This window comes from Amblyomma maculatum, chromosome 7 (assembly GCF_055883805.1).
Source record: "Amblyomma maculatum isolate TAMU_Amacu chromosome 7, ASM5588380v1, whole genome shotgun sequence".
NCBI lineage: Eukaryota > Metazoa > Arthropoda > Arachnida > Ixodida > Ixodidae > Amblyomma > Amblyomma maculatum.
In genome coordinates this window covers 65,215,780-65,287,868 of record NC_139350.1, presented here as the reverse complement: position 1 = coordinate 65,287,868, position 72,089 = coordinate 65,215,780, and the positions used below count along the sequence as shown (strand labels likewise).

The window sequence follows — 72,089 nt, the reverse complement described above, 5'->3', positions numbered from 1 at the left end:
GGTGCATAGACTTGGATAACTGTTATGTTGAAAGCGTGACCTTGGATCCGAAGTGAAATCATTCGGTCGTTTTTGGGGTAGTACCCTAGCACTGCTTCGGCCATTCTTCTGTTTACTAGGAGAGCGACCCCATTCCTTCTCTTGGATTCGTGCCCACAATAAAAGACATAATGGTCGCCGGAGTTAAATTCTCCCATTCCGGTCCACTTGAGCTCGCTGATACCCAAGATAATCAATGTTCAATCTGTCCATTTCTCGCTTGACGATATCCAGTTTACCTTGCGTCATAGATCTTACATTCCATGTTGCTATGTGATATATCTCCTTGCAACATCGGACTTTCCGGTCGCTTCCCGACACATCCACAACTGAGCGTCCTTTTGGCTTTAGCCCAGCCGCTTCATTCGTCCTGGAGCTACTAGGAATCGCCCTTTGTTCATCCCCAGTAACATGTGGGACGCCTTCCAACCTGGGGGCTCATCTTCCGGCGCCATATCGAAGCGGCAAATTTTAAACCACTGACCAGACACTAACTCATTCATGAGGCTTTAAACTGGAAACATTTTAGCATTAAAAGGGATGTTTTAATGCAAAAATAAAAGAAACTGTCTAATATGATCATCTGGCAACTATGAAAGCAGAAATTCAAATCTAGAACAGAAATATGAATGTCTGACAACATAACTAGAACAACAGTGACACAATCAGGTGGAGTTTTTTTTATCAAAATATAGTGCAGGCTCTGAAGTAAAAGAATCATTAAACCAAAAATTATGAATATACAAAGTATGTAAATCCATCAACCCTGTTATCTTAGGCTGCACGAACAGTTGGCAACTATGAAGCGGCAAATTTTAAACCACTGACCAGACACTAACTCATTCATGAGGCTTTAAACTGGAAACATTTTTAGCATTAAAAAGGGATGTTCTAATGCAAAAATAGAAGAAACTGTCTAATATGATCATCTGGCAACTATGAAAGCAGAAATTCAAATCTAGAAAAGAAATATCAATGTCTGACAACATAATTAGAACAACAGTGACACAAACAGGTGGAGTTTTTTTTTGTATCAAAATATAGTGCAGGCTCTGAAGTAAAAGAATCGTTAAACCAAAAATTCTGTATATACAAAGTATGTAAATCCATCAACCTTGTTATCTTAGGCTGCACGAACAGTTGGCAACCATGAAGCGGCAAATTTTAAACCACTAACCAGACACTAACTCATTCATGAGGCTTTAAACTGGAAACATTTTTAGCATTAAAAAGGGATGTTTTAATGCAAAAATAAAAGAAACTGTCTAATATGATCATCTGGCAACTATGAAAGCAGAAATTCAAATCTAGAACAGAAATATGAATGTCTGACAACATAACTAGAACAACAGTGACACAATCAGGTGGAGTTTTTTTGTATCAAAATATAGTGTAGGCTCTGAAGTAAAAGAATCGTCGAACCAAAAATTATGAATATACAAAGTATGTAAATCTATCAACCTTGTTATCTTAGGCTGCACGAACAGTTGGCAACTATGAAGCGGGAAATTTTAAACCATCGACCTGACACTAACTCATTCATGAGTCTCTAAACCGGAAACATTTTTGCATTAAAAAGGGATGTTTTAATGCAAAAATAAAAGAAACTGTCTAATATTATCATCTGGCAACTATGAAAGCAGAAATTCAAATCTAGAACAGAAATATCAATGTCTGACAACATAATTAGAACAACAGTGACACAATCAGGTGGAGTTTTTTTTCTATCAAAATATAGTACAGGCTCTGAAGTAAAAGAATCGTTAAATCAAAAAATATGAATATACAAAGTATGTAAATCTATCAAGCTTTTTATCTTAGGCTGCACAAACAATTGAAAACTATGAAGTGGCAAATTTTCAACCACCGACCAGACACTAACTCATTCATGAGGCTTTAAACTGGAAACATTTTTAGCATTAAAAAGGGATGGTTTACTGCAAAAATAAAAGAAACTGTCTAATATGGTCATCTGACAACTATGAAAGCAGAAATTCAAATCTAGAACAGAAATATCCATGTCTGACAACATAACTAGAACAACAGTGACACAATCAGGTGGAGTTTTTTTATCAAAATATAGTGCAGGCTCTGAAGTAAAAGAATCGTTAAACCAAAAATTATGAATATACAAAGTGTGTAAATCTAGCCACCTTGTTATCTTAAGCTGCACGAACAGTTGGCAACCATGAAGCGGGAAATTTTAAACCATCGACCAGACACTAACTCATTCATGAGGCTTTAAACCGGAAACATTTTTGCATTAAAAAGGGATGTTTTAATGCAAAAATAAAAGAAACTGTCTAATATGATCATCTGGCAACTACGAAAGCAGAAATTCAAATCTAGAACAGAAATATCAATTTCTGACAACATAATTGGAACAACAGTGACACAATCAGGTGGAGTTTTTTTTTTTTGTATCAAAATATAGTACAGAATCTGAAGTAAAAGAATTGTTAAATCAAAAATTATGAATATACAAAGTATGTAAATCTATCAACCTTGTTATCTTAGGCTGCATGAACAGTTGGCAACTATGAAGCGCCAAATTTTAAACCATCGACCAGACTATAGTGCCTAGAATATACTGGCTAGTGTGATGAGCGCCCGCGCTTCCCTATGGGCGAGGATGGCGCTCTTTGCAATGAAAGCCAATCGTTAGCGGCAGAGGGCGGTGCTTGTCGGGAGGGTGCCACCTGAGCAGACGACGCAGTTTTCTCTCTTCAGAATATGGCAATCTGTTGGTGTTGTGCGTGCGTGTTAAACCTGCTTCTGCGCGTCTTTTGCTTTCACGAAGGTGCAGTTGTTTATTTACGGTGTAGGTGTTTCCTCATGCGAGTCGTTCCGCACTTCTACCTGCTCGGCGACGATTGCATCGTTTTTTTTTTCTCGTTTTGTGCGCGCGTTCTGTGCTCGCCTGTATCCCTTCTTTTTATACTGTGTCGCCAGTGGTGAAGCGCGGTTCCCGATTGTTGTTTCCCCAGTGCCTCTCACTAGACTTCAGAGAAAAATGCCAAAGAGAAAGCGGTGGTGCACAGAGAAGACTTGCTTTTTTGGCAAACGGGGCTACCGCTAGAACAAGGAGCGTACGTATTACTGCGCTATCTGATGCTACGTAAGTACGCATTCTGTACAATGGGAACGAAGCATCGATAGAAATGACGGAAGGTAAACGGCAACTGCTTTTGATGGCGAGAAACATTTTTAGAGCATGCAGTTATATTCACAAGGATGCAAACCTGGGCGAGTCGGTGTACCTTTTCTGTGTCCCTGGATTGTCCTTTTGCGCTACACATATGTCATATGGATGCAGTTATATATTAGGCGCATGTTTCACCGTAAGCGCGGCATTACCAATGAGCTTCATCGCGATTAACCGGCCACGTCTGGTGCATATTGTGTATCTGAGAAAAAAAAAACCTTCGTCAGCTTCTTTATTCAAAAGATGGTGACTTCGGCAAAACCTTGTGCAATCGCAGGCCGCGATGTACTTTAATTAGCCGCTGTAAGTAAAGGTTCCTCGTTTGTGTTCTGCTGTTTTTTTTTTATTTTTTTTTTATTCAAATACCTCACGGGCTCCGATTGGAGTTATTATGTGAGGGGGTTACATAACTGGGGTGCGAAACAGAAGCATGTAGAAGATGGTTATTTTAAAATCGCTATTTTCAAAACGTTAACATTATACCCTCCACACCTGGTGCCCAAGACGGCACCAAAAAGGAAGGAAAGAAGCATATGCGAGCAGCAACCAGCTCGTAAACGCCATAAGCGGGACGCAGGGACTGGACCCGGCAATTCGGGCTCGGAAATCAACGAGGGCGCCTGTTTTCTCGAAGCTGGCTTTCAAGACTGCAACGACTCTTTCGGCTCCAGTGAAGCGGGCATTGTGGGTGAACAGAGTGGCAGCCAGGCTACACTGCAGACACCTAACCACCACGGAGGCCGTCATCCGTTTGAGGACATTCTCATTCCGGTTACATGGATGCGGATACCTTCTGTGGATGACAGCCTAGCTAATGCTTAAGACCCAATAACTTTGAAAAGATGAAGGTTGACCTTGCATTCCAACTTTTTGGAGATGAGGTTATTAAAGGACTTTTTTTGCGCCGGCGGCATGTGGAGACTATATACACTCGGGTGCAACCAACAGAAGACTTCGTCAAGCTAATCAATCGCCTGATACGAGTAATGACCTCCAGGATAACCAAGCGTGCACTTAAGCCGGGTAGCCCAGACATCCGTTTCTTGGAAGACTTTTTAGTATATCTGGACAAGTGGGAAGAACATGCCAGCATTGCCTTCCACTCGCATTGTCCCCTTTGAATAAACATGCTGCCTTCGTTCTATTAAACCGAATCTGTGTTTCGTGACTTGTATTCTTTGAGTTTGAATTTCTCCAAACGCGAAAGCTCTCATGTGCGTTTACCGGGTTAGCGTGTGGCTCACGTACCGATTGAGCTTTCAAGTTCGAGCAATCTGCACAAAGCAATTCGATATTAACATTAGCAAGTTAAAACGTTATATCAGTCCTAAGCTCCTGAAAGAGCTCTAAAACAAAGTATTAAACGTGAGCCAAAGCAACGCGCAGCTCCCTTTCCAACTCTCAGCAGCGCGGCGCAATGTGCGCGGAGAACCGGCTCGCACCCTCTCGCACCACAGCGCCGCTATGCGGCCGCCGGCGGCTTTCATTGCTATGCGAGCCATCCCAGCCGGCGCGCTCGACACACTAGTCAGTATATTCTAGGCACTATAACCAGACACTAACTCATTCATGAGGCTTTAAACCGGAAACATTTTTAGCATTAAAAAGGGATGTTTTAATCAAAAATAAAAGAAACTGTCTAATATGATCATCTGGCAACTACGAAAGCAGAAATTCAAATCTAGAAAAGAAATATCAATGTCTGACAACATAATTAGAACAACAGTGACACAATCAGGTGGAGTTTTTTTTGTATCAAAATATAGTGCAGGCTCTGAAGTAAAAGAATCGTTAAACCAAAAATTATGAATATACAAAGTATGTAAATCTAGCAACCTTGTTATCTTAAGCTGCACGAACAGTTGGCAACGGTGAAGCGGGAAATTTTAAACCATCGACCAGACACTAACTCATTCATGAGGCTTTAAACTGGAAACATTTTTAGCATTAAACAGGGATGTTTTACTGCAAAAATAAAAGAAACTGTCTAATATGATCATCTGGCAACTATGAAAGCAGAAATTCAAATTATAGTGCCTAGAATATACTGACTAGTGTGTCGAGCGTGCCGGCTGGGATGGCTCGAATAGCAATGAAAGCCGCCGGCGGCCGCATAGCGGCGCTGTGGTGCGAGAGGGTGCGAGCCGGTTTCTCGCGCACATTGCGCCGCGGTGCTGAGAGTTGGAAAGGGAGCTGCGCGTTGCTTTGGCTCACGTTTAATACTTTGTTTTAGTGCTCTTTCAGGAGCTTAGGATTGATATAACGTTTTAACATGCTAATGTTAATATCGAATTGCTTTGTGCAGATTGCTCGAACTTGAAAGCTCAATCGGTACGTGAGCCACACGCTAACCGGGTAAATGCACATGAGAGCTTTCGCGTTTGGAGGAATTCAAACTCAAAGAATACAAGTCACGAAACACAGATTCGGTTTAATAGAACGAAGGCAGCATGTTTAATCAAAGGTGACAATGCGAGTGGAAGGCAATGCTGGCATGTTCTTCCCACTTGTCCAGATATCCTAAAAAGTCTTCCAAGAAACGCATGTCTGGGCTACCCGGCTTAAGTGCACGCTTGGTTTTCCTGGAGGTCATTACTCGTATCAGGCGATTGATTAGCTTGACGAAGTCTTCTGTTGGTTGCACCCGAGTGTATATAGTCTCCACATGCCGCCGGTGCAAAAAAACGTCCTTTAATAACATCTCCATAAAGTTGGAATGCAAGGTCAACCTTCATCTTTTCAAAGTTATTTGGTCTTAAGCATAAGCTAGTCTGTCATCCACGAAAGGTATCCGCATCCATGTAACCGGAATGAGAATGTCCTCAAACGGATCACGGCCTCCATGGTGGTTAGGTGTCTGCAGTGTTGCCTGGCTGCCACTCTGTTCACCCACAATGCCCGCTTCTCAAAATTATGAATATACAAAGTATGTACATCTATCAACCATGTTATCTTAGGCTGCAGGAACAGTTGGAAACTATGAAGCGGCAAATTTTAAACCATCGACCAGACACTAACTCATTCATGAGGCTTTAAACCGGAAACATTTTTAGCATTAAAATGGGATGTTTTAATGCAAAAATAAAAGAAACTGTCTAATATGATCATCTGGCAACTATGAAAGCAGAAATTCAAATCTAGAAAAGAAATATCAATGTCTGACAACATAATTAGAACAACAGTGACACAATCAGGTGGAGTTTTTTTGTATCAAAATATAGTGCAGGCTCTGAAGTAAAAGAATCGTTAAACCAAAAATTATGAATATACAAAGTATGTAAATCTAGCAACCTTGTTATCTTAAGCTGCACGAACAGTTGGCAACCATGAAGCGGGAAATTTTAAACCATCGACCAGACACTAACTCATTCATGAGGCTTTAAACTGGAAACATTTTTAGCATTAAAAAGGGATGTTTTAATGCAAAAATAAAAGAAACTGTCTAATATGATCATCTGGCAACTATGAAAGCAGAAATTCAAATCTAGAAAAGAAATATCAACGTCTAACAACATAATTAGAACAACAGTGACACAATCAGGTGGAGTTTTTTTTTGTATCAAAATATAGTGCAGGCTCTGAAGTAAAAGAATAGTTAAACCAAAAATTATGAATATACAAAGTATGTAAATCCATCGACCTTGTTATCTTAGGCTGCACGAACAGTTGGCAACTCAGTTCAGTTCAGGCGTTCAGTCGTGTCCGACTCTTCGTGACCCTATGGACCATGTCACGCCACGCTTTCCGGTCTCTCACTATCTTCTTAACATCACATAGCTTCATCTGCAATGCCTCGAGAATGCCATCTAACCATCGTGTTCGCTGCCTACCCCTTCTCCGGCGACCCTCAACCTTTCCCAACATCAAATCTTTCTCCAGCGACTCCTCTCTTCTCATCAGATCTGAGCTTTAACTTTAGAATTTGACCCTCCAATGAGCAGTCAGGGTTTATGGTCGACAATATCGACTGATTTGATCTTCTGGCAGTCCGAGGAACTCTTAAGAGTCTTCGCCAGCACCACAATTCAAACGCGTCAATTCTTCGACGGTCAGCCTTTTTCACAGTCCAACTCTCGCATCCATACATCACAACTGGAAAGACCATAGCACGGGTTATACGGATCTTGGTTGGCAGACTAATGTCTCTACTCTTTACTAGGCAGTCAAGGCTAACCATTGCTCTCTTTCCCAGAAGCAGGCGTCTCCTAATTTCATGGCTGCAGTCTCCTTCCGAGGTAATCTTGGCGCCCAAGAACAGAAAATCTGTCACAGCTTCCACTTCTTGTCCATTGATGCTCCAGGACTTGATAGGGCAAGACGCCATGATCTTCGTCTTTTTAATGTTCAGTTTAAGCCCAAACTTCTCACTCTCTTCTTGTACGCGCATCAGAAGTCTCTTGAGTTCCACTTCACTTTCTGCCATTAAAGTGGTATCATCCGCATATCTGAGGTTGTTGATACATTTTCCAGCAATCTTCAATCTAGCTGAAGACTCGTCAAGACCGGCCTTCCTCTTGATGCACTCTGCATATAGGTTAAATAGGCAGGGCGACAGTATGCAGCCTTGCCTAACCCCTTTCTCAATCGGAAACCAATCAGTAAGACCATGCCCAGTTCTGACTGTGGCCTCTTGCCCTTCATAAAGGTTCCTGAGGAGACAGATGAGGTGAATTGGAACTCCCATCTCTTGGAGAGCTTGCCACAATCTGCTGTGATCTACGCAGTCAAACGCTTTCGCATAATCAATAAAGCAGAAGTAAATGGGTTTCTGGAACTCTCTTGCTTTTTCCATGATCCAGCGAAGGTTGGCAATTTGGTCTCTAGTTCCTCTGCCCTTGCGAAACCCAGCTTGCACGTCCGGAAGCTCCCGATCCACATACTGCTCCAGCCTACCTTGCAGGATTTTTAACATCACCTTGCTAGCATGCGAAATAAGCGCGATCGTGCGGTAGTTGGAACAATCTTTGGCACTGCCTTTCTTTGGAATGGGGATGTAAACTGACCTCCTCCAATCCTGTGGCCACTGCAGGGTTGTCCAAATCTTTTGACATAATGTATGCAGTGTGTTTACAGCGTCGTGGTTGAGGTTTTGAAGCAACTCAGCTGGAATACCATCAATTCCGCTAGCTTTCTTCTTAGCAAGGCTGGCTAAGGCCCATTCAACTTCACTCTTCAGGATGCCCGGCTCGAGATCAGTAATCACAACCGTCCTATGTTGGGTTTGCTCATCCGGGTCCTTCTTGTACAGTTCTTCTGTGTATTCCTGCCACCTCTTCTTTATCTCTGAGGCTTCAGTGAGGTCCTTGCCTCGTTTGTCCTTTATCACGCCCAGCTTAGCACAGAAGCTTCCTTTGATATCTTTGATTTTCTTATACAGAGCTCTTGTGTTCCTTAATTGGCTGTTGTCCTCAACTGCTTGACACTGTATGTCCAGGAAGGCATTCTTATCTCTCCTTGCTATTTTCTGAAAATCCGCATTGAGAACCTTGTATCTTTCTCTTTCCCCCATACCTTTTGCCATCCTCCTTTCCTCAGCTATTTGCAAAGCCTCTTCAGATAACCAGTTTGCTTTTTTGCATTTCTTTTGCTTTGGAACTACCTTAGTAGCAACTTCTTGTATTATATCACGAACATCAGTCCACATCTCTTCGGGCTCTTTGTCTTCTAGATCTAATTTATGAAATCGATTCCTCACTTCCACAGCATATTCTAATGGAATCTGATCCAGATCATACCTGAAAGGCCTTCTAGTTTTCTGCGTTTTCCTCAATCGAAGCTTAATTTTGGCAACAAGAAGCTGATGATCGGTGCCACAATCGGCCCCAGGCCTTGTTTTTACTGCTTGTATAGCGCTTCTCCATCTCTGCCGGCAAATAATATAATCGATCTGATTCCTGTACAGACCGTCCGGTGAAATCCATGTGTACAGGTGCCTCTTGTGCTGTTGAAAATGAGTATTCGCTATGGTCAGGTTGTTTTCTTGACAGAACTCTACTAGCCTCTGCCCAGCTTCATTTGGCTCACCAAGACCGAACTTGCCTGTAATTCCGGATATTTCTTCACTCCCGACCTTAGCATTCTAGTCTCCTATGAGAAAAACGACGTCTGATGATGGGGTGCGGTCTAAAAGGCATTGTAGGTCCGCATAAAATCTCTCAACGTCAGCTTCTTCAGCAGCAGTGGTCGGTGCATAGACTTGGATAACTGTTATGTTGAAAGGGTGACCTTGGATCCGAAATGAAATCATTCGGTCGTTTTTGGGGTAGTACCCTAGCACTGCTTCGCCCATTCTTCTGTTTACTAGGAGAGCGACCCCATTCCTTCTCTTGGATTCGTGCCCACAATAAAAGACATAATGGTCGCCGGAGTTAAATTCTCCCATTCCGGTCCACTTGAGCTCGCTGATACCCAAGATAATTAATGTTCAATCTGTCCATTTCTCGCTTGACGATATCCTGTTTACCTTGCGTCATAGATCTTACATTCCATGTTGCTATGTGATATATCTCCTTGCAACATCGGACTTTCCGGTCGCTTCCCGACACATCCACAACTGAGCGTCCTTTTGGCTTTAGCCCAGCCGCTTCATTCGTCCTGGAGCTACTAGGAATCGCCCTTTGTTCATCCCCAGTAACATGTGGGACGCCTTCCAACCTGGGGGGCTCATCTTCCGGCGCCATATCGAAGCGGCAAATTTTAAACCACTGACCAGACACTAACTCATTCATGAGGCTTTAAACTGGAAACATTTTAGCATTAAAAAGGGATGTTTTAATGCAAAAATAAAAGAAACTGTCTAATATGATCATCTGGCAACTATGAAAGCAGAAATTCAAATCTAGAACAGAAATATGAATGTCTGACAACATAACTAGAACAACAGTGACACAATCAGGTGGAGTTTTTTTTGTATCAAAATATAGTGCAGGCTCTGAAGTAAAAGAATCGTTGAACCAAAAATTATGAATATACAAAGTATGTAAATCCATCAACCCTGTTATCTTAGGCTGCACGAACAGTTGGCAACTATGAAGCGGCAAATTTTAAACCACTGACCAGACACTAACTCATTCATGAGGCTTTAAACTGGAAACATTTCTAGCATTAAAAAAGGATGTTCTAATGCAAAAATAGAAGAAACTGTCTAATATGATCATCTGGCAACTATGAAAGCAGAAATTCAAATCTAGAAAAGAAATATCAATGTCTGACAACATAATTAGAACAACAGTGACACAATCAGGTGGAGTTTTTTTTGTATCAAAATATAGTGCAGGCTCTGAAGTAAAAGAATCGTTAAACCAAAAATTCTGTATATACAAAGTATGTAAATCCATCAACCTTGTTATCTTAGGCTGCACGAACAGTTGGCTACCATGAAGCGGCAAATTTTAAACCACTGACCAGACACTAACTCATTCATGAGGCTTTAAACTGGAAACATTTTTAGCATTAAAAAGGGATGTTTTAATGCAAAAATAAAAGAAACTGTCTAATATGATCATCTGGCAACTATGAAAGCAGAAATTCAAATCTAGAACAGAAATATGAATGTCTGACAACATAACTAGAACAACAGTGACACAATCAGGTGGAGTTTTTTTTGTATCAAAATATAGTGTAGGCTCTGAAGTAAAAGAATCGTTGAACCAAAAATTATGAATATACAAAGTATGTAAATCTATCAACCTTGTTATCTTAGGCTGCACGAACAGTTGGCAACTATGAAGCGGGAAATTTTAAACCATAGACCAGACACTAACTCATTCATGAGGCTTTAAACCGGAAACATTTTTGCATTAAAAAGGGATGTTTTAATGCAAAAATAGAAGAAACTGTCTAATATGATCATCTGGCAACTATGAAAGCAGAAATTCAAATCTAGAAAAGAAATATCAATGTCTGACAACATAATTAGAACAACAGTGACACAATCAGGTGGAGTTTTTTTGTATCAAATATAGTACAGGCTCTGAAGTAAAAGAATCGTTAAATCAAAAATTATGAATATACAAAGTATGTAAATCTATCAACCTTGTTATCTTACGCTGCACGAACAGTTGGAAACTATGAAGCAGCAAATTTTCAACCACCAACCAGACACTAACTCATTCATGAGGCTTTAAACTGGAAACATTTTTAGCATTAAAAAGGGATGTTTACTGCAAAAATAAAAGAAACTGTCTAATATGATCATCTGACAACTATGAAAGCAGAAATTCAAATCTAGAACAGAAATATCCATGTCTGACAACATAACTAGAACAACAGTGACACAATCAGGTGGAGTTTTTTTTATCAAAATATAGTGCAGGCTCTGAAGTAAAAGAATCGTTAAACCAAAAATTATGAATATACAAAGTATGTAAATCTAGCAACCTTGTTATCTTAAGCTGCACGAACAGTTGGCAACCATGAAGCGGGAAATTTTAAACCATCGACCAGACACTAACTCATTCATGAGGCTTTAAACCGGAAACATTTTTTAGCATTAAAAAGGGATGTTTTAATGCAAAAATAAACGAAACTGTCTAATATGATCATCTGGCAACTATGAAAGCAGAAATTCAAATCTAGAAAAGAAATATCAATGTCTGACAACATAATTAGAACAACAGTGACACAATCAGGTGGAGTTTTTTTTTTGTATCAAAATATAGTACAGGATCTGAAGTAAAAGAATCGTTAAATCAAAAATTATGAATATACAAAGTATATAAATCTATCAACCTTGTCATCTTAGGCTGCAGGAACAGTTGAAAACTATGAAGCAGCAAATTTTAAACCATTGACCAGACACTAACTCATTCATGAGGCTTTAAACCGGAAACATTTTTAGCATTAAAAAGGGATGTTTTAATGCAAAAATAAAAGAAACTGTCTAATATGATCATCTGGCAACTATGAAAGCAGAAATTCAAATCTAGAAAAGAAATATCAATGTCTGACAACATAACTAGAACGACAGTGACACAATCAGGTGGAGTTTTTTTTTTGTATCAAAATATAGTACAGGATCTGAAGTAAAAGAATCGTTAAATCAAAAATTATGAATATACAAAGTATGTAAAACTATCAACCTTGTTATTTTAGGCTGCAGGAACAGTTGGAAACTATGAAGCGGCAAATTTTAAACCATCGACCAGACACTAACTCATTCATGAGGCTTTAAACCGGAAACATTTTTAGCATTAAAAAGGGATGTTTTAATGCAAAAATAAAAGAAACTGTCTAATATGATCATCTGGCAACTATGAAAGCAGAAATTCAAATTATAGTGCCTAGAATATACTGACTAGTGTGTCGAGCGCGCCGGCTGGGATGGCTCGAATAGCAATGAAAGCCGCCGGCGGCCGCATAGCGGCGCTGTGGTGCGAGAGGGTGCGAGCCGGTTTCTCGCGCACATTGCGCCGCGGTGCTGAGAGTTGGAAAGGGAGCTGCGCGTTGCTTTGGCTCACGTTTAATACTTTGTTTTAGTGCTCTTTCAGGAGCTTAGGATTGATATAACGTTTTAACATGCTAATGTTAATATCGAATTGCTTTGTGCAGATTGCTCGAACTTGAAAGCTCAATCGGTACGTGAGCCACACGCTAACCCGGTAAATGCACATGAGAGCTTTCGCGTTTGGAGGAATTCAAACTCAAAGAATACAAGTCACGAAACACAGATTCGGTTTAATAGAACGAAGGCAGCATGTTTACTCAAAGGTGACAATGCGAGTGGAAGCCAATGCTGGCATGTTCTTCCCACTTGTCCAGATATCCTAAAAAGTCTTCCAAGAAACGCATGTCTGTTCTACCCGGCTTAAGTGCATGCTTGGTTTTCCTGGAGGTCATTACTCGTATCAGGCGATTGATTAGCTTGACGAAGTCTTCTGTTGGTTGCACCCGAGTGTATATAGTCTCCACATGCCGCCGGTGCAAAAAAACGTCCTTTAATAACATCTCCAAAAAGTTGGAATGCAAGGTCAACCTTCATCTTTTCAAAGTTATTGGGTCTTAAGCATAAGCTAGTCTGTCATCCACGAAAGGTATCCGCATCCATGTAACCGGAATGAGAATGTCCTCAAACGGATCACGGCCTCCATGGTGGTTAGGTGTCTGCAGTGTTGCCTGGCTGCCACTCTGTTCACCCACAATGCCCGCTTCTCAAAATTATGAATATACAAAGTATGTACATCTATCAACCTTGTTATCTTAGGCTGCAAGAACAGTTGGAAACTATGAAGCGGCAAATTTTAAACCATCGACCAGACACTAACTCATTCATGAGGCTTTAAACCGGAAACATTTTTAGCATTAAAAAGGGATGTTTTAATGCAAAATAAAAGAAATTGTCTAATATGATCATCTGGCAACTATGAAAGCAGAAATTCAAATCTAGAAAAGAAATATCAATGTCTGACAACATAATTAGAACAACAGTGACACAATCAGGGGGAGTTTTTTTTGTATCAAAATATAGTGCAGGCTCTGAAGTAAAAGAATCGTTAAACCAAAAATTATGAATATACAAAGTATGTAAATCTAGCAACCTTGTTATCTTAAGCTGCACGAACAGTTGGCAACCATGAAGTTGGAAATTTTAAACCATCGACCAGACACTAACTCATTCATGAGGCTTTAAACTGGAAACATTTTTAGCATTAAAAGGGATGTTTACTGCAAAAATAAAAGAAACTGTCTAATATGATCATCTGGCAACTATGAAAGCAGAAATTCAAATCTAGAAAAGAAATATCAATGTCTGACAACATAATTAGAACAACAGTGACACAATCAGGTGGAGTTTTTTTTGTATCAAAATATAGTGCAGGCTCTGAAGTAAAAGAATCGTTAAACCAAAAATTCTGAATATACAAAGTATTTAAATCCATCGGCCTTGTTATCTTAGGCTGCACGAACAGTTGGCAACACAGTTCAGTTCAGGCGTTCAGTCGTGTCCGACTCTTCGTGACCCTATGGACCATGTCACGCCACGCTTTCCGGTCTCTCACTATCTTCTTAACATCACATAGCTTCATCTGCAATGCCTCGAGAATGCCATCTAACCATCGCGTTCGCTGCCTACCCCTTCTCCGGCGACCCTCAACCTTTCCCAACATCAAATCTTTCTCCAGCGACTCCTCTCTTCTCATCAGATCTGAGCTTTAACTTTAGAATTTGACCCTCCAATGAGCAGTCATGGTTTATGGTCGACAATATCGACTGATTTGATCTTCTGGCAGTCCAAGGAACTCTTAAGAGTCTTCGCCAGCACCACAATTCAAACGCGTCAATTCTTGGACGGTCAGCCTTTTTCACAGTCCAACTCTCGCATCCATACAACACAACTGGAAAGACCATAGCACGGGTTATACGGATCTGGTTGGCAGACTAATGTCTCTGCTCTTTACTAGGCGGTCAAGGCTAACCATTGCTCTCTTTCCCAGAAGCAGGCGTCTCCTAATTTCATGGCTGCAGTCTCCTTCCGAGGTAATCTTGGCGCCCAAGAACAGAAAATCTGTCACTGCTTCCACTTCTTGTCCATTGATGCTCCAGGACTTGATAGGGCAAGACACCATGATCTTCGTCTTTTTAATGTTCAGTTTAAGCCCAAACTTCTCACTCTCTTCTTGTACGCGCATCAGAAGTCTCTTGAGTTCCACTTCACTTTCTGCCATTAAAGTGGTATCATCCGCATATCTAAGGTTGTTGATACGTTTTCCAGCAATCTTCAATCCAGCTGAAGACTCGTCAAGATCGGCCTTCCTCATGATGCACTCTGCATATAGGTTAAATAGGCAGGGCGACAGTATGCAGCCTTGCCTAACCCCTTTCTCAATCGGAAACCAATCAGTAAGACCATGCCCAGTTCTGACTGTGGCCTCTTGCCCTTCATATAGGTTCCTGAGGAGACAGATGAGGTGAATTGGAACTCCCATCTCTTGGAGAGCTTGCCACAATCTGCTGTGATCTACGCAGTCAAACGCTTTCGCATAATCAATAAAGCAGAAGTAAATGGGTTTCTGGAACTCTCTTGCTTTTTCCATGATCCAGCGAAGGTTGGCAATTTGGTCTCTAGTTCCTCTGCCCTTGTGAAACCCAGCTTGCACGTCCGGAAGCTCCCGATCCACATACTGCTGCAGCCTACCTTGCAGGATTTTTAACATCACCTTGCTAGCATGCGAAATAAGCGCGATCGTGCGGTAGTTGGAACAATCTTTGGCACTGCCTTTCTTTGGAATGGGGATGTAAACTGACCTCCTCCAATCCTGTGGCCACTGCAGGGTTGTCCAAATCTTTTGACATAATGTATGCAGTGTGTTTACAGCGTCGTGGTTGAGGTTGTGAAGCAACTCAGCTGGAATACCATCAATTCCGCTAGCTTTGTTCTTAGCAAGGCTGGCTAAGGCCCATTCAACTTCACTCTTCAGGATGCCCGGCTCGAGATCAGTAATCACAACCGTCCTATGTTGGGTTTGCACATCCGGGTCCTTCTTGTACAGTTCTTCTGTGTATTCCTGCCACCTCTTCTTTATCTCTGAGGCTTCAGTGAGGTCCTTGCCTCGTTTGTCCTTTATCACGCCCAGCTTAGCACAGAAGCTTCCTTTGATATCTTTGATTGTCTTATACAGAGCTCTTGTGTTCCTTAATTGGCTGTTGTCCTCAACTGCTTGACACTGTATGTCCAGGAAGGCATTCTTATCTCTCCTTGCTATTTTCTGAAAATCCGCATTGAGAACCTTGTATCTTTCTCTTTCCCCCATACCTTTTGCCATCCTCCTTTCCTCAGCTATTTGCAAAGCCTCTTCAGATAACCAGTTTGCTTTTTTGCATTTCTTTTGCTTTGGAACTACCTTAGTAGCAACTTCTTGTATTATATCACGAACATCAGTCCACATCTCTTCGGGCTCTTTGTCTCCTAGATCTAATTCATGAAATCGATTCCTCACTTCCACAGCATATTCTAATGGAATCTGATCCAGATCATACCTGAAAGGCCTTCTAGTTTTCTGCGTTTTCCTCAATCGAAGCTTAATTTTGGCAACAAGAAGCTGATGATCGGTGCCACAATCGGCCCCAGGCCTTGTTTTTACTGCTTGTATAGCGCTTCTCCATCTCTGCCGGCAAATATTATAATCGATCTGATTCCTGTACAGACCGTCCGGTGAAATCCATGTGTACAGGCGCCTCTTGTGCTGTTGAAAATGAGTATTCGCTATGGTCAGGTTGTTTTCTTGACAGAACTCTACTAGCCTCTGCCCAGCTTCATTTGGCTCACCAAGACCGAACTTGCCTGTAATTCCGGATATTTCTTCACTCCCGACCTTAGCATTCCAGTCTCCTATGAGAAAAACGACGTCTGATGATGGGGTGCGGTCTAAAAGGCATTGTAGGTCCGCATAAAATCTCTCAACGTCAGCTTCTTCAGTAGCAGTGGTCGGTGCATAGACTTGGATAACTGTTATGTTGAAAGGGTGACCTTGGATCCGAAGTGAAATCATTCGGTCGTTTTTGGGGTAGTACCCTAGCACTGCTTCGCCCATTCTTCTGTTTACTAGGAGAGCGACCCCATTCCTTCTCTTGGATTCGTGCCCACAATAAAAGACATAATGGTCGCCGGAGTTAAATTCTCCCATTCCGGTCCACTTGAGCTCGCTGATACCCAAGATAATCAATGTTCAATCTGTCCATTTCTCGCTTGACGATATCCAGTTTACCTTGCGTCATAGATCTTACATTCCATGTTGCTATGTGATATATCTCCTTGCAACATCGGACTTTCCGGTCGCTTCCCGACACATCCACAACTGAGCGTCCTTTTGGCTTTAGCCCAGCCGCTTCATTCGTCCTGGAGCTACTAGGAATCGCCCTTTGTTCATCCCCAGTAACATGTGGGACGCCTTCCAACCTGGGGGGCTCATCTTCCGGCGCCATATCGAAGCGGCAAATTTTAAACCACTGACCAGACACTAACTCATTCATGAGGCTTTAAACTGGAAACATTTTAGCATTAAAAAGGGATGTTTTAATGCAAAAATAAAAGAAACTGTCTAATATGATCATCTGGCAACTATGAAAGCAGAAATTCAAATGTAGAAGAGAAATATGAATGTCTGACAACATAACTAGAACAACAGTGACACAATCAGGTGGAGTTTTTTTTTTATCAAAATATAGTGCAGGCTCTGAAGTAAAAGAATCGTTGAACCAAAAATTATGAATATACAAAGTATGTAAATCCATCAACCCTGTTATCTTAGGCTGCACGAACAGTTGGCAACTATGAAGCGGCAAATTTTAAACCATCGACCAGACACTAACTCATTCATGAGGCTTTAAACCGGAAACATTTTTAGCATTAAAAAGGGATGTTTTAATGCAAAATAAAAGAAATTGTCTAATATGATCATCTGGCAACTATGAAAGCAGAAATTCAAATCTAGAAAAGAAATATCAATGTCTGACAACATAATTAGAACAACAGTGACACAATCAGGGGGAGTTTTTTTGTATCAAAATATAGTGCAGGCTCTGAAGTAAAAGAATCGTTAAACCAAAAATTATGAATATACAAAGTATGTAAATCTAGCAACCTTGTTATCTTAAGCTGCACGAACAGTTGGCAACCATGAAGTGGGAAATTTTAAACCATCGACCAGACACTAACTCATTCATGAGGCTTTAAACTGGAAACATTTTTAGCATTAAAAGGGATGTTTACTGCAAAAATAAAAGAAACTGTCTAATATGATCATCTGGCAACTATGAAAGCAGAAATTCAAATCTAGAAAAGAAATATCAATGTCTGACAACATAATTAGAACAACAGTGACACAATCAGGTGGAGTTTTTTTTGTATCAAAATATAGTGCAGGCTCTGAAGTAAAAGAATCGTTAAACCAAAAATTCTGAATATACAAAGTATGTAAATCCATCGGCCTTGTTATCTTAGGCTGCACGAACAGTTGGCAACACAGTTCAGTTCAGGCGTTCAGTCGTGTCCGACTCTTCGTTACCCTATGGACCATGTCACGCCACGCTTTCCGGTCTCTCACTATCTTCTTAACATCACATAGCTTCATCTGCAATGCCTCGAGAATGCCATCTAACCATCGCGTTCGCTGCCTACCCCTTCTCCGGCGACCCTCAACCTTTCCCAACATCAAATCTTTCTCCAGCGACTCCTCTCTTCTCATCAGATCTGAGCTTTAACTTTAGAATTTGACCCTCCAATGAGCAGTCATGGTTTATGGTCGACAATATCGACTGATTTGATCTTCTGGCAGTCCAAGGAACTCTTAAGAGTCTTCGCCAGCACCACAATTCAAACGCGTCAATTCTTGGACGGTCAGCCTTTTTCACAGTCCAACTCTCGCATCCATACAACACAACTGGAAAGACCATAGCACGGGTTATACGGATCTTGGTTGGCAGACTAATGTCTCTGCTCTTTACTAGGCGGTCAAGGCTAACCATTGCTCTCTTTCCCAGAAGCAGGCGTCTCCTAATTTCATGGCTGCAGTCTCCTTCCGAGGTAATCTTGGCGCCCAAGAACAGAAAATCTGTCACAGCTTCCACTTCTTGTCCATTGATGCTCCAGGACTTGATAGGGCAAGACACCATGATCTTCGTCTTTTTAATGTTCAGTTTAAGCCCAAACTTCTCACTCTCTTCTTGTACGCGCATCAGAAGTCTCTTGAGTTCCACTTCACTTTCTGCCATTAAAGTGGTATCATCCGCATATCTAAGGTTGTTGATACGTTTTCCAGCAATCTTCAATCCAGCTGAAGACTCGTCAAGATCGGCCTTCCTCATGATGCACTCTGCATATAGGTTAAATAGGCAGGGCGACAGTATGCAGCCTTGCCTAACCCCTTTCTCAATCGGAAACCAATCAGTAAGACCATGCCCAGTTCTGACTGTGGCCTCTTGCCCTTCATATAGGTTCCTGAGGAGACAGATGAGGTGAATTGGAACTCCCATCTCTTGGAGAGCTTGCCACAATCTGCTGTGATCTACGCAGTCAAACGCTTTAGCATAATCAATAAAGCAGAAGTAAATGGGTTTCTGGAACTCTCTTGCTTTTTCCATGATCCAGCGAAGGTTGGCAATTTGGTCTCTAGTTCCTCTGCCCTTGCGAAACCCAGCTTGCACGTCCGGAAGCTCCCGATCCACATACTGCTGCAGCCTACCTTGCAGGATTTTTAACATCACCTTGCTAGCATGCGAAATAAGCGCGATCGTGCGGTAGTTGGAACAATCTTTGGCACTGCCTTTCTTTGGAATGGGGATGTAAACTGACCTCCTCCAATCCTGTGGCCACTGCAGGGTTGTCCAAATCTTTTGACATAATGTATGCAGTGTGTTTACAGCGTCGTGGTTGAGGTTTTGAAGCAACTCAGCTGGAATACCATCAATTCCGCTAGCTTTGTTCTTAGCAAGGCTGGCTAAGGCCCATTCAACTTCACTCTTCAGGATGCCCGGCTCGAGATCAGTAATCACAACCGTCCTATGTTGGGTTTGCACATCCGGGTCCTTCTTGTACAGTTCTTCTGTGTATTCCTGCCACCTCTTCTTTATCTCTGAGGCTTCAGTGAGGTCCTTGCCTCGTTTGTCCTTTATCACGCCCAGCTTAGCACAGAAGCTTCCTTTGATATCTTTGATTGTCTTATACAGAGCTCTTGTGTTCCTTAATTGGCTGTTGTCCTCAACTGCTTGACACTGTATGTCCAGGAAGGCATTCTTATCTCTCCTTGCTATTTTCTGAAAATCCGCATTGAGAACCTTGTATCTTTCTCTTTCCCCCATACCTTTTGCCATCCTCCTTTCCTCAGCTATTTGCAAAGCCTCTTCAGATAACCAGTTTGCTTTTTTGCATTTCTTTTGCTTTGGAACTACCTTAGTAGCAACTTCTTGTATTATATCACGAACATCAGTCCACATCTCTTCGGGCTCTTTGTCTCCTAGATCTAATTCATGAAATCGATTCCTCACTTCCACAGCATATTCTAATGGAATCTGATCCAGATCATACCTGAAAGGCCTTCTAGTTTTCTGCGTTTTCCTCAATCGAAGCTTAATTTTGGCAACAAGAAGCTGATGATCGGTGCCACAATCGGCCCCAGGCCTTGTTTTTACTGCTTGTATAGCGCTTCTCCATCTCTGCCGGCAAATATTATAATCGATCTGATTCCTGTACAGACCGTCCGGTGAAATCCATGTGTACAGGCGCCTCTTGTGCTTTTGAAAATGAGTATTCGCTATGGTCAGGTTGTTTTCTTGACAGAACTCTACTAGCCTCTGCCCAGCTTCATTTGGCTCACCAAGACCGAACTTGCCTGTAATTCCGGATATTTCTTCACTCCCGACCTTAGCATTCCAGTCTCCTATGAGAAAAACGACGTCTGATGATGGGGTGCGGTCTAAAAGGCATTGTAGGTCCGCATAAAATCTCTCAACGTCAGCTTCTTCAGTAGCAGTGGTCGGTGCATAGACTTGGATAACTGTTATGTTGAAAGGGTGACCTTGGATCCGAAGTGAAATCATTCGGTCGTTTTTGGGGTAGTACCCTAGCACTGCTTCGCCCATTCTTCTGTTTACTAGGAGAGCGACCCCATTCCTTCTCTTGGATTCGTGCCCACAATAAAAGACATAATGGTCGCCGGAGTTAAATTCTCCCATTCCGGTCCACTTGAGCTCGCTGATACCCAAGATAATCAATGTTCAATCTGTCCATTTCTCGCTTGACGATATCCAGTTTACCTTGCGTCATAGATCTTACATTCCATGTTGCTATGTGATATATCTCCTTGCAACATCGGACTTTCCGGTCGCTTCCCGACACATCCACAACTGAGCGTCCTTTTGGCTTTAGCCCAGCCGCTTCATTCGTCCTGGAGCTACTAGGAATCGCCCTTTGTTCATCCCCAGTAACATGTGGGACGCCTTCCAACCTGGGGGGCTCATCTTCCGGCGCCATATCGAAGCGGCAAATTTTAAACCACTGACCAGACACTAACTCATTCATGAGGCTTTAAACTGGAAACATTTTAGCATTAAAAAGGGATGTTTTAATGCAAAAATAAGAGAAACTGTCTAATATGATCATCTGGCAACTATGAAAGCAGAAATTCAAATGTAGAACAGAAATATGAATGTCTGACAACATAACTAGAACAACAGTGACACAATCAGGTGGAGTTTTTTTTGTATCAAAATATAGTGCAGGCTCTGAAGTAAAAGAATCGTTGAACCAAAAATTATGAATATACAAAGTATGTAAATCCATCAAGCTTGTTATCTTAGGCTGCACGAACAGTTGGCAACTATGAAGCGGCAAATCTTAAACCACTGACCAGACACTAACTCATACATGAGGCTTTAAACTGGAAACATTTTTAGCATTAAAAACGGATGTTTTACTGCAAAAATAAAAGAAACTGTCTAATATGATCATCTGACAACTATGAAAGCAGAAATTCAAATCTAGAACAGAAATATCCATGTCTGACAACATAACTAGAACAACAGTGACACAATCAGGTGGAGTTTTTTTTTATCAAAATATAGTGCAGGCTCTGAAGTAAAAGAATCATTAAACCAAAAATTATGAATATACAAAGTATGTAAATCCATCAACCCTGTTATCTTAGGCTGCACGAACAGTTGGCAACTATGAAGCGGCAAATTTTAAACCACTGACCAGACACTAACTCATTCATGAGGCTTTAAACTGGAAACATTTTTAGCACTAAAAAGAGATGTTCTAATGCAAAAATAGAAGAAACTGTCTAATATGATCATCTGGCAACTATGAAAGCAGAAATTCAAATCTAGAAAAGAAATATCAATGTCTGACAACATAATTAGAACAACAGTGACACAATCAGGTGGAGTTTTTTTTTGTATCAAAATATAGTGCAGGCTCTGAAGTAAAAGAATCGTTAAACCAAAAATTCTGTATATACAAAGTATGTAAATCCATCAACCTTGTTATCTTAGGCTGCACGAACAGTTGGCAACCATGAAGCGGCAAATTTTAAACCACTGACCAGACACTAACTCATTCATGAGGCTTTAAACTGGAAACATTTTTAGCATTAAAAAGGGATGTTTTAATGCAAAAATAAAAGAAACTGTCTAATATGATCATCTGGCAACTATGAAAGCAGAAATTCAAATCTAGAACAGAAATATGAATGTCTGACAACATAACTAGAACAACAGTGACACAATCAGGTGGAGTTTTTTTGTATCAAAATATAGTGTAGGCTCTGAAGTAAAAGAATCGTTGAACCAAAAATTATGAATATACAAAGTATGTAAATCTATCAACCTTGTTATCTTAGGCTGCACGAACAGTTGGCAACTATGAAGCGGGAAATTTTAAACCATCGACCAGACACTAACTCATTCATGAGGCTTTAAACCGGAAACATTTTTGCATTAAAAAGGGATGTTTTAATGCAAAAATAAAAGAAACTGTCTAATATGATCATCTGGCAACTATGAAAGCAGAAATTCAAATCTAGAACAGAAATATCAATGTCTGACAACATAATTAGAACAACAGTGACACAATCAGGTGGAGTTTTTTTTTGTATCAAATATAGTACAGGCTCTGAAGTAAAAGAATCGTTAAATCAAAAATTATGAATATACAAAGTATGTAAATCTATCAACCTTGTTATCTTACGCTGCACGAACAGTTGGAAACTATGAAGCAGCAAATTTTCAACCACCAACCAGACACTAACTCATTCATGAGGCTTTAAACTGGAAACATTTTTAGCATTAAAAGGGATGTTTACTGCAAAAATAAAAGAAACTGTCTAATATGATCATCTGACAACTATGAAAGCAGAAATTCAAATCTAGAACAGAAATATCCATGTCTGACAACATAACTAGAACAACAGTGACACAATCAGGTGGAGTTTTTTTTATCAAAATATAGTGCAGGCTCTGAAGTAAAAGAATCGTTAAACCAAAAGTTATGAATATACAAAGTACGTAAATCTAGCAACCTTGTTATCTTAAGCTGCACGAACAGTTGGCAACCATGAAGCGGGAAATTTTAAACCATCGACCAGACACTAACTCATTCATGAGGCTTTAAACCGGAAACATTTTTAGCATTAAAAAGGGATGTTTTAATGCAAAAATAAACGAAACTGTCTAATATGATCATCTGGCAACTATGAAAGCAGAAATTCAAATCTAGAAAAGAAATATCAATGTCTGACAACATAATTAGAACAACAGTGACACAACCAGGTGGAGTTTTTTTTTTTGTATCAAAATATAGTACAGGATCTGAAGTAAAAGAATCGTTAAATCAAAAATTATGAATATACAAAGTATGTAAATCTATCAACCTTGTTATCTTAGGCTGCAGGAACAGTTGAAAACTATGAAGCAGCAAATTTTAAACCATCGACCAGACACTAACTCATACATGAGGCTTTAAACTGGAAACATTTTTAGCATTAAAAAGGGATGTTTTACTGCAAAAATAAAAGAAACTGTCTAATATGATCATCTGACAACTATGAAAGCAGAAATTCAAATCTAGAAAAGAAATATCCATGTCTGACAACATAACTAGAACAACAGTGACACAATCAGGTGGAGTTTTTTTTATCAAAATATAGTGCAGGCTCTGAAGTAAAAGAATCATTAAACCAAAAATTATGAATATACAAAGTATGTAAATCCATCAACCCTGTTATCTTAGGCTGCACGAACAGTTGGCAACTATGAAGCGGCAAATTTTAAACCACTGACCAGACACTAACTCATTCATGAGGCTTTAAACTGGAAACATTTTTAGCATTAAAAAGGGATGTTCTAATGCAAAAATAAAAGAAACTGTCTAATATGATCATCTGGCAACTATGAAAGCAGAAATTCAAATCTAGAACAGAAATATCCATGTCTGACAACATAACTAGAACAACAGTGACACAATCAGGTGGAGTTTTTTTATCAAAATATAGTGCAGGCTCTGAAGTAAAAGAATCGTTGAACCAAAAATTATGAATATACAAAGTATGTAAATCCATCAACCCTGTTATCTTAGGCTGCACGAACAGTTGGCAACTATGAAGCGGCAAATTTTAAACCACTGACCAGACACTAACTCATTCATGAGGCTTTAAACTGGAAACATTTTTAGCATTAAAAAGGGATGTTCTAATGCAAAAATAGAAGAAACTGTCTAATATGATCATCTGGCAACTATGAAAGCAGAAATTCAAATCTAGAACAGAAATATGAATGTCTGACAACATAACTAGAACAACAGTGACACAATCAGGTGGAGTTTTTTTTTGTATCAAAATATAGTGCAGGCTCTGAAGTAAAAGAATCGTTAAACCAAAAATTCTGTATATACAAAGTATGTAAATCCATCAACCTTGTTATCTTAGGCTGCACGAACAGTTGGCAACCATGAAGCGGCAAATTTTAAACCACTGACCAGACACTAACTCATTCATGAGGCTTTAAACTGGAAACATTTTTAGCATTAAAAAGGGATGTTTTAATGCAAAAATAAAAGAAACTGTCTAATATGATCATCTGGCAACTATGAAAGCAGAAATTCAAATCTAGAACAGAAATATGAATGTCTGACAACATAACTAGAACAACAGTGACACAATCAGGTGGAGTTTTTTTGTATCAAAATATAGTGTAGGCTCTGAAGTAAAACAATCGTTGAACCAAAAATTATGAATATACAAAGTATGTAAATCTATCAACCTTGTTATCTTAGGCTGCACGAACAGTTGGCAACTATGAAGCGGGAAATTTTAAACCATCGACCAGACACTAACTCATTCATGAGGCTTTAAACCGGAAACATTTTTGCATTAAAAAGGGATGTTTTAATGCAAAAATAAAAGAAACTGTCTAATATGATCATCTGGCAACTATGAAAGCAGAAATTCAAATCTAGAACAGAAATATCAATGTCTGACAACATAATTAGAACAACAGTGACACAATCAGGTGGAGTTTTTTTTGTATCAAATATAGTACAGGCTCTGAAGTAAAAGAATCGTTAAATCAAAAATTATGAATATACAAAGTATGTAAATCTATCAACCTTGTTATCTTACGCTGCACGAACAGTTGGAAACTATGAAGCAGCAAATTTTCAACCACCAACCAGACACTAACTCATTCATGAGGCTTTAAACTGGAAACATTTTTAGCATTAAAAGGGATGTTTACTGCAAAAATAAAAGAAACTGTCTAATATGATCATCTGACAACTATGAAAGCAGAAATTCAAATCTAGAACAGAAATATCCATGTCTGACAACATAACTAGAACAACAGTGACACAATCAGGTGGAGTTTTTTTTATCAAAATATAGTGCAGGCTCTGAAGTAAAAGAATCGTTAAACCAAAAATTATGAATATACAAAGTACGTAAATCTAGCAACCTTGTTATCTTAAGCTGCACGAACAGTTGGCAACCATGAAGCGGGAAATTTTAAACCATCGACCAGACACTAACTCATTCATGAGGCTTTAAACCGGAAACATTTTTAGCATTAAAAAGGGATGTTTTAATGCAAAAATAAACGAAACTGTCTAATATGATCATCTGGCAACTATGAAAGCAGAAATTCAAATCTAGAAAAGAAATATCAATGTCTGACAACATAATTAGAACAACAGTGACACAATCAGGTGGAGTTTTTTTTTGTATCAAAATATAGTACAGGATCTGAAGTAAAAGAATCGTTAAATCAAAAATTATGAATATACAAAGTATGTAAATCTATCAACCTTGTTATCTTAGGCTGCAGGAACAGTTGAAAACTATGAAGCAGCAAATTTTAAACCATCGACCAGACACTAACTCATACATGAGGCTTTAAACTGGAAACATTTTTAGCATTAAAAAGGGATGTTTTACTGCAAAAATAAAAGAAACTGTCTAATATGATCATCTGGCAACTATGAAAGCAGAAATTCAAATCTAGAACAGAAATATCCATGTCTGACAACATAACTAGAACAACAGTGACACAATCAGGTGGAGTTTTTTTATCAAAATATAGTGCAGGCTCTGAAGTAAAAGAATCATTAAACCAAAAATTATGAATATACAAAGTATGTAAATCCATCAACCCTGTTATCTTAGGCTGCACGAACAGTTGGCAACTATGAAGCGGCAAATTTTAAACCACTGACCAGACACTAACTCATTCATGAGGCTTTAAACTGGAAACATTTTTAGCATTAAAAAGGGATGTTCTAATGCAAAAATAGAAGAAACTGTCTAATATGATCATCTGGCAACTATGAAAGCAGAAATTCAAATCTAGAACAGAAATATGAATGTCTGACAACATAACTAGAACAACAGTGACACAATCAGGTGGAGTTTTTTTTGTATCAAAATATAGTGTAGGCTCTGAAGTAAAAGAATCGTTGAACCAAAAATTATGAATATACAAAGTATGTAAATCTATCAAACTTGTTATCTTAGGCTGCACGAACAGTTGGCAACTATGAAGCGGGAAATTTTAAACCATCGACCAGACACTAACTCATTCCAGTGCTTAAAAAAGATAGCACAGTCCGGATTTGCGGGAATTTTCAGGCCACCCTGAATCACGCTTGTGCACTTGAGCAGTATCGCCTTTTGATGATTGAAGACCTGCCTTTTGGTGATGGAAGACCTGCGCGCGTCGGTGAGCGGTGGTGAAGTTTGTAGTACACTTGACCTAAACGATGCTTACAACCTGGTGGCGCTAGACGAAGCTTCCCGCAAGCTGTGTGTGATTAATACGCACAAAGGACTCTTCTGTTACAACAGGCTGAAGTTCGGCATTTCATCTGCTCCTGCTATATTTGAAAGGAAGATGGGTACCATTCTAGAGGGCTTGCCTGGAGTGCAGGCATACTTAGATGACGTGTTGGTGTCTGAAAAGGCGGCAGACAACGGATCTTGGCTGAAAAAATTTTTCCATCTATTTCGAAAGCAAGGGGAAAAGCCACAGTAAAATAACTCCCATAGAAGCCTGCGTGTCGATTCTGAGCGAGGATTTTGTTTCCCCGACGCCCCCTGAGCACTGTGAGGCACAACAAACACGTGACGTTGCTTGTGACGTCACAGCTAGGGACGTAATTTTGGCGGGGAATTTGATTTCCTTTTTACTTATGAACGAAAAACACGGCCAACAATGACGGAGGCAGAACGATGCTCAGATAAGGCACAAAAATGGACACCGCAACTGTTCAGCCAACTTTACTTGACATGGATTTCTACTGTCAAGTTTTACGTTAACTGAAATGTTACGGCATCTTTAACCACCTTATCATAGCATCGTTCTCCCTCCGTCGTCGTTAGCCTAGTCTTTCGTCGCGCGTCATGCAAACGCATTCTGGGGCTTATTTATTCGGGCACCTTTGTGAACAAAGGCCTTCAAGTGAATTCGGCAACCACATGGATAAAATCACATGGCTTGAGGCATTTCACTAAGGGCATAAATGAGTGAAGCTGTGCTGCATAGAACGCCAGGCTTTATTAATTCACGATTACTTACATAGACGCTTCACGACAATGAAATCTTTAGGTGTAGGAAAGCGACCACCGCTCATTCGTCACGGACTTCATGAAATCATCGTGATAACAAAATGACCTGAGCGTAGGTCTTCAAACGAGACGCGGTGAGATTATAAAAGGGTAAAAGATCTTGCTAACAAACAAAGCACATATCAGTGTCAAAGAACAAAAAAACAAACGAACGGAATAACTAACGCTAGCGCTAGAACGCCAACCTTTAAGAGCTTAGGTAAACAATTCAAATGGGATTGCTTGATAGTATTTAGAAGTTTATGCGTCTGAGAAGTGAAAATATCTACGATATAGCTTCGCTCCAATAAATCTCGCCCTGTTCACGATTTTATTATTTTACTCGCGCTTCATTTGCCACTGAGAGGAGTCAATGTAAGGTTACAAATTTACAACTTAAGTATTTAACATGTTCATGAGAAAGATCCCATTTACAATAGGAACATCACTGTGATAACAGTTAAAACACGTTCAGTGAACATTGGTGCGGTAATACGACGCAGTAAGCAAAACACGCAGCAAAGGGAGCGGAACGGAAGGCTTTGAGCAATGCGACACGCGTCTTGGGGGCAATAAAATCTCACCTTCACCGTTCAATTAATACCAGCAGCGATACGCCGCTCATGCAGACGTGTATCCGTAAAACAAGGCACCACTTTTGCGACATGCCTGAGAGGCCGAGTCGAGCCGCCGAGCTGTGACGCAGCATTGTTCCATCGTCCGGAAATGCGCATATGCAGCGGCAATCAGTTTCTCATCGAGCACACACAGTCTTCGCCTTGCTCTAAGGCTCTACCACAACCAGCAGAATGAAATACTGACTGTTTAGTACAGATAACCCACTCTGTACGCAGCATGCAACGATGAACGTTGAACCGGGGCCGATGACGCACCCATTCCGCGGATGAAAAAAGCTTTGGTGTGAGCCATTTCTGAGCTTTGGGCAACTACGCAACGGATAATAAATGACCGAGAGAGGCCGTTGGAAAAAGGTAAAATATTATTATAAAGGTGACACGTTTTTTCTTACGCAAGAAACAAAAACTGCATTCATTCCTGAGCGCGAATATTTTGTTTACTTTCTAGTTCTTTGGAGTTCTGGCAGATCTTATTTTCTGTGCGCTAGTAATTTGCCTCACAGTTCGCAGGAGCCCTCATCATCGAGTTGATGCCGCTGGCAGTAGGCAGCTGCACGCGTTTTCTTCCAAGTTGCGCGACCAGTTGTACATAGACCTTGGCTTTAGCTTCCCGGCGCCCCCTGCGAACTGTGAGGCAAAATAAACACGTGACGTTGTTTGTGACGTCACAGCTAGGGACGTACTTTTGGCGGAGAATTTGATTGTCTTTTTACTTAAAAACGAAAAACAAGGCCAAACAACCACGTAGGCAGAACGATGCTCGGATAAGGCAGAAAAATGGACACCGTAACTGTTCAGCCAACTTTACTTGACGTGGATATCTACTGTCAAGTTTTACGTTAACTGAAATATTACGGCATCTTTAATCACCTTATCATAGCATCGTTCTGCCTCCGTCGTCGTTAGCTTAGTCTTTCGTCGCGCGTCATGTAAACTCATTCTGAGGCTTATTTCTTCGGGCACGTTTGTGAACAAGGGCCTTCAAGTGAATTCGGCAAGCACATGGATAGAATCACATGGCTTGAGGCATTTCACTAAGGGCATCAATGAGTGAAGCTGTGCTGAATAGAAAGCCAAGCTTTATTAATTCATGATTACTTACATTGACGCTTCACGGCAATGAAATCTTTAAGTGTAGGAAAGCGACCACCGCTCATTCGTCACGGTCTTCATGAAATTCTCGTGATAACAAAATGACCTGAGCGTAGGTCTCCAAACGAGACGCAATGAGATTATAAAAGGGTAAAAGATGTTGCTAACAAACGAAGTACATATCAGTGTTAAAGAACAAAAATCAAACGAACGGAATAACTAACGCTAGAGCTAGAACGCCAACCTGTATGAGCTTAGGTAAGCAATTCAAATTGGGATTGCTAGTATTTAGAAGTTAATGCGTCTGAGAAGTGAAAATATCTACGATATAGCTTCGCTCCCATAAATCTCGCCCTGTTCACGATTCCATTATTTTACTCGCGCTTCATTCGCCACTGAGAGGAGTCAATGTGAGGTTACAAATTTACAACCTAAGCATTCAGCATGTTAATGAAAAAGATCCCATTGACAATAGGAACATCACTGCGATGATGTTCAGCAGCCTGGAACACGCTCTTAGTTCTGTCTCGGAGCAGTTATCGTTCATCACATCCAGATGCGATGATGCAGAGAATCGGTTGCGACGATGCAATCTTCTTTTCTTTGGAATGGAAGATGATCCTGGAGAAGATTGGCAGCTTCTGAAGAAAAAGTTATCCAGTTTTGTTCAGAAAAGCTGGGGGTAGCAACAACAAGTAAACAGTTCGAACGAGTACACAGACTAGGAAAATATGACGATGATAAGCGGAGGCCCATAATAGCAAAGATGATGTTCTTCAAAGACAAAGTGCACATTCTTTCATGTGCACGCAAATTAAAAGGAACTTCCTATTCCATCGGCGAAGACTTCTCGCTTACAACACGACGGGCAAGAAAGAAGCTGTATGAATTTGCTAAGGCACAAAAAAAAGCTTGAAACTATTTTTTGATAAACTGCACATGGGAGCTAAGACATACACATATGACAGCCCTTCAGACAGTGTTGTGCCGTTGAACAGATAGCTAGATAACAGTACACGTGCTAATGATCCCAACCAGTCGAGTGCACTGAACAGTCATTCACTATCGTTGTCATATGCCAACATCCGCAGCCTCTTGCCTAAACGCGATCTGCTCTCTGCGTTTCTAGACGATAGTGAATTTCACATCATCATTCTTACAGAAACATGGTTGAACCCGAACATATCAAACCATAAAATTCTTCCTGGTGCATTTTCATACAACATATACAGGCATGATCGTACTGATAAAAGAGGTGGTGGCGTCCTTCTGGGAATAAAGAAAACGGTAGCATCACACGTTATTAATACCGATTCAAATCTGGAAATTCTGTGGGCCGCCTGCTTCATATCTTCCTTTAGAATTTTGATAGGCGCTTGTTACCGTCCACCAGAATCTAGTCATTCTTTCATCCATGAGCTGCGATTGAGTATAACTAAAGTAACTGAGCTGTGTCCTGCTGATAGCATCTATCTCATCGGAGATTTTAATTACCCTTTAATCAACTGGGCTCAACTATCGTCATCTTGTCATATTTCAACTGAATTCTGTAACTTGACGATTGATTTCAACCTGTCTCAACTCGTAGACCAACCCACCCGCGACACTAACATATTAGACCTGATACTCGCAATGGCGCCAGATACGATAAAAGAAATAACACATTTGAATGGTTTCAGCGATCACCATTTACTTCAATTAAGTATTGACATTCCAGTTCCGTTTATGGGCTATGTGACTAAAAAGATTCACGATTATAATAAAGCAAATTTCACAGCTATCAACACAGAACTTGAAATATTTTTCTATAAACATTTCTACCGTACATCAACAGCCGCTGTGTTGAAGAAAACTGGGTACTCTTTAGAGATAAGGTTTCATCTCTGGTTGGCCAGTTTGTTCCTGTAATCAAAATAACTAAAAATAAATCGAATCCTTGGTTTACCAGGAGGCTTAAGCAACGACGAAATAAGAAAAAGCGGTTATATCAGACTGCTAAGCGTGCGTGCACCAGTTCTGCTTGGAATAAATACAGTGACACACTAAAAACATATTGCTCCGCCTTATCCTCTGCGAAAGATAAGTACTTTTCACACGACCTTCCTTCCCTTATACAAACTAATCCCAAAAAGTTTTGGAAACATATATGTCCAGATCGGGGTGGAGGTTCCACATCTCTACAATGTAACAACATTCCAGTTTCAGATATTAAATGTCCAGCAATATTCAACACATACTTTTCATCTGTATTCTCTTCCGAAGATAGCTCTAACTTACTGGAGGTACCCGACATTAATTGCCGCTACATGACACCCATTGAAATAACTGAGGAAGGTATCATCTCTCTCATAAATAACCGTCAGGTATCTACTTCAGCTGGTGTTGATGGCATTAATTCTAAAATCTTAAAGGACACCATTTTAATCTCTAGTAAATTTTTATTTCATATTTTTCACCAATCTTTAACTAGTGGATTGCTGCCCGCGGATTGGAAGATAGCTAAAATAATATCAATTTTTAAAGCAGGAAACAAAACTTCAGCTGAAAATTATCGTCCAATATCTCTCACATGCATCTGTTGTAAAATGCTTGAACACATAATTTCATCTCACGTTTTCAGTCATCTTGAGCAGAACAACTTTTTCTATACTAATCAACATGGATTTAGGAAGGGTCATTCCTGCGAAACACAGTTATTCGAACTAACAACCGACTTGCATTTCCATATGAATGAAAGCCTTCAAATTGATTGTATATTCCTTGACTTCGCCAAAGCTTTCGACCGGGTAGCTCACTGCCGCCTGATTTCAAAATTATCATCACTCCGTCTAGACTCATTAACTTTAACATGGCTTCGTAACTTCCTTTCGCATCGGCAACAGTTCGTATTTGTTAACAATCTGTGCTCTAATCTTTCCCCTGTTATCTCCGGTGTGCCGCAAGGTAGCGTGCTCGGACCCTTATTATTTCTTATTTATATAAATGATTTACCTACTAATATATCCTCTTGTATGCGAATTTTCGCGGATGATTGCATCATCTATCGCCCCATTAAATCTTCTGATGACCACCTGGCGCTCCAAACAGATCTTCTTCTTATTAACGAATGGTGCAACTCATGGTTAATGAGCCTTAACGTATCGAAGTGCAAAATAATATCACTTAGCCGCAAACGAAACAATTCCAGCTTTCCATACCGCATTCAAGACGATTTACTGACTGTCGTATCCCATTACAAATACCTCGGCGTTAATCTTTCCTCTGATCTTCAATGGTCCTTCCATATTACATCCATATGCGCTTCCGCCTCAAAGTCATTAGGGTACCTACGACGTAATCTCAGGAATTCTCCTGCTAATATTCGTAAACTAGCTTACCTTACTTTTGTTCGTCCACAACTTGAATTTGCTTCATCCATTTGGTCTCCCTATCATAACAACATGATCACGGCAATAGAATCCATCCAAAATAGGGCAGCACGATTCATATCTCGAAACTATAACTACCGTTCAAGTGTCACTGTGATTAAAAGTAACCTTTCGTTAGAATCCTTAGGTACACGCCGCGATATCGCCCTCCTCCCAGACGGCCACTGACGTCCGACGGACAACCGAACTCGGCCGCAACTCGGCGGCCGATTTCGGACGTCCGCCGGAATTCCGGCGTACGTACGAAAGCGGATGGTCGAATCCGTTCGCCCAGCGGACAGCCGCCGTACGTCCGCCACTGGATTTGCTTTTACACAGCTATGATATAGTTTGTAGTCGTCGTGCTCGTCTGAACTGCGTATAAATCAGTAATGCCGTCAAGTATGCATTATATGATGCCAGAGCGAATCGATGCGATAGAAAGCGTTTCCATTAAACTGTTGTTTTTTTTTTATTTTCCCCATGTTTCATCGTTGAATTCTTCCATCCAAAATTTTTTATTAAAAGTTAAATGACCATTAAACATGTTTCTATCATGATGCTTCGGTGAAATTTTAATCAGTGGCTGAATAGACGCAGCAAGCAGGAAGCTCAAAAAGAACGAAACCGAACCTATCCTCAAAAAAATCTGAAATGAGCCAATCCAATCCACCTGACAAGTTGAAGTTTAGTCATGGAAGATGGCTTCACGTTTCCGTGTTCTGCATTTTCTGCGCAGTTACAAATACCTACGGCTGTAATGCACTGCTAGCATTGTTTTTGCTGTGGCTTGGTGCGGCTGGCACACTTTGTTCACCCGCTGATTGCAAAGTAAGTATTTCACCGAACTTTTGTTTCTTTAGTTGAACTTTTCGATGCACCGATAGTGGTGAGCTTTTGCGTAAGGAAACAGCTCTGTACAGCAGCCGAACGGTCGAGTGTTTTAGGCGAGACTGACAGGATGGCTCCGCGCCGACTAACTAAAGTGCAGCCTCAAGTCTGAGGGCCATCTTTTCGGCATTACTGGACGCTGCGCCAGTAAGCAGTGCAACTTCTCTGTCTCTGATAAAGGAGTGCCTGCCCGAGCTTTAAAGGAGTTAATTTGTTAACCATGCGCAACGTGCTGAGTTGTAAAAACTATACGAGAAAACTTTTGCACTCCTCGAGCCTATCGTGCGACATGCCTACACTTGTGAAAACGTCGCGAGTTTATTTTTTATTTATTTATTTATTTTTTTTTAATGGACAGCCGCTGATCTTTCTCTCTCGAGCTTTACGGCAACTACAGTTTCTAGAAGGAACGGCTGTAGCTACTAAATAACTAAAGGTTTAGTACTCTCCTTCAGCTTTGACAAACCAGGACAGCACCTTGCGCATGTTGGTTATGCATGTGGGACCGAACCGCGCAGAACAACCGGACAAGGAGATGAGAGAAAAAAAAAAAGTCAGCACTTGTCTTTTTCTTGACCCGTTGTTCTGCGCTGTTCTGGCACGAATTTGACATACCGCCGCCGCGATACAGTTGGGCTGTGAGCTCTGGTGCCTGCAACGCCTTCTTTTATGCAAAACAGGCGTACTGGGAGGCCATGCAAGCCGCGGGCTCAAAAAAAAAAAAACAACAAAAAACAAACGAGTTGAGCAAAAGTGAGATGAAAACAAAATTGTTGTTGCTTTCTCCTTACAGATATTCAATGGCTCCTCAGAACTTCACTGCATTATTGACAGCGAGATAATGCCAAAGCTGCACTAGAGCCATGCAGCACCTTATAGTGCATGATACTGAGCTTATGTGTCGCACTGAAAGCTCTTACCATGTTCTTAGATTATCATATTAAAGTAGCTTTAAACCCATGCTTGTTAATACAGTGATAGCCATAAATTGAATCTAGGGCATCATGATCACATACAAGGCTTCTGATAACCGTTGGTCACATGATGTGGGCTATAGCAGAAACCTGTACCTGGTCATCTTACAAGCATTTGTGCAATTGATGCTTTTAATGTGTTGTAAAAGATTTTGTGTTCTGTTTCTGTATGGGAATGCTTTCCTTATTGAAGGCTAACATTTGGCTTGCTACAGCAAAACCTCTACCTAGTCATCCTAAAAACAGCACCGCAGTTGGTGCTTTTAATGTATTGTAAAAGTATTTGTGTTCTGCTTCTGTATGGCAATGCTTTTCTCGTTGAAGACTAGCATGAGGCTTCCAAAAATTTTTCAGATGCCATTTGCTGTAGCCGATTTCGTAGGCCAACAGGAAGCAGCACTTTGAACATGGAAAACTGTCATCCACGGGGGAAAAACAGCAACATCCCTTTGCATTCTCATTTCTTTGGTATGGCTAAAAGTGAGTATTGTATCATTATCTATATTATTAATATTGAATCATGATTGTCAGTGTTGAAGTTGTTTGAGCGTGATGATTTTAAACACACAGGACATCCCTTCGACATTTACATGTAGGATGTAGAACTGGTTTCAACAAACTTTATGCAGCAAATTCTTTTTACATTGTCCACCATGTTACTTTTTGTCATTGGACACAGTCGTCCACTCTTAGCTTGAATGGGAATGTGTGGCATGCAGTTTGCAAAATAGCAATGCATCCGTCACAGCCATGCATCAAGGCTAAGTGGCTTGTGCGTAGAGGGACCAGCCGCTCCAGCTTCACGTCATCTGCCTCTTTGCTCCGGTGTGCAGACGTGCATTGAGGCAAAGTGGTTTATTTGTAGAGAAACCAGGAGCTTCTTTGTCACATCTGGCTGTTCGTTACGGTGTGCAGATGCACATTGAGGCAAAATGGCTGATGTGTAGAGGGACCAGGAGCTGCTGCTTAACGTCCTTCGCCTCTTTACTACAGTGCACAGCCGTGCATTGATGCTAAGTGGCTTGTGCATGGAGGGCCCAGGAGCTGCAGCTTCACGTCTGCCTCTTCGCTCAGGTACGCAGGTGCGTATTGAGGCAAAATGGCTTATGCATAGAGGGACCAGGAGCAGCTGTGTGGCATAGTGTGTATATTTGCTATGGTGCGTATCGAAGTACAATTGGGGGCTCATGTGTAAAGGTACCATGAGCTGCTGCGTCATGTCGTCTGCCTCTTTACTATGGTGCGCAGGCATGCATCAAGGCAAAGTGGCTTATGCATAGAAGGACCAGGAGCTGTTGCTTCGCATCTGCTATGATGCGCAGCTGCGTATTGTGGGTGGTGGTGGAAAACATTGCCATCAGATACAAATACAGGAGGTTACTAGCTGACCCTGAGGGGGCCTGTCCTGACAAAAACAAGGGGTCCCTAGTTTGGGATCCCAGTGGTGGTAGAGGGACTAGAGGCTGGTACTTCACGCTGTCTGCCTCTTCGCTACGGTGTGCAGCTGCGATGGATGCAGTGGCATCTCAAAAAGTGGATGCCACGCACTCGCATGTTCAGCCTGAGTGGACGACTGTGTACCTGCTATAGCTTTGTTATTCATAGAATAAACCTAGGCCAAGTTGGATAAATTATAGCTCACCTCATATGTGGTCAGCAAAGAAAAGCCACTCCAGAAAATCTGATGCATTTACTGTCATAGGGTTCTTATTCATATACATGCTACTGACAAGTCAGATTCTTCACCCTCAGAAATGCCAGAAAAATAACCAAGGGTGCGTCTGCAATAGTCTAGCTTGCTCTTTCTCTGCAGACTTGAGTCAGATGTGTGTTCCATTGCTGTGGGTGGGACAGGCGTGAATCTTTGATTTTAAGCTTGCAACAAGTATGTTATTGTAGTTTAAAGGCAAAACGGTACTAATAATCGTAGCCCCCCGTGGCCTTTATCCCCTTTTAATAGTGTTGCTAGACACTGAATTACTAGTTTACTCTGCACTGTTTCTGTCTAGTTAATGTGCGGAGATGTACATATATTTATATGACTTGGAGTTGTCGACTTTGTACTTAGAAACATTGTAGTGTTATCTGATGTGTTGCTTTCATTTCTTTAATGATTTCTGTAAGGGATCGGTGGGTATGCTAGGCACCATTATTAGTCTGCTCTTTTTGGGTCACCTGTTCAATGCCCAGCTGCGGCCGTCTCCCACTTGCCCTCGGACAGGAGGCGGAGAGACGCGCACAGATAGGCAGCTACAGCAGCTACAGTGCTTAACGGAAACGTAGGCAGAGAGGGAAAGACAGCAAAGAGTGCGACAGCAAAGTCCTCTTCCGAGGACTTTGCTGTCGCACTCGAAGACGCGGGGACAGGCAGTTTGTTCTCGTTGCTGTGTCATGTAGGGGGCTCATTTTTATTTAAGGAGCTTTACGAACAGTATACTACTAAGGGGTCCTTAGTACTAAGCGTACTAAGGGATCCTTATTACGCTGACTGGACCCATCACCCGGAGGCAGCACAGCTTTGAAACGAGCACCTCTTTTGGAAGAACTGCTTATCGTTCAAAGAAAAAACACTGTCAGGTTGAAGGGTGTAAGGCCCTCTTCCTTGTTGGGGAGCCCATAAAAGTGACAATTATTCAGTGCAGGCGCGCTGAGTGGGGTCTCGTTGAGGATTCCAACCCTGGATGTTAACAATGGTGGGAGATAGTGGCCTTGAAAAAGGGCAAGTGTGTAACAGTGACGGTATGATGTGGGTTGGCTCTTCTGATGTGGTCCGCAATGGTGCTGACTCGGACGCCAATAATTGCAATAATTGCCCTGTAAAAGGAGCCGCCAAGGATGCAAGCTTTGGGCAATGGTTGCGCACGTGGGACACCGTTTTGATGGGTTCTAATTATTTATTTTCCTTTTTTTTTTCCTAGGGGAGAGAGTTTGGCATGTGACCTAGTGAGCCAATCATTTCGAGGTCCATTCTCTAAATTCCGTTTGTTGTGAAACGAATTTGTTGTCCCTTTTGCATTGCTTGTATTAGGGAGAGGGTGAAGAACTTATGAAAGTGGAAAGACATGCCAAAATGTTTGTTAGCCAGTCATGTGTGAGTTCGTTGTCATCGGGGAGAAGAAATGTGGGTGGAGTCCCGAAGTTAATGAAACGGCCCCGCGGCCTGGAGAACTCGTTCTGAGCTAGATTTTGGTCTCTTTACTCTTCGGCATAGATCATGGTCATTGTTTCACCTGTTGTAAATACGTACATTCATGTATAAAATTTTCAGTTCATCTTCCTCTCCGTGTGCAAGTTGTTGTGGCCAGATGCAGTAAATTCACTATTTTCATTTCTATATAATGTGCCTTTCTGAAGATGGTGAGCTCTTTTGTCCAATCCTGTAAGAAAGCTGCAAAGCGCTCCCAAATCTTCCACAAAACTGTGTGATATCTTTAATACTAACTGCAGCTTGGTGTCACTCCAAACATGTAATTGAGGTAGATTTCTTCCCCCCCCCCTCTTTTTGTTCGTTCAAATGAGGATCAGCGGACACTAACTCTTGCTTTTGTAACGCCCTAGGCCCCGCCTTAAGGTAGTACTCCAATGTCGATACCATTTTTATAGCTATGGCTGTCCAACAGCATTAATGTCTTTTATACACTTCTTTTACTAATCTCTTACCCAAGTGGTGGCTTATACTGCGGGGGCGAAAGTCTGGACAGTATGTCTGTAGATTTTGGACTAGAATCGCGATGTAAACGAATTGTGACCTTATTTCTCTTGCACACATGAAAAAACTAACGTCCAACTTTCACATCGACAAGTATGGTCTGAGTTTCCTGGTCGATGTGAAAGTTATGTGCTTTGATTGCAGTTTGCGTAGTCCACACACTTGTCCCCGATATTACATAGGGGCAAATTAGGCGCCTTTACAGGGGCAGTTTCTTTGGCGCCCACTACCTTCCCCATAAAAAAGCTACAGTGTTTCTTGTGAACAGCTGGCTGCATTTATAAATACCATTATTTTTTTTGTAATTTGTTGTGCGTAGTTGAGAAATCCATGACATACATCCATGCTGCATGCTGCCGGTAATACATCAGGAGCTTGTGGTTATCAGCTTTTTGTGTTTTGTGTAACTATAAGCCTTGCTATTGTAATGTCACATATAGCGCTGTGGGTAAACAAATAACTTTACTTTTAACTCTTGTAGAAGCATGAACACTGCGCAATCACTGCGGCGGGCTATGCTTCCACATTGGGCTTTAGCCACATGTCAAATGTCTATCTTTATTCTGCTGCAGCAGCTTGCATGTTATCAGATAAGTTAATTCGTCGCAGCTGCTCTAAGGAGACGCTTTCTAGACGCTTGTAGCCTAGATGTTGATGTCGATATACCCCCGACACGCCCAGGGAATGTCTTCAGTAGAGGGTACATGGAAACCAGCGAAATGTGCAGTTTACAGAACAAAAAGGTAACAATTTTAAATGATGTTATTATTGATCACTTCTTTTCAGAGCAGGAACAATGACTTTAGAAATCTGCCTGTTAAACCGCTCAAAATGCAGGTTTCTGCCGCCAATGCACCTGTGTAATACTGCAATGCTCTGGCTGTGCTTTATGTTCATATACAGCATCTTTTATGCTTAGTTTCTCTGCATGTGCACTCCATGTCTTGGGCATTGCTGAGGGCGCATAGCAGCAAGCATAACATGCCATGTTTGTTCAGAGTGGCATGTTCAAAGAGACGATATAAAAACATTAAAATACTGAATACCAGGTTCTGGTCAAACTACGTTTGTATCTTTTGCTATTCTGCATGGGTTTTGCTGCAGTTATATGACCTTTCTATATAGTATGTGACAGTTCTGAATGGAGATGCATGCGTACAGTGCCATCTGGAAAAAGCAATTGAGAGAAACTGGCAGTTGCCCTTGGAGATGTGTAATCAAAGTTCAGCACAGATAACTTGAATTTCATTTTCCCTTCTATTGCAGGAGGAGCCCAGCCTGCTCTTTCCATCTTAGGCCTGAAAGACTATCAACAGCTGATCGAGCAAATGCACAGGATAGTAACTGCTCCTGGAATCCCGGCCTGCGGAGGCCGCCCACACAGAACTCGATCATCTCGCTAATTCCGAAATATTAGGTTTCAATAAATACCTTTTCCTCCACCACCTCCCCAAGGGAAGAGCTATCATGGCCAAGGATAATTAAAAAAAATGATTCAAGTAGATTCTTAATACTCCAGTTGGCCTGCATTTTACCATGCCATTCCTTAACATCGATATTTTTTTAGTGTAGACTACTTATGCATGCAGTTTTTGCAATTAAGGCAAAAAAAATGCTTTTTTTACAACCTCGCATGCTGGTATGCCTATGCACTTAGCATGTTTTCAGGAATGGTGCATTTGTGTAAAGCTCAGCTAGCATGTGTGCCTCTTTGATGGAAGTTTTAATTGCACACTACTGTTCAGTGCTTTGTGTGTGAAAGTAAAGCAGACAACAGGAAACTTGAACCTGTTGCATATTCTATTGTCTGCTTTACTCTCACGACAAAGGCATTGAGCACTAGTATGTGACTGAAATTTCATGGCACATGCTTGCTGAGCTTTACACGAATGTTATTGGCAAGTTTTTACACGAATAGCGGGCCCTGCAAGCATGTTCCGGGAAACGTCCGAATGTCCGCCTCCGGCTGCCCGTCGGACGTCCGTGGGACGCGATCCGGATCCACGAACGATAGTCCGACGGACGTCCGCTGTACGTATATCGAACATAACCGGACTTCCGTCGGATGTCCGAAGGTCCGAGAACGGACGTCCGTCGGTCGACCGTCGGACGTCTATGGCCGTCTGGGCTAACACTATTTCACAAGCATGTATACCCCAATCGATCCTGTCCGCTTCACCTCGATGTTCCATCCCGCACGTCCAAAAGATTGCACAATCACCTCAGTTTTACAAGAATATATGGTGACACATTAGCCTTCAACTCATCAGCACTTCCACGAGCCATCAGATTATGGAATAACCTGCCAGACATTATCGCTTCCCTTCCTAATCTAAAAGCGTTCCATCGCCAACTCGTCACATTATATCCCTGAGCCTTCATTTTGCCTTATTTGTCTTATATATACATTTTTATAAAATTTGTTGCAGCTGGTAAATGTCTTGATGAGTTTTATTTACTTGTGTTTGCCTATGTACTCTTTCCGGGCTTTTTTTTTACCATTTTTTTAAGCGCCATTCGGGGCACTGTGTGCCGCTTGCTTTTTATTGTGCTTAATCTGTGTGTGTACCATGGTGCTTTAATCTGTCGCGTATTTCTTTTTCTTAATAATATAATAATTTCCGCGTCGTACTATTTTGTTTGTTCATATATTAATTACCTTTGTATTTTTTGCCTGTTTGCTTACATTTTATGTATATATTGCACTGTATAGATTTTATGACCCCTTACACAATGCCTAATGAGCCTCTAAGGTATTTTCAAATAAATCAATAAATAACAGCTAAAGCACGTTCAGCGAACGTTGGTGCGGTAATACGACGCAGTAAGCAAAACACGCAGCAAAGGGAGCGGAACGGAAGGCTTTGAGCAATGCGACCCGCGTCTTGGGGGCAATAAAATCTCACCTTCACCGCTCAATAAAACATGCAGCGATACGCCGCTCAGCTCATGCAGACGTGTATTCGTAAAACAAGCTACCACTTTTGCGACGTGCCTGAGAGGCCGAGCCGAGACGCCGAGCTGTGACGCAGCATTGTCCCATCGTCCGGAAATGCGCATATGCAGCGGCAGTTTCTCATCGAGCACACACAGTCTTCGCCTTGCTGTAAAGCTCTACCACAACCAGCAGAATGAAATACTGACTGTTTGGTACAGATAACCCACTCTGTACGCAGCACGCAACGATGAACGTTGAACCGGGGCCGATGACGCAACCATTCCGCGGATGGAAAAAGCTTTGGTCTGAGCCATTTCTGAGCTTTGGGCAACTACGCAACGGATAATAAATGGCCGAGAGAGGCCGTTAGAAACAAGTTAAAATATTATAAATGTGACACGTTTTTCCTTACGCAAGAAACAAAAACTGCATCCATTCCTGAGCGCGAATATTATGTTTACTTTCTAGTTCTTTGGAATTCTGGCAGATCTTATTTTCTGTGCGCTAGTAATTGGCCTGACAGTTTGCAGGAGCCCTCATCATCGAGTTGATGCCGCTGGCAGTAGGCAGATGCACGCGTTTTCTTCCAAGTTGCGCGACCAGTTGTACATAGACCTTGGTAAAGCGGCGATACGACAAATGCAACCTCAGCCAGCTATCAGTTTATCTGGGACACCATATCGATCGTCTCGGTCTTCACCCGACGGAAAAGAACGTGGAAGCTGTCATGAAAGCACCGAGCCCTCGTAACGTGAGCGAGCTGCGTTCTTTTGTCGGAATGCTAACATTTTATGCAAGCTTTCTGCCGAACTTGTCAACCGTGTTCCCCATTATATAAGTTACTAGAAAAGAATGCGCGATGGCTGTGGAACCACCCCCAAGGAAAATGCGTTCGTCATGGCCACACCGTGGCTCAAGGATGCCCAAGTGCTTGCCCATTTCGACCCGTTAAAGGAGCTGAAACTAGAGTGCGACGCTTCCCCACACGGCATTGGCGCAGTACTGTTTGCCACAGTAGGCAGCGTCAACAGACCGATTGGATTCCGTTCAAGGACTCTCACGAAAGCTGAGCGGAATTACTCACAGCTGGAGTGTGAGGCGCAGGCCCTAGTTTTTGGGATCACGAGATTCAGAGACTATCTGTTGGGCCGTGAATTCACCTCGGTTACAGACCACCAGCCTCTCCTCGGATTGCTAAGGGCCGACCACCCGACACCCTCTATGGCTGCAGCCCGCATTCAGCGTTGGGCACTCTATCTCGAAGGATATCGTTGCAAACTTCAGTACACTCCCGGAAGGCAACTGTTCAACTTGGACGCCCTCAGCAGACTTCCGCTCCAATCATCCGGTCCTAGCATGGAGCTCCAAGAGCCGCAAGGAAACGTTTTGTCTTTGGACAGCCTGGTCGAAGGCACAGTCACGGCACGAGAGTTGAAAGACCTTACAGCCATCCATTCGACACTAGATCGAGTCAAGCGTTACGTGCTACAAGGTTGGCCTAGAAACTCAAAAGGCATTGAGCCGTGCCTGGCGGCATTTTTTCATCGTCGACTTGAGCACTCCCTGGCACATGGGTTAATGTATTGGAGCCATCGAGTGACTATACCTGCCGGTGCGCAAAAACTATTGCTGCAACTGCTGCATGAAACCCACCAAGGGACTTTTCCGATGAAATCTATTGTACGATCGTTGTTTTGGTGACCAGGCCTAGACCGAGAGATTGAGGAAATGTCAGCGCACTGGCAAAATTGCAGAAGAACAGAAATCTGAGCTAGTTGGTGCATTACAAGATCAAAAAAGATCAGCGCTTGTCCGTTATTCTCCTCTCTGTTTGTCCCAAGTAACCGCGCTGTTTTTTGATCTTGCCAATATTGCATCGACAACTCGCCCATGCCGCCAGCCGCTCCGCCAGTAAGCCGACCACAAATGTTTGAGAAACGGTCACGCATCCATGTGGGTTTTACCGGGCCGATAGAAGGCAAGATGGTTCTTGTCCTAATCGATTCGCACACCAAATGATAGAAGCGCTCTCTTTGAAGCAAGCAGCCACTACAGCTACAATCCACTGTTTGCGGAACATATTGAGCCGATTTGTAGTGCCCAGAACGATAGTTTCCGATTACGGAACACAATTCACTAGTCATGAATTTGCAACATTTGTCGAGAACAACATGTCGCACGTTAGAATCGCCCCTTTCCAACCGCAGTCTAATGGGGCTGCCGAAAGAGCTGTCCGAACGGTGAAAGATGGTCTCCTGAAGTTGGGGGCAGGCATATTGGAGTACAAACTTATGCGCCTACTGCTCAATTACAGAAGGGCGCCCCAGAAGAACGGGAAGTCTCCATCAGAGATGCTTCTAGGATACCAGATTATATCGGGCCTGGATACGTGTTTCCCGAAGGGTAGCGGAAACGCACCATTGGATAGCCTGGAGTGGCTGTCCCAACTAAAGATTCGTGAGCACGTTCGCAACTATGCAACAGGAGACAAATGGATACCAGGTGATGTGACATCTACGTCTGGGACCAGAATGGTTACAGTAGAAACACCTGTAGCAATTGTCCGGCAGCACGTGGACCACGTACGTCTTCGGCCTACAGAAACACAGTCACCCGACACTGCGGAAAACGCGCGCCTGGACGGTGCTACATTCAGGCCAAAGGAATCCGCATCACAGCTCGATGTGAGACTCCAAGAATCTGCTTCGCTGCCTGCAGTTGGGGATGATCATGCTGACGGCGCCTTCCCGTCACTTCCGTCATCCGGGGCAGTAGTGCCAAGAGAATCCGCTCACGTCCTACGAAGCTCGACGCGGACGCGGAAACCAGTTGACCGATTTTATTAGGCAGAAGTGTTGTGTCAGAGTGCTGTGTCATAGTGCGGGCCACACACTGCGCAAGAGTGAAGTTTCTTTTTATCATGCCATGCCCCCTTTCTATTCCCTCTCTCCCCTGGATTACTTATAACCACCCGCTTTTGCAATAAACGCCGTATCTTACCTGCCTCGTTCCCAAGCGTGTGCGTGCGTTCCGTTCTTGCCGTGGCCTATCGGCCGCGGGTATCTTACACTGTCCTTGCCGCCCTTTTGCTTAGGATGTGTTTTCTTGTGGCTAAAACCAGAGCAAACACAAAACGAATGAGACAGCAGGGGAATATAGCGATGTCCCCCTTCTCTGACGAACGTGCAAGAACAAATCTGGGGCCGAATTACGGACTCCGCTCACAATTTTGTGAGCGTGACGTCAAAATTACGAAGCTGTGACGCAGCCTTGAGATGTCAATCGTGACGAGTATGCGAAATCGTCCAATTACCAGCGACTTTTAGCGTGGCTCCGCCCGGTAGTCCCGAATCCTCGGCAAACGTTGATGTCACAGTGTGGCACAAAACTGAGCAGGGACCGTCTCCTAACTTTTTCTAACACGATGCAACTAATACGCAATAAATAAAACATAGATTTATTCTGGCAAGATACTATTTTTAGTATTGATTAACATTGAGCTCAAGTTGAAGCGTTCTTAGTTTTGTCGTTATACTTGCTATTAGGTAACTTTTGTTGCCGCGAGGGTGCGCCGGCGGCGTCATGGCGTGCACATGGCGTCCTGCAAGCAAACAGCTGATTCCCCGAGAAGGTGCTGCTTTTTTTAGCGTCGTCTGAAATCGAAGTACCGCGCAGGTGCCGTGAGCATGCTGAAAATCTAATAGAATGCAGTCGAAGTTCAGGGCGTGCAGCGATAAAATTTCACGGAGCGCTTGACACGGAAATGGACAAAGACAACTTGCGAAGGTGTTTTCGGTCGGCGCCTACTAGTATCGATGAGAAAAGTGCTGAAAGTGCAACGTGCAGGCTCCGTGGTTCTATTTGTTTCTCTTTAGGAAATACAAGACGAATATGAAGCATGTAGTGTACGCCAAAATGAAGCTCTGTCCTTGCATGATCATCTGTTTGTATGTAGCTGGATAGTTGAACCCGAAGCCTTCATTCACTGCAGTGCCACCGTGACAGGACTTTCGATGTAGCTTTCATTGTAGTGTGCTCTGTATTTTTTTTTCTTTGTTCTCATGACTGAGTTGCTTTGTTTTTGAGCGATACTTTCTGCCCATACACCATTTGCTTGATGCATATGTGATGTTTTTGCACCAGTTTATATACCTATGGGATTTTCTGCTTACGCTACAATCACTGTGAGCACTAAAACTCGCAATATTATGCATTCAATTTGTCAGCTTTACACTGTTTAGCATTAAGCAAATGCTTTCTATGTGTCCTAAAAGTATATGCAGGCCTGTAGTCCTGGAAGGTTCACTAATGGAGACTACCTTATGCAAACATTGTACATAGCACTACTTGTGTCATGTTTCTGCACTGTTAAGTGCCATACTTTGTTTCCTGCTTCTGAAATGTGCCAAACCTATGACAACTAATATGCAAGCCTGTAATCATTAAGCAACTATTCTTTTGTGTCATGCCTCTGAGTCGCAGTTTTATGCACAATACTTTCATTTCTTGTTTCTGAAGTGCGTCAGACCTGCGATGAGTACTGTGCCAGCTTACAGGCTCTAAAAAATTATTCGTGTATGTCTTCTCTGTGTAGCACAATTGTGCAGCACGTGCAAATAACTACCTGTGCTATTGCAGGCAGTTGGTTTCGCTGCTGCATATTCAAGCGTGTGAAACGCTGCAGGAAAATAAAGGGGCACAGTTGATACACGTGCTTCTAAAAAACTTCTGTGAAACATTCCCATTCCGATAGGCATCACAATTGCTGCCTCGTTGTGAAACGCTTTAATTATGTACTCAAACACATGCACACACACGAACACCTACATGCACGGTGAAGGGGGGGGGGGGGGGTACGTAGACAAATTTGACTTGACAGATGAGGTTCGAGAAGATTCATCTTTATCACAACAGGTTTCTGGCACAGACATGAAACGAGAAGGCGCTCCACTTGGCTGCCTGTGATGAGTTGGTCAGCTACGTGTGGTATATCATAGCCGATTGTTGTGCTGGCATTGACGCCGCAGCTGTTGCCGCACCATGGGCAGCTGTGCCAGCCAGCTCTGGTGGCAGGTTCTGTGGAACAGGCTAACATGATTCTGTATGGCTTTTCCCTAGAGGTATGCATGGCAATAGTGATCCCACTTCCAAGTAGCCGGTACACAGATGTGACCCTTTCTTCTCCAAGCCAGCAGCACCCTCCTCGTCTGCAGGCAGGAAGACATCCAAAGAAGTTATGCAACATGGCACACATGCTACACTCTCTGGCTGCTAGAGGAGCGTCTAGTATTTTTGCAAGCTCTGGAAGCGGCTCTTCAGCACGCCTACGCAGTTATCCACCATTAAACTTGTGGAGGTGTATGCCTTGTTCTATAGCCGTTATGGAGAGTACGGACCGGGATGCCATGGCACTGGCAGCCATGTCTCCAACAGGTGCCCCTTTCACCAGCATAACCGAAAATGGCACGCTGTTAAGCATATTCTTCGTCGTTGTCGACCTCAACAACCTCATAAACTTTAACAGCCTTGCTGACACAATAGAAGAGTCGCATCAAGTAGCTCATTGCCATGTCTTGCTGACGAAGACATTCATGGGCGTGCAGACAATGAATGATTGAACGTTTCAGCAACACTGCTGTAAGGACAGCCTTGCACTTCATATCGGTATAAATGGTGCCCCATTCCTACTCAATACAGGCATCAAACACACGCATTTCCATCTTCGTTTCTTACGTAGGCATTTCAACAATGTACGACGTGTCTTACGTTTCAGCTTTTATAAAAGCCCAAGAACGGCAATGCATGTGAGGCATGTGGAGCCTACCGTAACTTATCTTGCAAAGAGCAGCGCGGCTCACTGTCGTGAATTCGACGTCTCGCAGAAGGCCTGCCTCGGCCTGTGTCATGCCTGTGTGCAGCCGAGAAGGCCGCCAGAAGAAAGCATCATGCCAAGATCCCACGTAGGGAGGTTCATGGCCCAAATCATGTTGGCACCTCATATCTGAAAACAGGGACATCACAAGGCTACTCGTAGACGCCCGATGGGCCGTCGACAAACCCGACGACTCCCGGTATGCTGCCGTGACGAAGGAAGCCTTTCTTCGCCGCCACCCTAGCTGCACGCCGCAAGCGCTTTCGAACTGTCGGCTGCGCGAGGCCGATGTTCGCCTCGTTGCCAGTAGCGGTTTGGAAGCCACTAGCAGCTCGGAAAAAGCGCAGTGCACACATTATCTGCTGCCGCACAGACAGCGCACTCGGCCGCACACACCTATCTCAGTTCGTCGCGTCGCACAGTCACTGTCCTATATCCTTCTCGAGTAGCAACATGCGTCGAAACATCTCGCCCGGCACGTCAAATAGTCTTCGTACACCGTCCTTCGCCGATGATCGCGTCGGGGCGCCGCCGCTACCGCCTCACGAGAACGCCGGCCGCCGCATAGACCGCCGCCATTTTTCCTTTGTGAGCGCTCACAAGCGAGTCGTGAGCGGCTCGCGTCGCTCACAACCCCCGCTCACAATTCGCCGGTAGCCAACGTCATCACTTCAAGTGTGTTCATGACGTAAACAGCAGACGTCGATGACTTAAAGAAAAGCCACTCCCGCCGTGTTGCCGCTGGCCAATAGGAAGATTGTGAGTGTGAGTGTGAGCCGTCTGTAATAAGGCCCCTGGTGTTTATTAGCATCGCATCCCCCTCTTTCTCCTTCGTCAGGTGTTAGCGCTGTATTTAGCCGCAAGATCATGCACCAAGCAGTCCAAATCTCGACCCCGTTAATGTGTTTTCTGAAGAGCTTTTGTTGCAAAGCCATTATCTGAAGCATTTGTAAGCAGTCTGTATACATAGCCCCAAATGTAAATACCCGCCTTCAAAAAGCCAGGTACGAGCTCGACGGCGCACGCTCAGCCTTCGCAAGTTTTACTTTTGAGATTTTATCCCTGAAAGAAGTATTTTGGGACATTTAGCTGAAAACGCTCAGTGGCTCGAAAAAAATATGTATCCGTACGAGTCATCACATATGACGTCTTCACTATCACGATTTTTAAAACTAGAGCTGTGCAACCGCATGCTGAAAACATTGGGGGAGGAGGCGTCACATAAATTTCCCCCCTTAAGGGTATTACGCGCGAGCATTAACTGATACTCTCTGCGCTTTCCCTTCGGGATCGTCGTGCGCCCACGTGCACATTCCATCTGACTTAACAAAGCTCGCTTAATTTCTTCCTCTATTATGTTACACGTGCTTCTGGCATAAACAGCCGCAATGTACCGAACTGTACGAAAGATACCCATCAAAGATCTGAGTTTCCGCTTTGAGCGTGCTGTATGAACGTAACCTAGAAACGGCTTCTGGCACCTTGCGTATATAAATACCCGGTCGTTTTGATATGAAAGATCGCCCATCATAGGTATAGATAAGCGGTTTAGTCGTGCCGTCCCAACCTGCCTGTGCGGTTTAGAGACCGCGTGCCTATGTCTGCACTGAAAGGCCCTGGAGGGCGGGCTCATCAGTCCTTGCTTCAAAGGCGGCGTCCATGTTGGAAGCTCCTGCTTTCTAGGCCATGTCTTCTCATGAAATCACACAATCCGACGACCAGTGGATGCACGGCCATGTCATGTGCCAACTTCCAGCTGCCAGTTCCATGCCGCTGAGTTTTAGCGCAAAATGCCGCGGCAGAGCCGACCGGAATTTTCTGGTAAACGGGGCCTAAAGTTATTGCGTTGAAATTCTCCAGCGACCGTTTCCATGAAGCCTAACAGTCCCACAAAGTTAAGAGCATGACTAAGGTGTACTATTTATGAGGAGCGCGAGTGTCCAATGTCGGTGAAAATTGTCTTGTGTCCTCAGCGTCGGCTGTTTGCAGCCTGGCATCTTCGACGTACCCGAACATCGTTGATCATAAGTGAGTTGACAAGCCTGAGTTCGTTTCTCTTTCGCTCATGTCGTCAGACGTAAAATTGGTCGCCGGATTCTGTGAAGTCAGGAGACCGGATTCTATGGTCGAGTTGGAGGGAACTGGTAAATCGAACAGCTGCTTCCACAGGAAATGGTGATACAAAGATTGAGAAGAAAAACGAGATAATTGCATATCTCGTTTCAAACCTCGCGTTCTAAATAAATCGCGAGAAGGCCTTGGGCAATCAGCCGCGTGCTGGCGCAAGGTTGTTATAATTGCACTGATATCATGAAACCTTCGCATGAAAAAATCTTCGACCGCTGCTGGAGATCCCGTGAAGCATTAGTCACATGATCGGAAACTCTTACAGCAGAATAAGTTATTCAGAAGGTAGCATCGCCGTCTGGGTCATTTGTTTGTATCGAAGCTAATATATATTCATGTAGAAGTCGGTTCAGATATTACGCATGCACATATTTGCCGCATGAACATTATTCATATTCTGTGAACTTTTTGGACATCATGTACTTTTAGAAACAGGTGGATTTGCTCCAAATATCCCGCTAGTCATTCGAATTACGCCCGCCGTGGCCACCACGTCTCTCCTGCCATCGCCCTCCTTGTGTGAGCTCGTTTGCCCGTCGTTTCGTATGCGTCGATGATGGCACTGTTTTAGTTGCTACGGCAATTGCGGACGCCGCACGGCTTTCGACCAGCGAACAATAGTCGGAAGCTTTCTGTAGCGCACTTATTAAACATATATATTTCGTGAAACCAAGAACACAAGCCATTCCATCTTTTGCATTACTGTATACAATGCATATTCAGCGTCGAAATAGACATTTGGAGACATGTTTGGAATACGTGTTGGCTGTTGTCTTCCAAATACCGGAGCATGGCCAGGTTCTAATCGTGATCCGTTTGCGCAAATTGTTCTCCCTTGTGGCATTTAGTCCAAGCTCTTGCAATCGTCTCATTCTCGAGGTATGAATATGTGCGACGTCCATAAAAGGTAAAACTACTTTTCTACACTAGTTTATTGATAGTCAGCATACACTAACATACCAAGCCGGTCTGTAATTCGTCTTGGGTCAAGCGGGGTGTAAAATCGATTTCAGGTAATCTTTCATGTAGACAAGGTAGACGCTTGGGCGTATTGGTTAGACATTATCGCTGCAGCGCATCCGACGAGAACGAGAGGAGACTCGTCCTGTGTGCGCTGTGTCTCCTCTCGCCCTCGTTGTATGCACTGCACCGATAACCTTTCTTGTAATTTAGTCGCTTAGACAGTACGCTATTGAGATATATTAGATAACCGATGCACTAATAACAGGTTCACTGGTTAAGAGAGCACCAAGGTACGCGAATGATCTGCAAGGGGAGTCCTGAGATCACTGTCATTATTGTTGCCACGTCACACCCTTTTAGGTGCAGTTTGAGTGCTCTGAAACGTTGACGTGTCCCTGTTATTTTTCATCGATGTGAATGTTATCAACTTTTTTCTCCTCTCTAAGAAATCACGGTCACTGAGTTACGTTCATCTTATGTGCCACATGCATCAGTTCAATTTTTCAGTGGTTCCAGTAAGCCACGTTTATATTTTCTGTGAAAACCTTTCTATAGGGAGGATTTTTTCTTGGGAGATCTAGAGCGTCAGAGCTTGTTTCTCGTCGGCGTGTTACTTACTAGACGGTTAACTTCAATTCTTTTCCGGCTTTCGGTGGCGCGCCGGTAGGTCTCACGTGCCTTCGTCCTCGAGCCCTGTCACGCGCCTCGCCACGCGTGTAACGTACGCGGTGTTCTACGCGAGCATTAGAAGAATTCGGTGCCGTCTAGACCGAGTGTCTAATCTACAGCGTTGTCGATTTGCCAAAGCCTTTTTCAGCAGGCTAGAACGATGGAAGCCAACGAACTGGAAATCCGTCAGTGCCAGGCAAGTGAGGCGGCGTTGCCCCAGGCTGCACCTTTGCAAGAATCCTCTTCGAAGGAAAAAGTGAAGCCGGAGTTTCCAGAGGCAGAAACACCCAGGTCCGCCACCCCCCGTATATCAACGACGAAGGTGACGAAACCATCGGCTCCCGATCCAGAGGAAAGCGCCATACGTCGCGGGCAACGGAAAGCAAGTGGGCATGATATTCGGAAACTGGCTTCTGACGACGTCGGCAGAAAGCAATGAACGCTTTTCGCAGAGGCGATCAAGACTCGTAATGCAAATAAACGCATTTCACTGTTCTGTGTGTTTTCGAGGCGCACCACGTGCGTCGGCCCATATCCCTGTCAAGGGCGTACTGTTGTCTAAAGCGCACCCCTAATGCGTCAGCTCACTAGAACTTGGTCTCGCCGTAGCCATCGTGAGTACGCTGCTGCTTTGTACAAAAAGGTGAAACACAAATAACGGCAATAGGAGGCACGCACATGATGTGCCGGGGGCACGTGCAGGCTCGCACTATCGTGTGCTGGAACGTTTGCTAGCCTGCCTCCTGCGCTGAACTCTTCAGCGGGAGAACAATGCGGGAACAGCGTTGCTAGGTGGACTGTCCCGAGCTGAAAAACCTTCGACAGAACGTTTGACCATGGTCGGGCTCGGGCGGCGGCGGCGGCGGCGCACGCGTGTGTTAGCCGATCAAATCCGCCCATGGCCCGACGAAAATGGTACCGTGAAATGCTGTCAAAGGCTGTACTGTATGTTATTAATGGTTGCCTTTATTCGAGATGAATTTGGGAGTTCGCTATAATTTGATCTTGCCTGCTTCCTTTTCTGCTCCGTGCGTCAGTGTTATTCTCTTATGAGATTTCATGTGATGCTTAATTGAGAAAGGCTTTCACACTCTTTGCGGGTATCTATATCCATGCTGGACCAAGCCCCTCATTTCAAAGAGTATGTCTGTAGGCCTGTTGGGAGGAATTCGTACCATTAAAACAGTGCAAACGACAGGTATAGTCTCCTTACCTCACTCCTTTCGTTTCCACGGATTTAATTTTACGAGCGTCTTCATTTTCCTTTATCATAATACTGTTCGCCCCTTCATTCGGTGTTGCAGATCCATTTGGGGCGCCAGCAACATTTCGCCATACTCAGATTCATCATGCATGGCAGGACTGCCATTAACATGGACAGTTGTTACATGAAACGGTTGGGCGAACGGTGCAGGTTACACATGGGGCACTGCGTTGTTATCGCCGTCCTATGCGGCTATCCTCTTGGCAGTGACGTGCTGAAGGCTTTTTGCTTAGTGCTAAACGGGAATGGTGCAGATTAAAATGCTGCTATGTAACTGTCGACCGAAGTACGAAACCAGCGTCAGACGGCCCTTTATGCCGAGGTGCCGGGGTGATCAAGTATATCGCATTGTAGGTATACAGCAGGAATCAGCTATTACAGGTTATTCGTAATGGAATAATAGTACCTGTGCTTACTTTCGGGAGTACGGTTTTGCGCCCACAGGCTTAGGTACTATCGTGATTCCAAAACAAATCAGACAGGGGTTTAAACATTAGCACTAGGTGCCCACGTTGAAACAAAAAAAGGACGCGGAGCAAGGAGAAACGGGTGGGGGTCTTTCGAAACACGGGGAGCTCAGAGTAATATATACATAAAGAATGCGTGATGAGGTTGGACAATGGCAGGCATGTATAACAGGTATTTAAATAACTATATTGACAAAGCGTTACCTATAGGGGAAAGGAAGTAGGAAACTAGCCAGTAAATACGCGGGGTACAGAGACAGGCGAATAAGGAACGTTAAATATCATTTAAAATGACAGAATAAAAAAGATTGTTCAATCATATGGAATACAAGCAGCGTGTGGAACTGCATGGAAATCGAAAAACAGGCAGTTAAAAAAGGAATCATACTTTGATGAAAGAAGAGCAAGTTCCCAAAGTTTTTTAGGTAGATTAGGGTGCGTAAGAGCCCGCCGCTTCAAAAAGAAGTATAACTTTGAAGATGACTCGTGTGGAGTGTGTCGTAAATCCGTAGATACAATTTAACACCTTTTACCTAAATGCGATGGCATTCATCCCGACGTCGACGCAGGCACAGTAACTTTCATACACCAGTGGTCGGGTGAATGAACCCGGTGTGGAAGTTTTAAATACTAATGGAAGATTGGAGGCTGAAAAGAAAAACGGGCATCAGGTTACAAGTGTAGGAATAAAATTTTACAAAAGAAAATGAGGAAATAGGTGACCGATTTATAACGAGGATAAAGAAATGTAATAAAAATAAATGTCGATCCGAGCGCTAACTGCCACCAACCCGTTTCAAACGGGAGCCTCTTATATTTCGGGAATCCACCCATTGTCGATATTGTCGGTCGGAAGCATTTCAAACATCACCGAGTAGACCATTCGGGCGTCGCATATTTAGGAAACGGTGTAATAATGGTAATATATTGTAATCCACATGTTGTTTGTGTAGATGATGATGCAGATGAAAATGGTGTGGATTTGAGGAAAATACACCGCTAAGTAAGAACTTAAAAGTGTGGTGTAGAAAAGACCAGTAAAATTTCAAATGCACACATTTCGAGTTCGCTATTTCTAACTGCACTGTCAGTAAAGAAAGTTTGACTTATGAATCATCTTCCTCTTTGATGGCCTTCAATTGGCATATAACTATTGCACCTTGAAGTCGAAAAAGAAAAATTGTGTGCTTATCTTTGATCCAATAATCCTAAAATTATTTTCTACAAGATGCACGATGTCCGCTTTACTCGGCTGCCGCGATGCACCGACTGCATATACGTACCTCGCATATGTTTTCAAATACGAAACTATAGATGCCCAAAATATCCCGAAATTCTTCCAATGTACTTGTATATTATCGTTTTGGTGGAGGAAATGCCTGCGATTTAGATTGTAATTCCTCGCGTTGCAGCGTCTTTCGAAATTTCGTCCATGCAAATAAACGTAGCTTCGGATGCTAGCGAGGTTGCTTTACAAAAGGATACGCACGAAATGCGCGCACTAGAATGCGCTCTTTCAAATTGTCATAGACGCATCTCTGAGCAACCGATTAGATGCGTTCGGCATTCCTGTTACGAGTACGAAGCCTTCCTCGTTGCCACGCACCGTAAACACGTGAAGGCATATCATCATATGAAGTCTCCATCCTATACACGAGTCTGGTACAATTTCAGGCGACGCGGTCGCACTAGTACCAGCCACAGGTCCTTTCACACCTATTCAAACTCAGCGACACATTCACACGAGATTATTCTCTTCACCGTGCTGGTTTCGTTCACTATTCACCAGTCCCTATTCAAAACATCAGTCAGTCAGTGAACCACAATATCAACCACCCCAATGTATGAACCAACTCTAAATGTGAAATATACACTCTATAGAAGACTTCCATAATTACTTCGCACACTTTTTGACTCCTTGCTGTGGAAGCGCCATCTATGTTACCAAAGACGTATCGGTATTGAATTCCGGCGGCAGCCGCATGCGTGGCACCACCGCCACCCAATTATTTGCGTCTGCACCTTTTTCACTCGGCCTTGAAAGCTGCTTATCAAACCGCGGTCGAATGTCCATTTCTGGAACATCGAACTGAGTACGCGGGGTTGTGTCCCCATTGCTTCCCACGAACTGCCCTAGAGGGCAAGGAAGGGAAATATTTTGCAGAGTCCTTTGTCTCCGCTGCGACCACATATGCGAAGAGGAGGTCACATTTATAATGAACTGCTATAGCCACTGTTTCTGCTGAGCTTTCTGCAGCACGAACTGTGGATACGGCTTTTCGTATCAAGGACTACAATTGCTTTCTTTTATATTTGAGTTCCTCCTTGGTAGAGTTACTTTATAGTATTTGATTATAATTTCATTACGCCAGTATAGATTAGCAGGATCCCTGTTTGTGTTCGATGCATATCTGTGGCTATCAGAGCTGTAAAATGTCTTCCGCGCACGGAGTACAACGAGGGCGATAAAGCCGTCGCCACTATCCAGGTATTATATGCCAAAGGGCGTCACTCACACAGGGAGCATCGTCATCTTTGACCGTAAGCATTTCTTTTCAGCATATATTTGTCCTTGATTAGCTACACCTACTCAGCAGCATTGTTAATGTACTGGCTAGCCGATGTTCAGAAAAAACTGCCGTGACATAAGATACACATTGCAAAGTGGGGTTTAAAGCGAAAGCCTCACTGCTCTAGTAAGAACTAAGGTCATCGGGGGGCCAGATTGTACTTCAGGTGAGGCGCGAGTGAACGGCGTATTGCCTCTCCCTGAAAACTGCAGCAACGGAAATGCCCAGTGGCGTCATTAAAAAGTAAAACACAATAAAAAGGAAGTTAATAAGCTATATGTTTTTTGAGTACACATAGCAGTGCATAAACTAAAATGCTAAATAAAAAAAACGAGTAAGAGCGCGTTTAAAGACCGCACATCCCGTCGCTTCTGTGGCGCAATAGATTAACACCCCGTACCTGATTGTAATGTTAATCCATTCCGCAACAAAAGCGATGGGAAGGGGACTTGGACATGGACATGGACTTCACCGGACGGTCTGTACAGGAATCAGATTGATTATATTTTTTGCCGGCAGAGATGGAGGAGCGCTATACAAGCAGTAAAAGCAAGGCCTGGGGTCGATTGTGGCACCGATCATCAGCTTCTTGTTGCCAAATTTAAGCTTCGATTGAAGAGAACGCAGGAAACTAGAAGGCCTTTTAGGTATGATCTGGATCAAATTCCATCAGAATATGCTGTGGAAGAGAGGAATTGATTTCAAGAATTAGATCTTGATCTAGCCAAAAGGACGCTCAGTTGTGGATGTGTCGAGAAGCGACCGGAGAGTCCGATGTTGCAAGGAGATATATCACACAGCAACATGGAATGTAAGATCTATGACGCAAGGTAAACTGGATGTCGTCAAGCAAGAAATGGACAGATGGAACATTGATATCTTGGGTATCAGCGAGCTCAAGTGGACCGGAATAGGAGAATTTAATTCCGGCGACCTTTATGTCTTTTATTGCGGGCACGAATCAACGAGAAGGAATTGGGGTTGCTGTCATAGTAAACAGAAGAATGAGCAAAGCAGTGCTAGGGTACAACCCCAAAAACGACCGAATGATTTCACTTCGGATCCAAGGTCACCCTTTCAACATAACAGTTATCTAAGTCTATGCACCAACCACTACTGCTGAAGAAGCTGACGTTGAGAGATTTTATGCTGACCTGCAATGCCTTTTAGACCGCACTCCATCATCAGACGTCCTTTTTCTGATAGGAGACCGGAATGCTAAGGTGGGGAGTGAAGAAATATCCAGAATTACAGGCAAGTTTGGTCTTGGTGAGCCAAATGAAGCTGGGCAGAGGCTAGTAGAGCTTTGTCAAGAAAACCGCCTGATCATAGCGTATACTCATTTTCAACAGCACAAGAGGCGCCTGTACACATGGACTTCACCGGACGGTCTTTACAGGAATCAGATTGATTATAATATTTGCCGGAAGAGATGGAGGAGCGCTATACACGCAGTAAAAACAAGGCCTGGGGCCGATTGTGGCACCGATCATCAGCTTCTTGTTACTACATTTAAGCTTCGATTGAAGAAATCCAGAAAACTAGGAGGCCTTTCAGGTATGATCTGGATCAAATTCCATCAGAATATGCTGTGGAAGTGAAGAATCGATTTCGAGAATTAGATCCACAAGACAGAGAGAACGAAGAGACGTGGACTGGTGTTCGTGATATAATACAAGAAGTTGCTACTAAAGTAGTTCCAAAGCAATATAAATGCAAGAAAGCAAATTGGTTATCTGAAGAGTATTTGCAAGTAACTGAGGAAAGAAGGATGGCAAAAGGTATGGGGGACAGAGAAAGATACAAGGTTCTCAATGCGGATTTTTAGAAAATAGCAAGGAGAGATAGCAATGCCTTCCTGAACATACAGTGCCAAGCAGTTGAAGACAACAGCCAATTGAGGAACACAACAGCTCTGTATAAGACAATCAAAGATATCAAAGTAAGCTTCTGTGCTAGCTGGGCGTGATAAAGGACAAACGAGGCAGGGACTTCACTAAAGCCTCAGAGATAAAGAAGAGCTGGCAAGAATACACAGAACTGTACAAGAAGGACCCGGATGTGCAAACCCAACATAAGACAGTTGTGATTACTGATCTCGAGCCGGGCATCCTGAAGAATGAAGTTGAATGGGCCTTAGCCAGCCTTGCTAAGAACAAAGCTAGCGGAATTTATGGCATTCCAGCTGAGTTGCTTCAAACCCTCAACCATGATAACGCTGTTAACGTTCTGCGTACATTATGTCATCAAATTTCGACAACCCTGCAGTGGCCACAGGATTGAAGGAGGTCAGATTACATCCCCATTCCAAGAAAAGGCAGTGCCAAAGATTGTTCCAACTACCGCACGATCGCGCTTATTTCGCATGCTAGCAAGGTGATGCTGAAAATCCTCCAAGGTAGGCTGCAGCAGTATGTGGATCGGGAGCTTCCGGACATGCAAGCTGGATTTCGCAAGGGAAGAAAAAATACAGATGAGATTGCCAACCTTCGCTGGATCATGGAAAAAACGAGAGAGTTCCAGAAACTCATCTACTTCTGCTTTTCTGATTATGCAAAAATGTTTAACTGCGTAGATCACAGCAGATTGTGGAAAGCTCTCCAAGAGATGGGAGTTCCAATTCACCTCATCTGTCTCCTCAGGAACGTGTATGAAGGACAAGAGGCCACATTCAGAACTGGGCATGGTCTTACTGATTGGTTTCCGATTGAGAAAGGAGTCAGGCAAGGCTGCATACTGTCGCCCTGCCTATTTAACCTATATGCAGAGTGCATCATGAGGAAGGCCGGTCTGGACGAGTCTTCAGCTGGAGTGAAGATTGCTGGAAAACGTATCAACAACCATATATATGCGGATGATACCACTTTAATGGCAGAAAGTGAAGTGGAACTCAAAAGACTTCTGATGCGCGTACAAGAGGAGAGTGAGAAGTTTGGGCTTAAACTAAACATTAAAAAGACAAAGATCATGGCGTCTTGCCCTATCAAGTCCTGGAGCATCGATGGACAAGAAGTGGAAGCTGTGACAGATTTTCTCTTCTTGGGCTCCAAGATTACCTCGGAAGGAGACTGCAGCCATGAAATTAGGAGACGCCTGCTTCTGGGAAAGAGAGCAATGGTTAGCCTTGACCGCCTAGTAAAGAGCAGAGACACTAGTCTGCCAACCAAAATCCGTATAACTCGTGCTATGGTCTTTCCAACTGTGATGTATGGATGCGAGAGTTGGACTGTGAAAAAGGCTGACCGACTGAACTGAGCCTGATTGTAAGACATGTGTTTTATTCCTGCAGGTACAGTTTTTATTTGTTTTTTTTTTAATTCACAACATTCAAATAAATTACGATCCTATTTCCGGGGGTATGTTCCCCTTTAGGTTGCATAATACCATATTTTTGTTCTCAACAGCAGCAAAACCAGCCGCGAACGCAGCCAGGATGTGACGGTATAACAACGGTTACACTATACAATTACCTTCACCGTATTCAATTCCGGTCTTTAGTGAGTGTATGTTACCTTTAGGTTGCGTTCACAGACAGCTCTTAGCTCTTAGGTCGCTTCTTCCGCTTGTTCTTCTTCATCTTCCACTCCGCACACGTACTTCTTCTTCTCCTCCAAACACCTGGCAAACTTTATTCGTAGCCCAAATTTTAAGCAGATGACATCCATTTATGGCCCACAAATGGCAACGATGATCAGAGAGAGGACACCCCGCAACACGCTGTAGAAAACCCGCGCAAAGCAGGGCTAACCTGCTCGCCCGCCGAGTTCGATTTGTAATCAGAGGCAAACCAAGAGGTCATCAAGGCAAAAGTTACAAACCTTCGTCTCCACTTAACATCTGGGTGGAAGGGCTCCCTGTTGAGAAAGTTGAAACGATGAGAATCGTGGCGCTTTTCCTTCAGTCGAACAGGAAGAACAAGGAAACACTTGAAAGACTCAAGACAACAGTGAAGATGACAGTAAAATTAATCAAACAGAATGCCAGCAAAAGGATGGGAGAGAAAGAAATAATTATGTCATATAATACAGGCATTGTACTACGAAGGCTCACCTACCCACTCCCATTCCTAAAATTAGGCCGTACTGAACACGCCAACGTTGAGGCCATAATTCGACAAGCATGCAAGATAGCCTTAGGGCTGCCGAACTGTACCTTCTCGGAAGGACTCCTGGGCTTGAGAGCACCTCAAACCACTTTAAGTAAGCGCACTTAACTACGCAACGATGCCGGCGTTTCTGAGACAAATCAGTAAGAGCCATGCGTGATCGCCTAAGACTACGTATCAAGCTGCCACCCCGAGATACCAGGACAAAGATACCTAAACGCATCACTAAGACAGTACAAGTGAAGCCACCGCCTAAAAATTGGCAATCTATTTCCCACGTGGGACGAAGAAAGACTTTCGGCAAAAGCAGTAGGTAGCATATAGACAGAAGATAAACAAGCGGTATATGTAGATGCCACAGAATATCCACAGATGCAAGCGGTCGCTCTTGCTGCGTTGGACAAGCAAAGCAGGCTGATAGTCTCCAGTACTACCAAAACGAGATCCTCGGGAACGGCAGATGAGGCGACTATTGCCCTTGCCATGATTAACACCGAAGCTACTACTATACTCACCGACTCTTAATTCGGCGTACGCAGTTATTCGAGGGAAAGAATTTCTCAAGCAGCAATGAACATATTGGGCAAACCAAGCACATAGACAGAATTGCTGAATTGATCTGGGCCCCGGCTCACTCTGGGAAGCCTGGTAACGAAAAGGTGCACGTGAAAGCCGAACAGGTGACGCGGTAGTTATTGAAAATTTCTCGAAGGACGGCCTGGCATCATTTTACATTTATAATCACTTAAAGCTAGACAGGAGGATATTCCCCTCTTAAGACAAAACTTAGACAAGGAGCACTAGACCACCTCCAGGCGACTCCCAGATGCGATCTTTCATGACTCCTTACTTTTCACATTTCTAACCCTTTGATCACGACCCGGAATGTATGCTTTGGGATGAAATAGCCACTTATGATGATATATTGTGCAATTGTAAAGAAGAGCCGCCCTCGTAATCTCTAATACATGTCCCTACTCTCCAGTAATAGGAGGCCATTTTGGTCAGCTCAGACATGGGAGATCAAACCTGGGTCATTTTTTTAGCTATACAGATCGCTGTAATATTTGGACTGATAACCACCTAGCCTGGATCATCTTCATTTTGCCTCTTGTGGCGAAATAATGTTTTGCCATCAGTTGTAACGGTACATATCTTCAGAAATACCGGGTGTTTCAGCGAACAGTGAAAAATTCCTGAGAGGATTGGGTTTAAAACGGAAAAAAACAATATTTGCCGAATTGGACTCTGCCACGGGTGACATATTGTGCTGCAGAACTCCTTTGATTATCCATGTAATTAACAAAAACCCCTGAATTAATTTTTGTCGTAGTTGGATGGTTAGTTCCAATGAGGGGTGGATGTTGTGAAAGTGATGATAAAATATCAGTTTTTGAAAGAAAGAACTCATTTTCTGAGCTCTGCAGCGCGAGCAACTCCAACTCTTTTTTCTGTGCCCAACCGAAACTGAGAGAACGAGATGCGCTGGAAATGTGGTGCGAGCGCAACGTCCGCTGGTGACCTGTACGAAAGAATGCAGCGCCCAATTCGAAACACATGCGCTAATTTCCCTGGCTTGGGAGCCTCGGCGCTTAGCTGAGACCGCGTCGGGAGTTATCATCTGCTTCGTCGCTAGGCGTACAAAAAAAAAAGGATATTCATCGTCAATTAAGGGAAAGTCGATTTTGCGAGTCCTGGTGAGCGTGGCTGCAGTCTTCTTTCTTTTTTTTTTTGTATGCGTCCCTTCTGTCATAGCTGCCCGACGGGATTCATTTCAGGTGTCACCATGCATTCGTTTACTCCCTAGGTCGAGCCTTTATTTTCCTACGATCGCCGCGTGTCAGCTATCCTATTCAAAAAAGAAAAGCTTTGTCCGCGTGACAAGGAGGGCTGAGGCGGCAGTGGCTGTATGCTTCAGTTCTTGCTGTTGTATTAGCATGTGTCAGCTCCTGTTCCTCAAAGAGTGGCTGAGTTTAGATTCGACCTACTTTTTTGAAGTGCGCGCATGACAAGTCCATTGCATGAAGTGCCAGTACTTCAAATAACTTGAATCTGTGGAAATGCCGCCTGAGATTAAAATGTCTCACCGCATCGTGCAAATTCTGGGAATGACCGCTCCACCGCAGACTCGACACTCCGCTGTCGAAGAAGGTGAACATTGTTATCGATTATGTCAGTGCACAAATGGGGGCGGAGATGGCGTCCAAACTGCGTGCTGCCCAAGATGCTGGGGTTCGTTGTGCCGACTAGTCTCGTGTTGATGTCGATATTTAGGAGATTTAATACTGCTGGATCAGTTCATGTTCAGAAAAGGAAAAGGCTATAGGGTGTGCGAACGAAGAGTTTGACACTAATGCCCTAGAGTACGTTTCTGTCAGACTGGAACAAAGTGTGAGGGAAATTGCGAACGAACACGGTGGTAACCAGGCTTCCCACTTTCAAGACACAGATACCACCCATATCATGTGTATCTTCACCTGGAACTGACACCAAGTGACTCTTAGAAACGGCTTGAATTTTTAAACTGGTGGCTAATCAAATTTGATAAGACCCTGCATTTCTGCAAAATGTGCTTTGAACAGACAATGCAAAATTTTGCAGGAACTCGTACGTCAATTCGCACAACACCCTTATTGGTGTGACATGAACTCGCATTGGCTATCCAGCACAATCACTATGTAAGGTGGTCAGCAAATATTTTGTGTGGCATTTATGACGGACGCATTGTCCGTCTTTACTCCATCGACGGAAGCCTTACTGGGAAAAGTACACAGGCAGCGTTCTAAAAGGCGCCGTTTCTGAATTTGCCTGGGAGCTACCAATGGCCGTGTTGGAAAAAAATTTGGTTTCAGAATGACGGAGCCCAACCGGTTTTTTTCCTTCTTCCCTGCAATTCCTGGAGAACACCTTTCCCAGACAATGAACTGGGCGTGGGGGAACAAGACCCCGGCCTCGGAAGTGGCCAGATTTGCCGCCACTGGATACGTTCCTCTGGGTATACGTTATGAACGAAGTTTTTCAAGACGGAGCCAGCGAACCTCGAAGACCTGAAGCGTCATATCGAGATATAAGTGGAAAGGATCTCCCGAGAGATGCTTACTTCTGCTTTGAACTTCATTAAAGTCCGCATTCTTGTTTGCATTGCAATGAACGGCAAGCTGTCTGAACATGTTCTGTGTAAATAATTCCTTGTCATACAAAATAGTAGTTCTTTCGTGAATTGTTCAAGTGGGGTTAGAAGCAGCTGAGTCAAAAAAATATAGAAATTTCGTTCATTTCCTATTTTTGTACACCTGGAAAATGCTAAATATCACGGCTGTCAAGTATCGAGGGCCAGTTCTTGAAATACTAGACGTGAGGGATCCAGCAAACGGCAAACGTATCGAACCATCCGGTACGAATCAGCATAGTGCTACAATTTTAATGTTTCCAGTTAACATCATTTCAACTATGATGTCATGTTCGTTTATTTTAGCTGTCAAGCCGATACCATGAAAAAAGAGGAATAGACGCTTGATTAAAATAATGCAATGCTTCTTAATATACTGGTACAGTTTAACCACAGCCGGCAATCTGCACGCTCTCGTTAAAAAGTGGCGCTGTTTAACAAAGCAAGCGAGGAAAATAACAGGATTTAAATCTCCTTCCGGCAGTTGCCGAGCAGGCAGAGCGCCAGGCCAGCGCCGTTCTAAGAAAGCGACGGCCGCGCAGCGGACAGTGGCTATCCTTTTTCTTCCTTCCAGCAACAAAGCAGACGATAACATTGGCGGCGGTCTCATCTAAGCGCCAATGCTCCCTAGCCAGGGAAATTAGCGCACGTCTCGAATTCAGCGCTGCATTTATTACGGCACGTCATTAAGCCACTGTAAGGTCAGCAGCGAATGTTGCGCTTGCGCCATAGGCAACCTGCAGTGAAGTTTGCTGTGTTGATCTCCGCGCCGTAACACATATCCTAGCGAGAAAAGCAGATACTTCTGAGGCGGCTTTTTAGGGAATTTTCACGCCACCTGCATTAGCTTACAGGAATCATATTTCACGCTCTGTCGAAGCTTTCCGTGGCGTGTGTCAGATAACTGGGCTACATCCAGAGCGCCTGGCCTAGGACGTTATCAGTCACACGCGTATATATAATGCTGGTGAACATGCTCGGTCGTTTATCGCGAACCAAGCGGCCAACAGCAGCATTTTTGAGTCACGCTGCGGGACCATTGCAGCACTACCTATGCAGTGCAGGTTCCCTATACTTCTGGTGGTTCTGTGCAGAAAAAGGCCTCAGATTTCCTCGCTCTGCAGGGCTGGGGCAAATAAGCTTTTCTTCGTTTCAAAACCTCTTACAGCATAGCCTGACAATATTTTTCTTGAAAATATTTTTTTTTCGGTTTTCAGCCCACAAATTTTAGGAAGTTTTTAGAGTTTGCTGAAATACCCAGTATACAGCATTGCACTGGCCAAATAGCAAGCTTCCACTCCCCTGCCTACCCTTTTCTTTCCCTGCCACCCTTGGCTATCTGGCTCGCCTCCAGGGGCTTCTTCCTTCACAATGCCCTCTATATTTTCGTGTTGCATAGACCCGCCTGTGGCGTCCTTGAGATTCGCGCACAGCCATCCATATGGAATCGCGCGCTGGAGCCATTTCTACGGCTCCTTTTCCCTGCCGTTCCCAGAAAGCCTTGAAGGAGTTAAACCACAGCAAAGCGTATCTGAACATGATTAACCAAGATTCTGCTCTGTAAATTAGATTATCTACATGGGTCTAAACTGGCTTAGCAGCACAAAAAAGCCATGTATAACAAAGCGTTTCTTGTGTAACCGGGCTTAGCCGAGCCAAGCGCAGCCGGATTTTCATCAGGTCTATTCATGTTTAACGCGCGTACAAAATGCGCTCCATCCGGTGCCAATTTACCGTTCTTTATACTTTGGCGTCAGAGGTCATGATGTCTTACTGCAGGTGCACAGAGTGCTTATTCTCATCTGTGTTAATGCGTCTCAGTAGAACACACAGTAGTGCTCAATCTCTTAACACATGGCGTCGTAGGAAAAGGATTTGTATATTCTCTTAGCGGCCGTCAGTGTTATGTACGGGGGAGGGGGGAGGGGTAAAAAAATCACAGGCCGCTGCGAAGAGCCCCTGGGCAGCTGCTCTCCGCTATCGCGGCGCTGTTATCGGATTGCCAGGGTATTCGCTGAGAGGGAGTGAGGCCTCCCTCTTGCTCGCTCTCTTCGATAACGAAGATGGTATAAACATAGAGAAAGAGATTGGTAAAGAGCGGACACTCGGCGAAAACTGGCCCCAGGAAATGACGCGCGACTTGTTGCGCTGCCGCCGACTGATGGATGGCGGCACCAGCGCGGACATGCGCGGACGTGCGCGCGGCGGCACTCGCTGCAGCGGTGGCCCGCCGGAGCAGACGATAGAGTGTTGTCGAATGGAGCGAGCGGTTGTCTGCTCGTGCCTCGCCGCGCCTGTACGGCACAGACCGCATATTTTTATCTCTCGTGGGCTGCTACGCGGAACGACTGCGTTTTGGAACGACGTCAAGATGAACAACGTTTTTTGCTTAACTACGCTGCATTTGAAGCAGTTTACCATGACCACGCCGGCTGGTGCCAATCAAGTTTCACAGCTTGTGAACAGCGGCTGTTAGGGCATAGAAAAGTTCAGGCGCTGTTCGCGACGCTCCGGCAGTTTCCAACCGCGGCGAGGTTAATATGTTGTGTTCCTGCGAAACTGAGCTGCATTTCGAACAGTTTATCTCACCACGCTGGACAAAGTGGCGTGTGAAGGCACCAAGGCACGCCGTTGCGCCAACATGGCGTATTAGCCGGCCGGTGTGGCCACGCCTGACGCGGTTTGCCGAACGGGTAGTTTTCCTAAATGTCGCGTTTAACAGGGCGACGGTAAGGTGAGAAATGTTGCATTCTTGACTTTCTTGTCAAACTGCGCAGTATTTCAGGCAGTTATGCTCAGTATGGCGGCGAAGGCGCTACACAAAATCGCGCGTGAAGGGCAAGCTAACAGGCATGACAAGGCGTGCTGGCCGCGGTGACGTGACGTGGCGGGAGACGGTTTTGCGAACGGCTGGTTTTGCGTGGTGTCGCGTTTAACAGGGCAACCGCAAGGTGAGAAATGTTTCATTCTTGTCAAAATGTGAGGCATTTCGGGCTGTTTAGCTCAGCACGGCTGTCTGCGCTTCACGAAGTCGCGTATGAAGGGCAAGCCAACATGGCGTGCTCGCCGGCCGCGCTGAGGCCAGGCCGCGGTTTTGCGAACGGCTAGTTTTGAGTGGTGTCGCGTTGCATTTAACGGGGCAACGTTAAAGTGAGAAATGTTTTATTATGCTGCAAGCTTCATTGTTTCAGCTGTTCAGTGCTTTTGAGGAATATTGTTAGTTTAGTGGCTGTTATTCCACTCACTGTAGAAATGCATTTTCAGATAGGTTCCTGCATTTCCTGACCTCTACGTTGCAAGAGTAGCTTTTGTATCAATTTTACGAATGACAGCTTCCCTGTTCTGAACCATAACTGCTACTCATCAACCTTCAGTACGCGCCCACATGCAAAAGATGTGTGCGCGGTGCAGTGGCCTTACATTTCATTGCAACCTTCTGCATCATGTTCATTCGTTTTCTAACAGCACCGCATGGACCCACGGACTGCTGCCGAAGCACGGCAGATGCGACGAGTGAGAGGTGTGGCCTTTCCCCAAGCATCAGTACTCCTCTCTGCCCTCAACAATGCAAGTTACCCTTGCTCTGGTAGCCGCGACTGGGACTGTGCAGTTTATGTATGCCTGTTTAGTTACATATCGTTTGCTATAATTCGGAAATTAACGTTATGCTATTTTTTTTCTACCTAAGTAATGTTTCTCGCCTTGTGTATTCTTATTTTTCTGTACTGTGTACATCGCCTAATATGTGCCAAGTTTTGTTAATGCATCCGTCTACATCTGTTGCATCTCTTATGTGTTTTATATGCAGCAAAATAAAGGTTCATTTCACAAAGCACTTGGCGTCTTTTCTGCAATACTGTTTTGCAAAGACTACGGCGCAGCTGCGTTGATGGCCAGTTTAAAGAACTGCGAATGTATTTTGAATGTTGTTATGCATGCTGAAAATAAATAGAAACACTAGCAGACGATGTAAAACCAATATAATGCGCCAAAAGGGCAGAGAAGGGCGCAGCGCATGCTAGCATTCAAATCGCGCGCCTTTCAGCAAGACCGGAAGTATATGGCGCCGGCCGCTTGGTGCACTACAGTCAAATGGGCCGCTGTGCCCTATGGGAGTGTCCGCTCTTTACCAATATCTTTCTCTATGGTATAAAGGTGTACAGCGTGAGCCTCTACTTTCGCTGTTCGCTCTTCGTGTCCGGTTGTGATTCCGTGCTTCGCGTAGCAGGCGACAGTTAGCACAAAGGAACGCGCGATACTAGCGGCCATATAAGAGGGAGAGAGAGAGAGACAACTTTATTTGCCCCAGATGTCGTGAATTAGGGCAGAGGGGTCCTGTGTGGCCCCCAGGTGGCGGCGACATCCTGGGCCCACGAAATGAGTGAAAGTTGTGTGTTCCTGTCTGGCTTGGTAAGGAGTTAGTGCCAGCTTTCCGCAGAGGGAGCTGGCAGGAGGGCCCTTGGGGGCGGGTTATTTACGCATCCCCAGAGGATGTACGCGCCTGAGTGGCGGGTTCTCCGTTGTTACAATTTGGACATGCGGGGTCGTATTCCCCGTTAGTAATTAGTGATAGCCTGGAGTGACTAGGAAATGAGTGTCTCTGTAATCTGCGCAGCAGGGTGGCTTGTGCTCGGTCGAGGTCGGGGTGGGGAGGCGGGGAAAGGCGTCGCGTCTCTTTGTGTAAATTGGTAATTTCGGCGAAAGTCTGGGGGGCTTTAGCGAGTGCGTCTAGATGCGTCAGACCGACTGCCCGGATTGTTAATCCTCGGGCAAGTTGGTCGGCCCCATCGTTTCCAGAGTTGCCCGCTTGGGCGGGTACCCAGACTAGGTTAATTTTGTGGTCCGGAGTGCAGCCGCGCAGGGTGCGTGCAGCAGGAAGGCAGATGTAGCCTGCCGAGAAATTTAGAATTGCTCTTTCTGAGTCACTAAGGACTGTACGCGTACGCGGGTCAGCGATGGCCAGCGCTATAGCTGTTTCTTCCGCTGCGGTGGGGGAGGAGGCACGCACCGTGGCGGCATAGATAAGTGTAGATTGCGGCGTGGTAGCACAGGCCACATATGTTGTTGCATCTTGCCTTGCCGCGTCCACGTATGTTGCGTGTTCATCGGTATGGTAGGTTTCATCGAGTGCCCTGGCTTTGTGTTGACGGCGCGCGTCGTGTCGGCCAGGGAGCATGTTTTTTTGTAGTGGTTTGACAACGAGGCGGCTGTGTACACATGTCGGGTGGGGGGCTGTGGGATGGGGATCGCCTATTGGGTTGACGTTTAACCGGTCAAGGATGAGACGGCCGTGATTTGTCCTGGAGAGGCGATGAATTTGGGCTGTCTTGTGTGCCTCTATAAGTTCGGAAACAGTGTTGTAAATCCCCAGTTGGAGGAGGTGTCGCGTGCTAGCGTATTGTGGCAACCCTAGGGCAGCCTTGTACACCGAGCGGATGATGCTGTTAACTGCCTCCTCATCTTTTCAGCGAAGGTGATAGTAGGGATAGGAGTATACTATCCTGCTAACAAGGAATGCCTGTGTTAGCCGGCAGAGGTCATCCTTCATCATGCCTCTACGACGTGTGGAGATGCGGCGAATAAGGCCGATTATTTGGTGAGCTGTGGTGCGAAGGCGTTGTATTGCTTCAGAGTTCTGTGTATTGTTCTGTATTAGCATGCCCAGGATACGAATGGTCTGGACGGAAGGTATAGCGTGTGTGTCGATGTGGCGCGTGATGAGCTCAAGCGCTGCGGGAGCCGGTCTGCGCACTCTCCTGTCGCGGATGACAAGCAGCTCCGATTTTGTTGGGGAGCATGTGAGGCCGTTCGCCTGTACATAGGTGTGGACAGTGTCAATGGCTGTCTGGGGGGAACTCTGGATGTCCCCGTCTGAACCAGAGTTGGTACAGAGGGTGATATCGTCGGCGTATAGGCAGTGTTTTACGTGAGGTATGGCGTTTAAAATTGGGGGAAGGCCCCTCATGGTGACATTAAAGAGGAAAGGGGAGAGGCCTGCACCTTGTGGGGTTCCTCTGGTGCCCAGGATAATCTTATCACTGATGAGTTCGCCAATGTGGAGTTCTGCGGTGCGGTTGTGTAGGAAGTTTGCGATGTAATTGTAGGTACGGGTGCCTACATTCATCTGAGCGAGATTTGTCAAATTGGAGGCGTGTGATACGTTGTCAAACGCCTTGCTAATATCGAGACCGAGAATCGTCCGTGTGGCCTGGATGGGACCTGGGTCGAGTATGTCATGTTGTATTTGCCACATGATGTCTTGAGTGGAGAGTCCGGCTCTGAACCCAATCATAGTGGGCGGATGGCGATCTTCTTTGTCTGTGTGGTTTTTAAGCCTGTTAAGGATAACGTGTTCCATCACCTTACCGAGACAAGATGTAAGGTAAATAGGCCGGAGATTGCCCAGCTCAAGTTTGTTGCCCGGTTTAGGTATAAATATCACTTTGGCATGCTTCCAGGTATCCGGAAGGCGACCATCATGTCAATGGGTGTTGAAAAGTTCCGTGAGTGCTTCGATGGACTGGTCATCGAGGTTACGGAGCATTTTGTTAGTTATATGATCGTTACCTGCGGCGGCGGTGGTCTTGATGTGATTGAGGGCTGCATGAACTTCGGCTGTTGTGATGTCCCTGTCCATGTCGGTGTTTGGAAGTCCCGTGAATGCCGCGGGGATTGGGATTTCGGTCGAGGTGTTGATGTACTTGTCTGTCAGAGTGTCGAGCAGTTCCTCATTTGTGCCCTGAAAAGCGTGTATTACTCGGGCGAGGTTCTTGTGGGATGTGGCCTTAGTGTGGGTCAGATCAAGGAGATGTTTAAGCAGATACCATGAGTTTTTACAGACTAGCTGTCCGTTTAGGCGGTCGCATGTTTGATGCCATTGTTCCCGGCTAAGCTTGGTGGCGTAAGTTTCGATTTCTCGCTCAAGGCGTGCGAGGCGAAGTTTGAGAGGGCGGTTATGTTTGCGTCGGAGCCAGCGAGCGTGAAGGCTACGCTGTGCTTCCCACATGTGGATGAGTTTGGCATCAGGGTTGGGGCCATCCTCCTCTTGTGTAGTCGTGGAGGTGGCATTTTCGGCATCCTGGAGTAGTGAGGCTGTGCAGGTCCTCGATGGGGATCGGTGCACGTTTAGTACGTACGTATCTGAACGCGTCCCAGTTGGTGTGCTTGACTGTGCGGCGAGGGGCTTTGCTGTGTGTGGCTGTGAATGTCGTGCTGAGAACATAATGGTCGCTTCCTATGTTCATGACGAGATTTTCCCATCGCGCATTTGTGATGTTTCGAGCAAAAGTGAGGTCAGGACAGCTGTCCCGTGTGACGCTGTTACCTATGCGGTAGGGTTTGTCGGGGTCGGTGAGTAGTGTAAGTCCCAGGGTCTGGGCGGTTTCCCATACTTTAGCTCCCTTATGGCCGCATGTTTTGTGGGGATAGCCCCACTGCTCGTGCGGCGCGTTAGTCACCAAGTATGAGGAGCATTCCTGTGCTTGCGACCATGCAGGCCTTGCGGATAAGCGTGGCTACTCGTGTGGTCTTGTCACTGGGGGGGGGGGGGGGGGCTGTAGACATTTAGGATATGAATAGGGGCTTGTGATCGGGTTTTCGGGAGGACCTGTATGAAGGTGTGCGGGACTTCAGCGTAGTTCAAATCCAGTTGATTAGCGGTTAGATTTCTATGGACCAGTATCGCGGTGTTGGGTCTTTGGCTTTGGGTTTTTTGCTGGTTGTATGCGGCGTAACTGACAAGTTTAGTGTCTGTGTATGTTTCTTGGAGTGCTATTATGTGCGGGGTACGCGGCTGGGCCTGCAGGGAGTGCTCCAAGGACCGCCGCTTTGCCTTGAAGCTCCTGCAGTTCCATTGCCAGACTATGATGGGGGAACTAGCCATCGCGTTTGACGTGTGGTTCGGGGCGCTGCGAGAGCGCCATAGGTGATTTTAAAATACTTCCTGCACGGGTGCACGAGGCTGCACTTTCCGACGTGGCGACAATAACGGATGGTGGATAGGTAGCGGGATTTGGAGGGGTTGCAGAGTTCGGAGGGGTGGTGGGCTGTAGTGGGCTGGTGATGGCATCGAGGCGGGCAGTAAGGGCTTGAATATTTGCTGCCATTGTAGCGTAGCTCTCTGCGAGGCGGTCGATCATGGGAGTGAGTTGCAATAGGGTGTTCTCAATTTTGGACATACGCGCAGCAGAGGCCTCAAAATTGGCGTCGATGTCTGCTAATGAAGAGGGGGGAGACGCTTTACGTTTTGGGCGCTTAGGTTCGTTGGTATCCATGTTTGGATCACTGACTGCGTCAGAGGTAGGAGCGCGAGCCACCTGCTGCGGTTGCAACTTAGGGTTCATTTGCGCAGATTCTTATGTTTGAATTTTCGCATTCGCTTGAGCTAGCTGGAGTTGTAGTTTCTTTACCATGTCTGCCAGCTCCCTTACCTGCGAGTCGGGAGACGTGGCGGTGAGTTGTGTGGGGGGTTTCCAGGCGACCTGCTTCGCTGTCTTGGCCTGTTCAGTCTGGGGTCTGGCCCGGGGGCTACGTGAGGCGGAGACGGAACGGCTCCGGCTGGAACGGCTGTCACTGCCGAGTGGGGGGAAGGATTGATCCCGAGGAGGCTGGTGGCGACTCTGGGTACGGTCGTGGGGCCGAGACTGGCGTCCAGGGTTTGTCTCCTCCGCGTCGCTGTCAGTGTCGGTGGTTGGTGAAGAGGACCTGGCTGGAGTGGATTGTATGAAGCGGTATTTACAGCTTCTGCTGCCTGTAGGGTGGCCTCCCTTACAGACAATACACGACGCCTGGCATGTCGGTGGTTGGCCGTCCGGGGGAGGACGTGCGCAGTGCCGCAGCGGCGGCAGGTTGGCTTTCTTGGATGGGGGCATACATCCGCTGTGTGACCCAGCTTTCGGCAGTTAAAGCACGCCTCCGGGCGGCTTTTGTACGGAAAAACTTCGAAAGTAAAGCCAAGGTACCGCATATATCGGAATAACTTGGCACCGGCGATTGTGATCACGAAGTGGCGTGTGCGGCCCATGCGGCGCGCGGCTACCACTGTGAGGTCCGGGTTCCTGGCTTTGAGCTCAGCCTGAATCTCTGCGTCGGTCTCGTGGCTGTGGGCTCTGTAGATTATTCCCTTCACCGAGTTGTCGGGGGCTGGGGCGTAGGTGGCGACCCGGATGACGACCTTGTCTAGGGTGATTGTTTGGACCTTGGCGTAGAGGAGAGCGCGATCCTTGTCCGGAGTACTGACCGTGACGGTGTTGTTGCTCGGGTGGATTCTAACTTGGTCAGCGGTGATGGCCACGCGGCCGTCGATCTGAGCAGCGTCATAAATAGATATGACCAGTTTGGCGGGGCCAACGGCGTTCAGGTCGGGGGGGGGGGGGGGATTGAGCCTGTTATACCTAGAGTGGCACGG

At 44.2% G+C, this 72,089-nt stretch overlaps 1 protein-coding gene and 1 long non-coding RNA gene across 2 annotated transcripts; both read left to right on the top strand.

Moving 5' to 3' along the window:
* Positions 1-34,018: 34,018 nt before the first annotated feature.
* Positions 34,019-40,041, top strand: LOC146183577 (uncharacterized). The gene is made up of 2 exons (XR_014708777.1): positions 34,019-35,310; positions 39,806-40,041. It is a non-coding gene; the product is annotated as an uncharacterized LOC146183577 (long non-coding RNA).
* Positions 40,042-42,610: 2,569 nt separating this feature from the next.
* Positions 42,611-44,323, top strand: LOC146183576 (uncharacterized). The gene is made up of 2 exons (XM_084608375.1): positions 42,611-43,043; positions 43,685-44,323. Exons 1-2 carry the CDS (start codon positions 42,699-42,701, stop codon positions 44,321-44,323), a joined length of 984 nt encoding a protein of 327 aa, XP_084464501.1. The 5' UTR covers positions 42,611-42,698.
* Positions 44,324-72,089: the final 27,766 nt, after the last annotated feature.

Excerpts from the sequence above, each read along its gene's own strand:
- LOC146183576 (XM_084608375.1), top strand. The coding sequence starts at position 42,699 with ATGGCTGCAGCCCGCATTCAGCGTTGGGCACTCTATCTCGAAGGATAT. Across the intron at positions 43,044-43,684 it reads GTCGACTTGAGCACTCCCTG|TCTAATGGGGCTGCCGAAAG; the intron begins GCACATGGGTTA and ends TTCCAACCGCAG.